The 72,089-nt window shown below is 35.9% G+C and overlaps 1 protein-coding gene across 2 annotated transcripts; it reads left to right on the top strand.

Moving 5' to 3' along the window:
• The first annotated feature begins 21,494 nt into the window (after nt 1–21,494).
• LOC131157927 (protein REDUCED CHLOROPLAST COVERAGE 2) lies at nt 21,495–52,183 on the top strand. 2 transcript variants are annotated; one of them, XR_009137351.1, is made up of 24 exons: nt 21,495–22,304; nt 22,613–22,674; nt 22,792–22,884; nt 23,903–23,975; nt 24,096–24,518; nt 28,471–28,535; nt 28,634–28,765; nt 28,952–28,993; nt 29,080–29,607; nt 29,723–29,880; nt 30,008–30,527; nt 30,745–30,807; nt 30,913–31,014; nt 31,236–31,556; nt 31,645–31,737; nt 31,837–31,938; nt 32,055–32,159; nt 35,125–35,258; nt 38,551–38,734; nt 39,396–39,527; nt 39,615–39,727; nt 48,882–48,963; nt 49,046–51,845; nt 51,978–52,183. XR_009137351.1 is itself a non-coding variant. In XM_058112395.1 (24 exons), the coding sequence occupies exons 2-24, from the start codon at nt 22,235–22,237 to the stop codon at nt 51,428–51,430; spliced, it is 5,982 nt and encodes a 1,993-aa protein (XP_057968378.1). In that variant the 5' UTR covers nt 21,495–21,967; nt 22,044–22,234; the 3' UTR covers nt 51,431–51,910. The 2 variants fall into 2 exon arrangements, 1 of the variants encoding a protein (XP_057968378.1); XM_058112395.1 differs by lacking the exon at nt 51,978–52,183 and having other exon boundaries at nt 21,495–21,967; nt 22,044–22,304; nt 49,046–51,910.
• The last annotated feature ends 19,906 nt before the right edge of the window (nt 52,184–72,089 follow it).

Here is a 72,089-nt window from a genome sequence, read left to right as displayed (position 1 = left end):
ATCAAACCAAACAATCATAAGAATTCTCAACTTTTGTGTAGCCCTGTTGTTAATTTGAATTTGAACCAAGCCCTGTATATATGAATTTATTCCTTCAATATAATATTCAATGCATCATCCAATCACTCTTTCCAAATATTTAGAATCCAAATAAACTCTCAGTTAATTTATCTTTGGGTGTTTAACCAAGTAACGTACTCCCGTATGGTTTCCGCAAAGAATGGTTCAACCAACATACTCCCCTTTGGTTTTTGCAACCCAAATCAAAATTAAACCTTAAATTTGTTTGATTTCCAAATATACGTAGTTTATATGATTTTCAAATTTAAATCATCCATGCGATTTAAATATGCACTGAAAATAAAGAATAGGGAAAGAGAGAGTGAGATGAAGATTTTTATGAGGTTCGGCTTATACCCAACCTACGTCCTCGCCTTTGGAAAACCACCAAAGGATTCACTAAACCTATTCCGTTGAAAGGTAGAACAAAACCTTTACAAGCGATACCCCACGCTTGAACACTCCTTCACTAGGCTAGAGCTCGCCTCTTCAAATGATGTCCCCTCGTTCAGTCAGTCCTTTAGGCTAGAGTCCGCCTCTCTAAGCAATGTCCCCTTACTTAGCCAATGATCCAAACAATCATTGGAATGTCAAAGAACTACAAGAAACACAAGATAAGATCTGCGTACAAGTATACTCTCTTAAAGAGCAAGTTAGTACAAGTTCAACACTATATACTTCAATGTAAAATATCAATATGAAATAGAATGAAGCTTAAGAGTAGAATTCACCAATATCCTTCTTAGATGAGGATTAGCAGTAGGAATTCAGAGAAGGAAGGATTAGCACTTCAGAATATCTCAGCAAAAGAGATTTGCAATGAGTGAACAAGAGAGCTTTGGAAGAACAAGAGTGCTTTCAGCTTCTAAAACAGATTTTTCAATTCATGGTATGTTTTGATTTGCAAAACCATGTATTTATAGGCTTTCAAACTTATTTTTGTAATACTAAAGTTTCCTTAGATAATTTCCAAAGTTTTTAGGAAGTTTGAAGCCCAAGCAATATAAGTTTTAATTTAAAAACTTTTGAAAAATATGCCCGTTAACAGTGTTCAGATGACTAAACTTTCAGGTTCAGTCGTTCAAGGAGGTTCTGCCTCTTTAGAAAATTCAGCAAAAAATATTCAGATGACTGAACTTAATCTTTAGTCATCTGAAGTTATTCTTTAGATGTCTAAAGTTACACTTTGGTCATCTGAAGTGGTTTTGTGTGCTGTTCAGCCAGCTGAAGTTCCTCCCATGAACAGTGTTCGGTTGGCTGACAGCTGTGACCAGTATTTTGGCTATAACTTTTTTTTTTATAACTCCAAATTAGGTGTTCTTGGTGTCAAAATAAATCTAAGAGCAAATCCTACAACTTTCGTGTTTAACATTTTTTAAAATAAAGAGTTTTAGATAGAGAAAAATGCACCTCAATTCAGATGTATAAAAACTGACAGCATTTGGAAAATCCTCCTTTTGGTGCTTTTCATTCCAAAAATAATTTTAACCTTTTTGAAATATATTTTAGCCTTATGAAAATATTTTTCAAGTATTTTAAAAGGTATCTATGTCCAAGAAGTTAACTTAAAAGCTTCATAATATTTCAAACGATATTTAAACATTAAAATACTTACAAAAAGACTTCTAAGACTTGACATTCTAAACACTCAAGTTTTCATGCTTGCTTTGACTCTTTCTTGGTCTTCAAGTTTTAATATTCTTTGGGCTTTCTCATTTTGCTTTTCTTTGACTCTTTTGACTTTAACATTCTTGGCTTTCAACAAATCATTCATGTTCTCATATTCTTCAAGTTTTAATATATCATCTTTAAATCCATGTTTTGACTCTTTTAAGCTTCATTTGATCCTTGTGAGCACTTTGACCTTACTTTCTCATATATGAGCCCTGAGACAACATTACTCACACAAATATGTTAAATTCCACTTGTTTGTTAGCTTCAAAACAAGATAACAAGATTTTAAACCTTGTAAGGCCAACGGGTAGACATCCCAATCCTCGGAAACCTTTGCCTTTAAAATAATAAAGATGTGCGTACTGGCAGCGAGGTAATACTTCACCTAAGGGCTTAGTGAGTAAGGTGAGTGCTCTAAAAGGTAGTTTTTAGTACCAGGGTAGAGGGAAGCTACTTGTATGGGCGAGTAATTCCCTATCCTTGGGGACTTTCGCCTGCATAAAAATTATGTACTTGTGCATATTGGATATGTGTATGATATTAGATGTCAGTGATGTTATTAATGATACGTTCTCTCAGTTGTTATTGATGTTATATTAGAAGCAGTTTATTTTGAAATATAAATATAAAAACTCAGTTTTCACACATTGTTATAATTTATTCCACCCTGACTGAAAAGTGTCTCACCCTAGTGAATTAACTATTTTTCAAGTTCTTCTGGAGACCGGGGTTGAAGGCCTAGGCTGAGATTGTTTTTTGTGGTTTCTTTTTGGAGTATTGTGAGATACTAATATATATACAGATATATATTTGTACTAGGTTATGTTTTAAATGCTGGTTGTGGATACGGATATTTGGATGTTGTAGTATTCGTTTTAAGGTTGTTATATAGAACTCTGGTTTTATTTGAGGTTATTTATTTATGTTCCATTGCGTGCATATTAATTATGGTATCAGATACAGGTGATTGGAACACGTGGCACCCGAGCCCCACTTGGCGGGTTTCGGGGCGTCACAAGTTTTGTAGACACCCGGGATATGTATGGTATTTTGGAGCTTAGACTTTAGTCATGTATAGACTCTGGTATGGTACAATTTATATATTAGAAAGAATATTTTCGCTGCGTATTTGATGTGTATGGATATGTATATGAATGTGTATAGGGTTTGCGTGTACCCCATGAGGTCGGACCCTCATTCAGTATAGTATCATGTATGTTTTATATGATACAGAGACAGGTTAGGTTACTAAAATCACACATGGGGCCCATCTGCAGGTTCGTGGCGTGACAAAATAGATCTCATTATTATCTATACCAAGCCTTTCGGAGAAACCTTGTGCTGCAAGACGTGCCTTGTATCTCACAATTTCATTCATTTCATTTCTTTTACGTACAAAAACCCATTTATACCCAACATGTTTGACATTCTCAGGTGTTTGGACTACTAGTCCAAATTCCTTACGTTTGGCTAATGAGTCTAGCTCAGCCTCTATTGCTTCTTTCCATTTTGGCCAATCATTTCGATATCGACATTCTTCTACAATTTGAGGCTCAGGCTCATTGTCATTAATAATTTCTGAAGCAATCGCATATGCAAACACATTGTCAATAACAACTTCATTTCTTCTCCTCATATTTTCAAATTTTAATGAGATCTCATAATTTTTCGGTATCAGAACCACTTCTGGTGTTGCTTCTATGGAAATATGGGATTATTGATGTATATTTCTTTTAACCTCTTCTTGAGTATTAATGAACTCTTTTGGAGTGTCACTTTTATTCATTTCCTTTTTCTTTCGAGAGAGTATCCTTTGCACCAACTGGTCTACCACGCTTTTGGTGCACTTTAGATTCATTAGCTGCTATTCCCATTGGGTGTTCTTCAGGATCAATCAATTTAGAAGGAATATTTGCTACTGAAACATGTGATTGAGTGACCCTTTTAGTGTCTATAAAAACATCTGACAATTGATTTGCAGCATTCTGCAAATTAATTATTCTTTGAACTTCAAGTTTACATTGATTTGTGTGTGTATCAAGATTAGATAAAGTTGGTGTGTTCCAACAAATTTCTTGTGTTTTTAATCCTTTTTTTCCCTTCTCCTAATGACAGGAAAACTAATTCATCAAATTGACAATTTAGAAATCTTGCTCTAAAAAGATCACCTGTTAGTGGTTCAAGATATATAATGATAGAAGGAGAATCAAAACCAACATAAATACTAAGCTGACGTTGTGGTCCCATCTTACTTTGTGGTGCAGGAGCAATAGGAACATATACAGTGCAACCAAAAATTCTAAGATGAGATATATTAGGTTGGAGGTTAAACACAAGCCGTGAAGGTGAAAACTTGTGATATGTAGTTGGTCTAATTCTAATCAAAAACGCAGCATGCACTATAGCATGACCCTAAGTAGATGCAGGAAGCTTTGGTCGTATAAGCATAGGTCTAGCAATAAATTCTAAACTCTTAATGAAGAATTCCGCTAAACAATTTTGTGTATGAACATGTGCAATAGAATGTTCAACACTTATTCCGATTAACATACAATAGTCATAAAATGCTTTTGAAGAAAATTCACTTGCATTATCTAAACGGACAGTATGAATGGGATGATCAGGAAAACTTGATCTTAACTTTATTATTTAAGTAAGAAATTTAGCAAAAGTAACATTACGAGTTGAAAGTAGACAAACATATGACCATAAAGTGGAAGCATCAATTAAAACCATGAAATATCGAAATGGTCCGCAAGATGGATGGATTGGACCACAAATATCTCCTTGTATTCTTTGCAGAAAAGATGGAGACTCTAAAGACAATTTAGATGGAGAAGGTCTAACAAGTAATTTTCCTTGAGCACAAGAAGTACTATTGGAATTGGTGTATTCCCAAGAGGGAGGGTGAATTGGGTATTTAAATTTTCTCCGAGGTTTGGTCCAAATTCCACAAACAATATTACACAAACCTAGAGTCTTTCTATATAATTATAAACCCAATCATTCATAATAATAATACCCAAGCATTCCAGTGCTGAAATGTAAAATGCAGAAATTAAAGCAGGCACCAGAAATGTTATCGGGGTTCTGCCAATACTGCCTACGTCCCCGCCTCAACTCGCAAGCTCGAAGATTACCACAACTGCTTACTTAACGGGTGGAGCGACATCGGTTACAATCAAGTCAAATTACCTGGGCTAACCTCAATCCTTACAAACTCCCCTTGCGGGACGGAGAATGCCCTAACAACTGATCCTTACGGGCTAAATTAATACCCCTTCAGGCCACGCCTAGAATACAATAATCAAAATGATTTTTGTGTACAATTCAAATGCTTCTTAACTAAGCAGACTATGTACCAATTCAGCACAATATAATCAATGCACACCAACAATGTAAGAACTATAAGCTCAGTGCTATATGTGTGCAATCAACACTCAGAGTAATGTATATATTCTATCAAGTGCAACGAGTGTATCAATAAGCTAATATTTGAAACTACGTATAGATGTATATCTCAATCAAAATTTAGGGTTTCAAAAATTTTCACCAAGTGTGATCAAAATATCTCAAAAATATTTTCTCAATATTCAAGCACAAAGAGATATTCAAAAGTAAGCTTGTGAAAACATATTTTGCTTAAACAAAAACACAAGCTAAGGTGTCTTGCAATTTGAATGCCAAGACCCACAAGCTTTAAGTTTTCCCAGACAAAAGATTTATTAAACTAAATTTGGGGGAAAAACTATGCTCAACTCTCAATCTCAAAATCAAGCAAATAATAAATTCAATGAGAGTATAAGATTATGTAAACACTATGGGATATCTCACAATACTTTTACCAAATTGATTTCAGCAAAGAAAATGAAAAAGGGTAGAGTATATGGGTTTATATGCGGAAGTAAAGCTCTAAAAATTTCAGAGAAAAATTTTTAATCAAAAACCCTAATCTCTTATTAATCTTTGCAAATGAACCCATATATATAGATACACTAAAAAAATAACCATTGGGGGACATAGATGGAATTTTAGAAAATATTAAGTATGGTTAATAAAAAATAACCACGTTTTAATCTCGGTAAAATTCGAGCAACCTGAGAGGCTCATTCGACCATTTTTAAGGTTCGGTTGACCGGATTGCTCAGTTCGGTTGACCAGAGTGTTTTTGAACTGAAGTGTTGGTCGACCAAACATGAGGCGATTTTTGAACCTCCAAGGTTCGGTCGACCAGGCTAAGTTCTCTTGATTGAATTTGGATGTTCGGTCGACCAGGCCATTTTTCAACTTCAAGTTCGGTCGACTAGGGCGTTGGGATTTCCCCACATGCCAGTTCAGTCGACCATGGTGTTGTTGTTCATTTTAAGGACGGTGGACTAAATGGTCTAACTTTTGACCATAGGGAGGTTCGGTCGACCGAAGTTGTTCTGTATCTTAGGGTTCAGTCGACCGGACACACTAAAAGCATGTATTTTGGTCCAAATTTAAATCAAAAATTTCCCTTGATAGCATATGTGATAATGGGAACTTTTCTAAGTGCTAGTGCAAGGACTTAGGGTCTTTTTTAAAATCTTTTTACTTAATCCCAAAAATCTGGCATCGACCAACTGATCCCTAAGGTCAATCTATGGTCTTGAGCTTATATGTTCCTACATGCATGCTATGCATCAATTATTACAAACCGTTGGAATTTAAATAATATTACAAACCCAAATTAAAATTACAAAGAAATTAAACACTTTGGGTCTTCTTTTTCTTCAAGTCAATATGTGCCGCAATATGATTTCGCCAATTAGATCCTGCACACAAACTCGATAAATATTAAATACCTTGTATTTGTCATTATCAAAAACGAGATAGGATTCAAAAAGTCAACAATCTTCCCCTTTTTGATGATGACAAATATAAACGTAAAAATGGTGTTAGTTTTGGTGCAATCCCAAGAGGGGGGTGAATTGGGTATTTAAAAATTATTACCTAGGTCAATTGGTTTAACAGCAGTATTACACAATGTAGGGCCAGTCTATGCAATTTACAAATAAACATACACGTGTAATAAAAGTAAAGTGCCGAAAAGTAAACAGTACACGCAATATGTTATCGAGGTTCGGTCAAATTGCCTACGTCCCCGCCTTGGCTAACAAGCACAAGAATTACCACTATAAGCTCACTTAATGGGTGGAGTGGCACCTAAATAACCAGGTCAATTAGCACAAGGCTGACCTCAAACTTTACAATCAGGTCAATTAATACAGGGCTGATCTCAACCTACACAATCCGTCCCGGGTTGGATTACCGCCCCGTCAGGCCACGCCTAAAAATACAACAGTAAGATCATAATAAAATGGTACAATGATTATGCTTTCATGTAAAGCATATATGTATCCAATATAAGCGCAATCACATACACATCAACAATATAGGTAAATGTAAGCTCAGTGATGTGTATATATGTGCAAATAACACTCAACAAGATATGATCACAATAATGTTCAAGAGTTTTCTAAACAAGCAATACCTTGGAATTTAAGCAAAGCACAAATCAATAGCAAATCAGTATTTCAAAGATATCAATCAGATATTCAAACTAGTTCAAAAAGATTTTCTTCAATAAAATAGGCATACTACTAGTTTGAAAATATTTTACTTGTATGAAAATATCTTTGCACAACAACAAAAAAATAAATTATTGGACACTTGCAATAACAATGCAAATATCCTAAGCTTACTAGGTTATCCCAACACAAGATTTATAGTATGAAAATCTATGGGATAAACCTAAGCTAAACTCCACAAAAATAATATCTCAATTACACAAGCAAGCGGGAGTTTTTAGTAAGACCTAGCAATCACAATTACACAAAATATGCTCTCACAATCTTAGAATATATCAAAGGAATGGAAATTTGAAAGTATTTGGCCAAAGAGTATATTTTCAAAAGAGAGGATTTTTTGGCTAATCAATTTGCTAATCCTTACTAATCCATACAAATGAGTCTATATTTATAGGCAGAGGTAAAATTATAACTGTTTGGGACTTGTTGGGAATTATTAGAAAAAATTCAAAATGTTTAAACACATTTAACCCAATTTACCGCAGTTAAAACAATTTTAACCCGCCGAGGTTCAGGTGGTTGAACCGTGGTTTAGTCGCCTGAACAGACACAACTTTAAAAGATATTTAAATAAGTTTGGTTGCCCATGTCATGCTTTGGCAACCCGAATCAAAGTCGATAGACTTTTTTCATAACTTCGGGTACCTGGTTATAGGGTTGGTCACCTGAACTCATGTGTTTGGTCGCCCAAAGCTCTTTTTGAGCTATATCTCTTGGTAGCTCGAGTTGGTGGAATGTCCCTTTTGAAGGGTTCAAGCGCCTGTGGACAGTACACACAAAATGGTTCGGTCGCCTGAGAGCCCAAGTCAATCGTTGACTCTTCAACAGTTCGGGTGCCTGAGGAGTTTTGAACTCCTGGGGTTTGGTCGCTCAAGCTCTCTCAAATTCCTTAGCAATATTCAATTTAAGCAAATTTTTAACACTCTTGTATTTTGTATGATATATGTGAGAGTGTTGGGACCTAGAGTCATACTAAGATCTTACTAAGGCCATTTTGAGATAGTCCTAAAAATTCAGCGTCGGTCGACCAAAGGGTGCCCTAAGGTCATTCGGTCCCTATGGTCATTTTACGGTCATTTTGAGTTTACAATTATCTACATGCATGACATGCAAAGATTATTACAAACCGATTTAAATTATTACAAACCAATACAAAAATGAATGCAAATACAATTGAAAATAGGTCTTCATTCCTTTTGCTTCTCCAAGTGCCATCAATGAAGCTTGATTTTCATAGTCCGTATGACTTGCTTGAGTTCCTACCAACAGTGCATGCTAAGGATAGACCTGTTCAAGAAGCTCAGTGCACAGGTGAGAAACATTGGTTTTGTCATAATCGAAACAGGATCAGACTCATAAAGTCAACAAATGGGCAAAGTCAAATAAAACTCCCCCTAAGAATATGCATACCAATTTTTGCAAGTGTATTTCACCCCCTTTTGGCATAAAAAAAAAGGATATATAAAAAAATAAATATAATTATTATTTTTTTAAAAAAATATGGTAATTAAGCACACAAACAGTATAACTGGCCATTTAAAGATCTAAATGACATAAAAACATAGTCAAACTAGAAATATCCTCAAACCATTGTAATTTAAGCATTCATAAGACCCGCTGAAAATTGGAATTTTAAAACATGTGGCATATATAAAAAAAAAAAGTTTGAGCATAAACATGATCTAACTAGTTCGCATGCATTTTCATGTGAAGTTACCGAACAAGTTATGCAATTTTTTAAAAAATATATATGTATATAATAATAAATATATATATCCCCCTTTGATGTTTGCAAAAAGGCACTGGGGATTGCTTACTGAAGAAAAAACTTTAAAGATCAAGCAAGCACAAATTTTCTGATTTGTCAATTAAGCACATATTAAAGTATAACTAGAAAACCACAACCATAATGATCCTAAATATTTAACAACCACATGCAAGATCATATGGCGAATGCAAACAAAATGTGGCAAAGTAATATATATCGACTTGAGATTTTCACAAATATCATTTTATTTAAGCACATGCCACATTGAATTCAAAATAGATCTAAGCTGAAAATATTTGTGAGTAAAACAAAATAGGAATTTATGTTTAGATGTTCCCCCTTTTGTTTTGAGTGATAGCTTAGATGCTTCTAAGTGCTTATACATATCAAAAGTTACTTTCATTTAATAGGCCAAGAGGTATAAACATTCATTTTCAAGTCTTTTAAAATGTGTATATTGGATTAAGATTTATTCATTTTATCATGCTACCAGTATATACATTCCTATAGGTCATAGATGCATAAGAGAATATATATTAAGGCAACGCAATAACACTCATAACCCAGAGAACAAACCATATCAAATCATAAACCTTTAAGCGCAGGATAAAATGTTCAGGGATTTCAGAAGAGCCTCAATATTCAGTAAGCGTAGTGATGCATGTGAGACTTTTATGCCATTTCTATAGGGATGGAGCTCGATTCCCCTAAATGTTCTCGATGATTATATAAGGATGAAATTTAATATTCAATTAGTTTTCACTCATCCTTTCAAAAAGATTTTAACATTAATTTTATCATAATCATCTATATACAAGGTTTTATTTTAGAAAAATTCTTGTCGAAATTTCGGCAGCATGCCATCTGTAAAATCATAAATTTTTCCATAAAACTTGTACCTGATAATTGGTTGTTTTCATCAAATACTTCCTATAAGGCATGCAACAACCTAAAATCCACTACCAACATGTAATTCTCATCATTGCATCCACCATATAGGAGGCATTCTAGACTAAGCATGCAATCAGGTAACAATTATCAATTCATAAATAATAATCTATCCATCAAAGAATATAAACACTAAAGAACAGTGGATGGATTTGAGTTCAGTGCAATTCTTATGAAGACATATAGACAAAAATGTGAGAAGATAATGAGAGCATTTAAATTTATATGACCATGAAATGGAAATGCTCCCCCTGAGTTATGCACCTATTCATTTTATGCTTTTTCTCTATTTTCGAATTCCATCAGCCAAGATTTTTAAGATTTTCAATGGTTTAATCTTGGCCCTAAAGGCATAGGCTTTAACAAACCAAAAAGTCATAATCAATTTTCTTTTAATGTACAAAGCTTATATAGCCTCTTTTCTTGTGAATCTCAATTCGTGAGAGGCACAAGGTTGGATGACTTTAACTTTAATTGCATGTGCATAGGTCTCTTTGAATTTTCATTCCATCATCTAGATTTGAAACCTAGTGCCACTAATTTTAACCATTCAACACATCTTTAAGGATATGGAGTTCTAAAGGATATGACTTTACGATTTGAGAGCTTGTGAGAGAAGTAAAGAATAAATACTCTTAATAGTTAAATTTCTGTTAAGTTTAGAAGAGTATTTAGGAGAGGTAGGACATTGTTCAAAATGTATTCGTGCTAACTAATATGTCCTAACAATTAGACTAAGAGCAACTAGGAGTATATTATTATTTATAAACCAATGCTCTTTGGAGGATGGAAAGTATCCTTTAGATATGATCATAATTTAGAGCAAGGATACAAGTAGTTCAATAGGTGAAACCTTACCAAATATGATCATGATTTGGTAAGGATTTCCTATGAAGGGGATAGGTGAATCAAAACTAGAGGATTTATATTTTAAACTCAAACAAAATAATTTGATTTGATCAATAAGGCATGAATCCCTTAGTCGATGCATCTAATTTTGATTACAAGGAGGATGTCTTTCAATTTGCACTTGTATAGTAGGCATTTATGATCATTAGTGCTTAAACCTGAAGTGATGACTGAATTTTGATCAAGGCTTTTATGACAAGCAAGTGAGTTTAGGATTAAATGATATATAGTGTAAGATGGATCCCCTAAACTGCAAACTTGTGTGATGGACAGAATGTGCTTAACTTAAGATATCCCTATTTAGATATTGGTTAAGCATTAAGAATTACTCACCTAGCAAAGATACCATGCCCATTTGGAAGTGGATATGTATACTAAGTTTTTTCTTTTTCTTTTTTCTTTTTTACATTTTAAACCTGAACCACTTCCTAAGCCTTTTAGTCACCACTAAACCTAACCCCAAGAACTAAGGAAGAATTTTAAAACATTTATTTAATTCCTATAGAGATTCTATCTTCCTTTGGTCTTATGGGATTCTCCAACATGACAACCCACATCATTTCTTTATTTAAGCCTTTAGCACTTCTAGATAGATACGTGAATTGAATGTGCCACATCACTTTACAAAATAAGAAAATTTTGTATATGCATGAAGGATTTTGCTTATTTGTTATATTTTTACAAAAAGAGGCAGATGAAGGACTATGAGATTTATGAGTCAAGCTTGAACCCTTTTTGAAAAGAATTTTATTTTTGATTCCAAAGGGTTTATTATGATTATTATTATTATTATTTTTAGTTCTGAATATAGTTTTAGAATAATCATCTATTTCCTCCTCTAAGTAGATAATTTGCAATGTCTTTTTAATCTTTCTCTTTTCTAATGTGGTGTGATAATCTTTTAGATTGCCTAATTGTGTTGCCACCCTTTTATTTTCTTTCTTCATGACTAATTTTTGCTTAGACATCTGAACTAGAAGCTTATGCATTTTAAGTAAATCCTTTTCTAGTTCTTCGTAAAATGGCACACTTTCATTTATCAAATTAGCAGATGATTCAACACATGAATAATTACAATAATTATCATACGAATCATTGCATGCCTTGTTAACAATATCATCACATGATTCAATAAATGATGTATTACAACATTCAGCACAAGAAACATTGCATACATTCTCCATAGAACTATCATGATTTTCAATAGATGATTCATCATGTAATATGTCACAGAATTCAGCATAAAAATCATCTATAGAAGTTGAGTAAGGATCATATACCTCTTTGTCTGTTAGTGCAACTACCCTGTCATTTACCACTTCCTAAGTGGTGGTCTCATTCCCGTGGGATTCTCCTTATTTCCTTTCGAGTTCATCCCAAATATCCTTTGCACTTGTACATGCCATAATATCAAGAAAAATATTAGTATCTAAAGCGTAAAATAGTAGATCCATGACATGTGAATTAGCATGCATCAAATTAATATCATTTTCTACTAGCATACAAATTCCCTTGTTAATCACTTGTCAGGCCCTCTTGTCCATTGATTTTATAAATACGCTCATTCAAATTTTCCAGTGGGTGTAGTTAACACCGCAAAACAATGGAGGACTGGAAGGTGATCATCCCTCTTCGAATGGGGATACATCAATGTGAGTCATTGCACTCTTTTGCAAAAGATGTTAAGCCAAGTGCAACGAGGCTCTGATACCAATTGTTGGAATCAGTGTATTCCCAAGAGGGGGGTGAATTGGGTAATTAAAAATTTCTCTTAGGTTTGGTCCAAATTCCACAAATAGTATTACACAAACCTAGGGTCTTTCTATATAATCATAAACCTAATCATTCACAATAATACACAAACATTCAAGTTTTGAAATGTAAAATGTAGAAATTAAAAGTAGACACCAAAAATGTTATTGGGGTTCGACTAATATTGCCTATGTCCCTGCCTCAGCTCGCAAGCCCTAGGATTACCATTATTGCTCACTTAACGGGTCGAGCGGCATCGGTTACAACCAAGTCAAATGACCAGGGTTGACCTCAACCTTTACAAACTCTCCTTGCGGGGTGGAGAATACCCTAACAACTGATCCTTACGGGTTAGATCAATACCCCCTCAAGCTAAGCCTGGAATACAATAATCAATATGATTTTTGCGTATAATTAAAATATTCTTAACTAGGCAGACTATGTACCGATTCAACATAGTATAATCAATGCACACCAACAATGTAAGAACTATAAGTTCAGTGCTATATGTGTGCAATCAACACTCAGAGTAATGTCTATATTCTTTCAAATGCAATAAGTGTATCAATAAGCCAATCTTTGAAACTACGTATAGATGTATATCTCAATCATAGTTTAGGGTTTCAAAGATTTTCACCAAGTGTGATTAAAATATCTCAAAAATATTTTCTCAATATTCAAGCACAAAGAGATATTCAAAAGTAAGCTTGTGAAAACAATTTTTGCTTAAACAAAAACACAAGCTAAGGTGTCTTGCAATTTGAATGCCAAGACCCACAAGCTTTAAGTTTTCCCACACAAAATATTTATTAAATTAAATTTTTGGGGAAAACTATGCTCGACTCTCAATCTCAAATCAAGTAAACAATAAGTGCAATAAGAGTATAAGCTTCTGTAAACACTATGGGATATCTCACAGTACTCTCACCAAATTGGATTTAGCAAAGAAAATGAAAAAGGGTAAAGTTTATGAGTTTATATATGGAAGTAAAGCTCTAAAAATTTCAAATGAAAATTTTTAATCAAAAACCCTAATCTCTTGTTAATCTTTGCAAATGAACCCATATATTTAGATACACTAAAAAAGTAACCGTTGGGGGACATAGATGGAATTTTTAAAAAGATTAAGTATGGTTAATAAAAAATAACCATGTTTTGACCTCGACAAAATTCGAGCAACCCAAGAGGTTCGATTGACCATTTTTAAGGTTTGGTCGACCGGATTGCTCAATTTGGTCGACCAGGGTGTTCTTGAGCTGAGGTGTTGGTCGACCAAACATGAGGCGATTCTTGAACCTCTGAGGTTTGGTCGACCAGGCTAAGTTCGGTTGACTGAATTTGGATGTTGGGTTGACCATGCCATTTTTCGGTCAACCAGGGGATTGATGTTCATTTTAAGGATGGTCGACCAAATGAGACCCTATGGGTCATATCCCGGTTTTGATAATGACAAATACTCATGTATTTAATGACTATTTAGTTCATGTGCAAGTTTATATTAGCAAATACACTGATTGCACATGAAGTAAAGCATGAAGACCTTGAAAATTATTTTTATTGTATTTCATTATTATTTAATTCAGGTCTGTAATAGTAATTAGGAGAAAAAAGTTTGTAATAATCTGCATTGCATGCATGTAGGAACTTATAAGCTCAGACATGCTGTAGATTGACTATAGGGACCGCATGACCTTAGGGCCCCCTTCAGTCGACCGACGCCAAGTTTTTGGGCGTACTTGAAAAGACCTTAGGTCCCTACACAAATGTGCAAAATAGTTCTCATATCACATATATTATTAGGGGAAATAATTGAATTAAAAATTGGACTTAATTGCAAAAAAAAGTGAAAGGTCGGGTGACCGAACCCCAGGTGTTCAAAACACCTTGAACAACCTAACCGCTGGGAAGTCAGCGGGTTGACTTGGTTTCGGGCTACCGAACCTTTTTGAACGTATCTTCCTCGGGCACCCGAATCCATGTCAAAGTGCTTTTAACCAACTCGGGCTGCCGAACCTTTGCATTCAAAAAGACCTCGAGCGATCGAACTTGCTGGTTTCGCTAACCTTTGCTTCAGTCACTCGAACCTTGGACAGAATGCTACTGACTTTGGTTCAACCAACTGACCCTGATTTCGGGCACCCAAACCTCAGACCGAGCACTTGAATCTCGCAAGTTAAATTATTTTTTACTAGGGTTAAATTTAATTAAATAGGGTTAATTTTACTAAACCATTTTAAAACAATTTTAAGAATACCCTACATGTCCCCAACGATTATAATTTTGTCATTCTCTATATATAGGGGTTCATTTGCAAAATTAAGGAGAGATTAGCAATATAATTAGTGAAGAATCCTCTCAATCTCAAAAACCTATTTTTTCCTATTCCACTCCAAATACTCTCATATATTCATTCCCTTGATACATCTTAGGATTGTGAGAGTTTACAAATTGTGCTAGTGCTTATTAGGTATTGTTAATACTCCTATTGTCTTGCTTGAATATTTGATATTGATTTTGGGGAGTTTACCATAGTTTATCCCATATATTTTTATTGATAAAATCTTGTGTTGGGATATATTCATAAGCTTAAGGATCTTTGCATTGTCATTGCAAGATTCCTATAGCTTTATTTTTGTGTGCAAAATATTTTACAAAACTAGATTTCAAACAACTCTTGTGCTAGGTACATTTGAAAAAATATTTTTTGAGTTCATTTGAATATCATTACTAGTATCTTTGAAACACTAATCTAATATTGAGATTTAATGTACTTTGCTTTCAAAGATTAGTTTGTTAGAACACTCTGCGCATATTTGAGATGATACATCCTTGAGTGTTGATTGCACACGTAGAGTACCGAGCTTATAGTTCTTACATTATTGAGGTGCATTGATTATACTGTGTGTATTGTAGTACATACCTGCGTAGATGAGAAGTACATTTTCGTGTACGTAAATTTACATATGTTGTGTTCCAAGCGTGGGCCTAAAGAGGGAGACTAGCCTTGTTGAATAGTATCGGACTGGCTTAGACCCGATTAGGAAAGTTAGGTGCGCCATCCTAGTAAGGCGTGTTGGTTGAGGTCAGCCCCGTTAATTGACCTGGTTGTAATTGGTGCCGCTCCACCCGTTGAGTGAGCTTTAGTGGAATCCTCGAGCTTGCGAACTAGAGGCGGGGATGTAGGCATAGTTAGCCGAACCTTGATAATATATCGTGTGTGCACTGTTTATATTTTCACAATTTATATTTTCGCACGTGTATGTTATATTGTGAATGCTGCACATGATTTAATTTACGCACGTTATATCATTATCTGCGCAATTGGTGTATAATTAGAAAGACCCTAGGTTGTGTTATACGACTATCTAGTTTTACCTAGGAAGTCATTTTTAAAATTCCAATTCACCCCCCCCTTTTGGGAAAACACCAAAGCTAAACATGGTCAAACTTTCGACCTTAGGGAGGTTCAGTCGACCGAAGTTGTTCTGTATTTTAAGGTTGGTCAACCAAACACACTAAAAATGTGTATTTAGGTCCAGATTTAAATAAAAAATTTCCCCTGATAGCATATGTGATAATAAGGACTTTCCTAAGTGCTAGTGCAAGTACTTAGAGTCTTTTCTAAGATCTTTTTACTTAATCCCAAAAATCTGATATCGATATACCAAAGGGTGATCCCTAAGGTCAGTTTATGGTCTTGAGCTTATAGGTTGTTACATGCATGATATGCATAAATTATTACAGACCGTTGGAATTTAAATAATATTATAGACCCGAATTAAAAATACAAAGAAATTAAACACTTTAGGTCTTCTTTTTCTTTAAGTCAATATGTGCCACCATATGATTTCACCAATTAGATCCTTATTAGCTTTACCGTGATCCCAAGAGGGAGAGTGAATTGGTATTTTTAAAATTTAATCCCTAGGTATTCCTCCTAATAGCAGTATGTTCACAACCCAATGGTCAATCTAGTGCAAGTAATATAAATATATCAGAATCTAAATAAAGCAGTTTAATCCATCACACAAGCACCAGAAAGCTGTAAAGAGAGGTTGACATGCAGATATGTTATCGAGGTTCGGCCAACTGTCTACGTCCCCGCCTTGGCTAATTAGCACAAGGATTACCACAATAACTTGCTCACTTAAACGGGTGGAGCGGCACCTATACAAGTCAAGTCAATTAGTACAGGACTGACCTCAACCTTTACACCAATCCTTACCGAACTGGATTACTGCCCCCTCAGGCCACGCCTGGAATCACTCAAATATACAATCAAATGGTATAATATAAAAGTGCTTTCACATAAAACAGATTTGTACCCAAATGCGCACAATCACAAACACCACAAATGATTTAATATGTAAGCTCAATGTGGTCTAAATATTTCAACTCTCAAATATGTTTTCTATCAGTATAATGCGTACGTGAGAGTGTTAATAAGCAATCTTTGTATTTCAATATGTTCTCAATCAAGATGCTCGAACAAAGATATCATGCAAGTCTCAAATATTTCAAATAGTAGTATATGTCAATCACTTCAACTAGTGTATATGCTCGGTTTGCAAAAGCTAAGCAATCTTTGTATTCAGCAAGTGATATGAACTTGAATAATTATTGCCACAAAGGTTAGTATATCAAACACAAATATCTTTCCACAAAAATGTCAATATGAATACCACAAGATATTTGAGTAAGTTTGAAAATATTTTTGCAAGCCAAAAACAAATACAAACTTCCTAAGATATTGTAATGAGAATGCAACACTCGGAAGTTCAACACAAGTCTTCTTAGGGTAGGCTTATTAGAAAAGCCTGCTAAGAATACTTAGGTTATGCTCTCGTAAAGATCGATTCAAACACTCATAAAATGAGAGAGCAAACCTCTAAATAAAAGCACTCAATACACTTACAAATGATTCAAAGAAGTGAAAAAGGTAAGTTTGAGTGGATTTGGAATGAGTATGAGCAATGGAAAATATTTTGCTTGAGAGAGAAATTTGGATTTTTGTTTTTGCCAATTAATGCTTAATTTTCCCAAATGAAGGGGTATATATAGACATCCCATGATTTTTGACCTTTGGGGACCTATTAGGAATTGTTAGAAAGTTTAATGACATTTTAAATATTTTAACCCTATTTAAAAATATTAACTGTGGTAAACAAAATGAGGGGCAACCTGAGAGGTCCGGTCGACCAGAAAGGTTTCGATCGACTAGATGTCATATGGTTCGGTTGACCAGGGTATTTTTGAACTAAATAGTCAGTCGACCGAAAGTGCCTTTCCAAAGGTGATTTTCCATTTTACTGAGGTTCGGTAGACTGAAAGTGCCTTTCCAAAGGCGATTTTCCATTTTACTGAGGTTTGGTCAACCAGGCCATTTTGAACTGGCTGGTTTGGTCAACCAGACTGTTGGGATTTTTCCCGAGTACCCTTGGTTGACCAGGTAGTTGGAGTACAAAATTGGCTCGGTCGATCAGATGGTCAAATTGTTGACCTCTGGGGGTTTCGATCAACTAGGGGGTTTTGAACTGCATTGGTTCGGTCGACCAGGGCCTTAGTCAACTGTTGACTTAGGCCTGTTTCAGTCGACTAGGGCAAAATGAACTGCCTTGGCTGGTCGATTGAAAGTGCACAATGTGTGCATTTTGGTCCTATTTCAATACACATTCACCCCCATTCAAGTGCCTAATGCATGCAAGTGCAAAGGTGAGTGTCCTAGGGTTATTTATGTCCAAAATCAAGGCACCGAAAGGATCCGGTGTCGCTCAACCGAAGGGTAAACCCTAAGGTCATTCTACGGTCACTTTTAGTTTGTATTTGGTTTGAGCTTACATAATAAACCATGCATATGTTGTGTGTGCCTATTACAAACCAAATATCATAATTACTATTGTAGACCTTTGAATAAATATAAAGTACAATACAATTAGAAAAAGGTCTTCAACTTCACTCTCTTTTTGTGTATTGTGATTTCCTAATATAAGTTCCTGTACAAAACCTCAAACACCCATTAGTTGCAATGAGTATTTATCATAATCAAAACCGTGCGTGACCTATAAGGTCAACAATCCTGCACACAAACTTGATAAACATTAAATGCCTTGTATTTGTCATTATAAAAGATGAGATACGACTCAAAAAGTTAACAAGTACAAAAATAATCACCAGGTAAAAGAACTTTCTAATCCTTTAATGGATGTACATGTATATTTTCAATGATTCGTCGCATCATGGTTGAACTAGGATGGCCAAGACGATTTTGTCAAAGTATAAAACTTCTAGACTCAGAGCACTTCTGGTGCATAAAATTTGATTCAACTATCCTTATTTTTGTGAAATATAGGACAGATGAAAGACATGAAAATTTTTCTAATATAATCTTTTAGTTTGAAACTGTAGATGTAATAAAAAGATATTCCATATCTCCTTCATTTTTGGTTTCAACATGGTATCCATTGTGACTTATATCTTTAAAACTCAGTAGATTTCTTCGGGATCTACTAGAATACGACACATCATCAATATACAATTTTGTCCCATTTGGAAACATAATTTAAACTCTTCCAAAGTCCTCTATTACATTTGCAGAGTCAGATATTGTATTAACATTAATTTCAGCTAATGTTAATTGTAAGAAATATTTTTTAACACGAAGAATTATGTGAGTCGTGCCACTGTCCACCAAACACATGTCATCCTCAATTTTATCAAGTTTATTTTGTATAATCTAGTAAATGAAAAGTAAAATTTAAGAATTAGGAAAGATAACAAAATATTACCAAGCATATTATGTGTAAAACTTTTAATAAAAAATTACATAAGTTAATTTTTCAAAATAACATAAACATGAAAAAAATTTAATAGTAGACATTTCCATCCCCAATGAAATGATCAATTTTGCCACTAGGATCCTCAAAAAAATCAGAAACATCAAAATCAACATCCAAAGGAGACTCATACTTAGCATCAATGGGTTTAGATAAATTCACTTCAGCATTTTTCCCATTTCCTTTTTAACGATGTCTTGTAAAGATCAACTAAGTGTTTAAGAGTGCGACATATTCGAGACCAATGACCTTTTGTTCCATACCTATAACAAATATTATCATTATTTTGCACTTTGTTATTTTGTTCAGAGCTTTTTTTATTCTTTGCCCATTTCCTTTGAGTCTTTTCAACACCTTTGCTTTCACACTTTGAAGGATGATCATCACGGGTCCAATAATTTTTCCTACCATGACCTCTTTTACCACCATGACCTTGAGAAAAAGTCATATTCACTTTAGGAAATGGTATTGAGCCAATTGGACGAGATTGATGATTTTTTAATAAAAAACTCATTATTTTGTTCAGACACAAGTAAATAAGAAATTAGTTCAGAATTTTTTGTAAATTATGCTCTCGATATTACTGCAGGAGTACATTCGAGGCATGAAAAGTCGAATATGTTTTTTTCTAAAATATCATCATCGGTAATTTTTTCTCTACATAACTTCAATTGAGAGCTAGTTTTGAACAAGACTGAATTATATTCACTCACAGTTTTAAAATCTTGCAGTCATAAGTGTATCTAATTGTATTAAGCTTTTGGAAGAATTACCATTTTTTGGTGTTCATATCTCTTCTTTAAGTTGTTCCAAAGGACTAATGAATCCTTAATAGTAAGGTACTCAATTTTCAATTTTTCGTGTAAATGGTGTCAAAGGAAAATCATTGCCTTTGCGATCCTGTAGGGATGCTTGATTTTCTTCTTTAATTGTACTTCCAAGATTTATAACATTAAGGTGAATCTTAGCATCAAGTACCTATGACAGATAATTTCTTCCAAAAATATTAAGGGCAACGAATTCAAACTTTGTGAGGTTTGACATCTTAAAGTCACTTTGAAAAAAAATAAAAATTCAAAGTTAGGTAAATATTAAATGGAAATGTTATTCTCACATATATCCCAACATAAAAATATTTAAGGACACGTACTCAGGATAAGAGATATAGTTAACATATAAATATAGTTTGTCGAAAAACTAAAGTTATGTAGATAACAAATGTTAAAGAAAACAAGATTCTTACCTTACAATAATACCAACGAAACTTGCTATACCATTAGAGATTTGATCGTACTGATAACGTGTTGTAAATGAAATAAAGAGGAATATAAAAATGTTTGAAATTATAGAAATTCAACAGTCTAGTTCTTCAGGAACTAGATATTATTAATCATCTTATTATATCATTTTATTGTAAAACATGTATTTATATAGGCAAATACATTGGTATCCCAAAGGTTAACCACATAATGAACCATTATGTGGGCATACCAAATGTTGTAATCTTATTATTTAGATAGTCATCTATATAAATATACATGTTTTACAACAGTGACATTATTTAAATGAAGGAAGATATACTCTATTTTCGTATTAATCAATTTATTTAATTACTTAATAGATGACATCTTTTTCCATAGTTAGCTTCAAAATAGCCTATTAAAAAAATAATCATTTCATTTTCAAATAGAATAAAAAATATCTACGTCAAATATCGAACGTTCGAGTACATCCTCTAAATATTTAGTAATGGGTGAAAATATGAAATAATTAATAATAATAATAATAATATCAATATTCAACTTGAGTTCGATACAAATTAAGTCACTCCTAGAAAGTATCTAATAAGCTTCCTTGGCTGTCTTGCACTCATATTAGTCCAACATAAATCCAAGCAACCCATTTGAGAGAGAGAGAGAGAGAGAGAGAGAGGAAATGGGGTGTTTTCGAGTTTTGGGGGAGGAAAGAAATGAGAGGCCTGAAATCGTTAGCCTTACACCCTGTGAACTGGTACAAGAAGGTGCGTGCTTCGGGTTTACCTTATCCTATCTCCCTATCTATCTATCTATCGATAAAACTCTATCTACCTTCCTTCCCTCTTTCCTCCTTCCTCTATATCCTATCCTTCGTCTGCCCTTCCTACCTTTCCCTGTCCACCCCCCTTAACTTCCCTTAATTGTCTGAGTAAAGTAGCTCAAGAACACACTACTTCAATTCTCCCCCTTGTTATATTCATGTTGAACTCTGCCCTCGAATTTCCCACGGTGTTTATTGTCCCTTTCCCCGTTTCTGCCATGTGACTGCAATATTCCCACAGTTCCCTTCCCATTTCCAGTCAATAATCCTCCATTCGATCTCTCGCTTTAATTATTCACTTCGCCTATATTTAATCCCGCTTTCATCGTATAGTGCGTGTTCATATTATTCACATTGTTAATACCTGCTGTTTGCTTGCTGTCTTCTTAATATATCTGTATTCTGCAGAGCTTGGGATTTCAGCGGATTCCGGCCATTCCTCTTGTGATATTTTCTTTCAGAATCGTTTTGGATAGGACAGTAATTGAGCTTGGGTGCATCTGTTTCATTCAAAAGCATTGGAAGAACCAGCCGGTGATCGAGCTAGCTACCACTGTATCAAGCTTCAATCAAATCCAATCGTTTTTGTTTGATGCGCAATGGCTCCAAAAACAGGGAAGACAAAACCCCACAAAGGCAAGGGAGAAAAGAAGAAAAAGGAAGAGAAAGGTGCGGTTCGTCGTTTCTTCTTCATTCAATTTTCGCTCAATTACTTTACACCCGTTTGGTTGCTCAGAAAATGAATTGAAATAAATAAAGAAAAGCAAAAAACCTGATTCTTATTTTCTCAGTAGTTTCTGTTTCAAAAACATGAAAAGCAAGGTAGAATTAAGCCGGGTCATATCCCACTGAAAATTTCTTGCATGAAAACTTGAGTTTCTTCTCATTTCTTTCCTTTTCTTACACTTTCACGGCAACCAAGCAGTGACCCTATTATCAATGTTGGTCCTGCCAATTTCCATTTTTGTTGTCTACAGTGCTGCCGAACGTAGTCGAGATTACCGTGGAAACGCCGGACGAGTGTCAAGTGACTCTCAAGGTATGTCTGCCAGTGAGTGTGGTGTGCGTACGATATCGATACACGGTGGGGTAGAGCGCAGGATAACGGGGGCCAGGATCTGGTGGCTGAGGGTTTTCTCTCTTTTGTTGCGCGCAGGGCATATCTACGGACAAGATCTTAGATGTTAGGAAACTTTTAGCCGTCCACGTCGAGACTTGTCATTTGACCAATTACTCCTTCTCCCACGAGGTACACCTTATTTAATTTTCTTGTACTTTCACATCGCTAACATGTGCCGTCGGGCCCCACTAGACTTCATGATACGCTCGTCTGTGCCGTTGGATTGATAGACTTTTCCGCACCTAGTAAGGAAGACTTGCCTTTCGTGCGGTTCATTTGTTGGAGTTTTTTTTTGTTAGAAGGGTCCCCATTGACAATATAGTTTTCTGTCATTTATTAAATTGTGAATGGCCAGGAATTCTTTTTCCTAAAATCAAAGATACTTAATTTAAATGCATCACATTAAAATAATTATGTTGCACAAAAAATAAATCAATTTTAAACAAAAAGGAAATTGGTATCGAATGTTGTAGAAACGTATCGAGTATGTTACGTGTCGAAAAACAATTATCGTAAGTTCCTTTCACATTGTATTGGTTAATAATTATTTTGTTATGGAATTGAATCGTATCTAAGTATAATATTTTGTTTCTTATAAGCTTAAAAAACATAGAAAAAACAAAAAAGTCAAGTCGAGCATGGGATGGGGACAAGCACATGCCCATGCTCCTCCTACACGTTGAGATATTAGTTATTACAGGTAAACCGCCACCACGACTTTTGACAAACCCCCCGGTCCCATCAGAGCAAAGCTTGCATTTTATCTGCAAGTTATCATCGATTCTGAATAGATCTGTTATGTTATTGACTATTCACTCATTGATTTTCATAATTTTACTTTTCGTAGTATTTGATAGCGTGAATTTTAAATTTTAAATTAAATTTATATTTATTTAAAATTTTAAAATTAATTAATTTTTTTTAATGTATAATTTGGGTGATGGCCATTATTTATATTAGTGTAAGCCAGCTCAAGGCAGGGACGGTCCTGCAATTTGGTAACTTTGGGGCGAAGTCCCCACTCTATTTCCCCTACACTTAAATGTCCTTTCATTTGGCCATTGAGAATTAAAGAATGCTAGTGAATAGTAGGGTGGAGGCCCTAACCTAAAAACTACCTCCAACCTTTTCCCCCTTATGGACGTAGGTAAAAGGAGCTAGGCTGAAGGATTCTGTCGACATCGTCTCTCTCAAACCTTGCCACCTCTCCATCGAACAAGGTAAAAAAACACACTCGAATATTAACGGCCAGGATCTCTCGAAATGCACAGTGAGTTAACGTAGCAGCATCAGATCGCTGTCCTTCGAAGCTAATACTATCCGCCGTTCTTCCTTCGCAGAGGACTACACTGAAGAGCTCGCCGTCGCCCACGTGCGGCGCCTTCTCGACATCGTCGCCTGCACCACCTCCTTCGGACCGTCCAAACCCGGCGGCCGAACCGGCCCGAAAGAGTCGGGTCTTAAAGAACCCGGTTCTGTTTCCAACGACGGCGATGCATCGTTGCAGTCTGCGTCGGATAATGGGGGTGAACCAGGTTCAAAGTCTAAAGCTGGGGAGAAGAAAGCGGGTTCAGCCATCGGTGGAGTCCAGAAGGGGGGTCATGGAGTCAAGAATGGCAAGGACGCCGCCGTCTCCGGGGATTCTCTGGCCAAGGAGGCGACGCTGGAGAAAGGGGACACGGCGCCGCCCATGTGCCCTCCGCCGAAGCTCGGCCAATTCTACGACTTCTTCTCCTTTTCGCATCTTACGCCGCCGCTCCACTGTGAGTTCTCTCTCTCTCTCTCTCTCTCTCTCTCTCTCTCTCTCTCTCTCTCTCGTCAGTAAGTCGTGAATTTTATGTTAGAAAATTTTATGTCCGTGAATTTTATGTTGAGCTTAATTTATGAACCATGGATCAAGTAAAGATAAGAAATAAATTCAAAACATAGTTTACAATATTTTCACCGGCACAATCAAACTTCGGTGCAATTAGTCTTCTTTCCTTTTATTCTTGTTAATCATACTGTTTATTGAGTTAGTAATGGAGATTCGACCAAACCTAATTCTTGAGTGGTGAGAGGGACCAAGAGCCCTTTATATTAAAATCGATAAGAGACTCAATCAATCAAAGAGTCATAAACATATATATGAGCTTGCCCTTACTTCAAGGTGAATGTACTTAACGAGATTCATGAGTCTGGGCAATACATTTCTATTATTTTAATATATCTTGATTGGGTGACTTTTCTTTAATTATCATAGATACATGACCCGTACATACTAATAAATAAGACACTTGACTTTGGTCAATGTACCTTCATATGTATATATATATATATATATATATATATATATATACATATGAAGGTACATTGACCAAAGTCAAGTGTCTTATTATATATATATATATATATATATATATCCATTAATAAGTTAAGATAAAGTTTAATATTTAATTAATTATTTATATATAGACACACACACTATGTGATCATGAAGATCACCCACACATATATATAAAAATTTCCAACATTTTATCACTTGATCTAATATTAACTTCAAGAAATACATTTCTTTTATTTAGATTAACATTCACTATACACTTAACTAAACAAATAACCGAGGTGGATTATGGCGGTTTTATGTAAACTATGTAACTTAATTCCTTGCATATATCACATGCTTAGCATTTATTTAGATATGTCATCACGAGGAAGAATATGAACTATTTAGTTATATTCATATCATAAACTGGTCTCGCAATAATGTCGAAGCACCATAAACATTTTCCATCATATTTCATTCTCAATAATGTGCACATATATAAATTATAAAACATAAGTCAAACCCATTGAATTTACATGCTCATTATGCATTTAGGCACAAACACTCTAATTAATGGGTCTACTCATCATCTTGGCACTTAATGTGTTCAATGAACACCTTTCATCTCGCATCCTCGCTCTAACAACAAGCATCTTACCTTTATATGTTTTGACACTCTTAAGCACTTGTTGCTTTTAGAAAAGAATCATCATACAATACTTTAATGGATCTTGAAATAAAATTCATTATTCAAAGTCCCGAAATGAAATTCCTTAACCAAATTTCTTGAGAGGTCATGACACAATATCAATTTTTAGTACTTATCAAATATTGGTGCGAGTATATGCATGAGTATAATTCATGCTTCCAACTGAAAATGCAAATGAAATATTTTCTATTTGCTTTCATTTACTTTCGTTGGCAAAACTTTGATTTTCAATTAATCTGTAAATTTACATGATAGGGGCTATAAATATTAAACCTTTCAAAATTTAAAAAAAAAAAAAATATTAAATATAGGTCTTTAGAGAAAAATTAGATATTCTTTTAAACCTACTACGACAAATTTCAATGTCCAACATAACGATGCATCTCTTATGTATTCCGTTACAAGGTTCTTAGAAATTAAAGAAATACCATCCATACATAAAATCAAAAATATAAACTCGCTCCCATTGATCTCTAGACATGCATTCATTATTATTATTTCCTTTGAAAGAAATAATGGTGTCATGAACCTTAAGATACTATTGGAAGGAAGCTTCTATTAGCTGATTATGGATTTCTTTTTTCTACACACTAGTTTCCATTATGTGCTCTCGCACATCATTAACCCTATTGTATCTCTTTACAATCAAAGTTGCCATTAGTGTATCTAATAATGCCTTATCAGAAATTGAAATTGTTCCTAATCAACACAATTAGAACACTTGCAACTTTCATAAGACCCATCTCTATGTCAAACTTGTCAATCGACTTTTGAATTTCACCAACATGGATACATAGATCTAAGTCTAAATATTCTAACAAAATGAGAATACATTCCTTCCTTATTGAGAATTGGAACCCTTCAACTCTAGAATATTAGACAAGCCTAAAAATGAATTTGAAACAATAACCAAGAGTAACTTAAAAACATGTCAAGAGTCACTAAAAAACTTAATATGACATTTGATTGTACTTACATTGAATAATTTATTGCATCATTATTTCCTTCCTTTGGGTTAGATAATAACGTGCCATTGATTTACTCCATAATACCTTATGGCTTTAAATGCCCTAATTTTTTTAATTTTATTTTTCCAAATTAAAGCAAGATACAACCAAACTTAAGAAACGTATTAAATATGGGGCAAAAACAAATGCTCCAATTCTTTTCTCTCAAATGGAGGAAAAAGAAAAAACTGTTGGCTTTGCTAGTAACGACCATAGCTTCGTTAAACCAGAGGTTAGGTATAATACGCCCGGTTATGGGTATCCACTATGAAATTGAAATCTTTAGTTCCCTTTTATCCTATTGGAATCATATTATTTGGATGCCACTTTGGTGACTACCAATTTGATAAAAAACGTAATGATTGATAGTGTTTTAAGGTATCCTTATATGTAAAGTAACTCTTATAGGTTCATAAAATAAGCTTCAACCTTATTGCTTTGATACCACATGTTAGAAAATTTCTATAAGAAGGATCTTCAGCTTATTTTATGAACCATGATCAAGTAAAGATAAGGAAAGAAATTCAAAATATACCTTACGATATTTTCAGCGAGACAATCGAATTTCGGTGCAATTAGCTCTTATTTCCTTCTATTCTTGTTGATCAAGTCTCTATTATGCAGAATACTACTTGATCTTCTCTCCCCTTACTCTCATATTTGGCTTAGCAATGGAGATTCGATTAAACTTAATTTTTGAGTGGTGAGAGGGACCAAGAGCCCTTTATATAGATATCCATAAGAGACTCAATCCATCAAAGAGTCATAACATACATATGACCTTTTCCTTCCTCCAAGGTGAATGTACTTCGATTAAATGTAATACATTCTTTAATGATACACAAATTAAGGAGATTCATGACTCTGGTCAATGCATCTCCATTATTTCAATGTATCTTGATTGGGAGAGTTTTCATTAACCATCATAGATACATGACTTGGTCATTGTATCTTACATAACAATAAATAAGGCACTTGACTTTGGTCAATGTACCTTCATATATATATATATATATATATATATATTAATTAGTTAATATATAGCTTAATACTTAATTAATTATTTATATATAGGCATACACACATGTGATTATGAAGATCACCCACACATATATGTAAAATTTCCAACATTTTATTGTTTGTTGCCAAAAATTGATATTTGGTAGGTAGCAGGTTAGCATGAAACTTTCCATGGAAAGATGTACATTAATGAAACTATGAGAGTCAGGGGCATTTTCGTTATCTTACCTTTAAGTAATAGCTCTTTGACTTTTCTGCTGATTATGTTAAACTGCAAATTGGTTTAGTCAGAAAATTGCACTATGGCTTCTCAATGAAACTAATGCTGCATTTGGGAGTAAGGATTTTAAGCTTTCAAACTGTGTAAATTTGGAGAAAACATAATACAAATTTGTGTCACACGGCTCCAAAATCAAGGTTCTAACCCCATGCTTCTATGCCTATTCACATGTTCTTCACCATGGTTTCCACCCTTTTTTTTTTCTTACTATATCCAGTTTGGTACTGTTGGGAATGGGAAAAGTACCTTTAAAAATTGAAACTTTTTGTGGTTAGTTTTCTTGCCGTTGTGTGTTAATTTTTTAGGGGTTGCCATTTATAAAGCTGAATTGGGTTTTGTTTTGTTCTGTTTTTCTCTTTGTTTTGTTTGAATTATGATTTTTATTCTGTTGCAGATATTCGGAGATCCACTCGCCCGTTTCTTGAGGATAAAACAGTCGATGATTTTTTTAAAATTGATGTGAGGAATCATATTTGATTGCTTAGTTTCTTGCAATCACACTGTCATATTTCACGTGCTAAAATATATTGGTTTGCCATGGGTGTATGCAAATGCAGACTCGAGTTTGTAGTGGGAAGCCAATGACAATTGTTGCTTCCCTAAAAGGGTTCTATCCTGCAGGAAAGCATCTTCTTCTGAGTCACTCTTTGGTTTGTCTGCTGCAGCAAATAAGCAGACCCTTTGACGCTGTAAGTTCAAACTAAGCTCCAAGTTTCGTCCTGGGAGTTTATCTTGTCTATATCCATCTCTTGCAGAACTTACACCCCTCTCCCTTATGTTACATCTTTTTCTTGATTTCATCTCTGTCTTTGCTGTGTACTGTTCGTGTAGAGTTGAATTCGACCATAATGGCTTAAGTTATTGTTTGCTGGCAGGCATACAAAGCTCTCACGAAAGCTTTCACAGAGCACAATAAGGTAAGTTGATATTACTATATGCATGTTCATAGTTTGACAACATTCACAAAATGGTGACTTTTGCAATTAAATCTGCGCTGTTTCAGTTTGGAAATCTTCCTTATGGTTTTCGCGCAAATACATGGGTTGTTCCTCCAGTTATTGCTGATAATCCATCTCTGTTTCCACCACTTCCTGTGGAAGATGAAAATTGGGGAGGAAATGGTGGGGGACAGGGAAGAGATGGGAAACACGATCACAGGCAGTGGGCGAAGGAGTTTGCAGTTCTGGCTGCAATGCCTTGTAAAACAGCAGAAGAGAGGCAAATTCGAGACCGGAAGGCCTTCCTGCTTCACAGTTTATTTGTCGACGTTTCAGTCTTTAAAGCTGTTGCAGCTATCAAGGATCTCATCGATAATAACCATTGCTCTCCCAATGGTTGCTGCACTTCATCAATTTTACATGAAGAAAGAGTTGGAGATTTACTAATCAGAGTGATGAGAGATGTGCCTGATGCAAGCAAGAAATTGGATAGTAAAAATGATGGGTGTCAGGTTCTTGGAATGTCGGAGGAGGAGCTTGCTCGGAGAAATTTACTTAAAGGCATTACTGCAGACGAGAGTGCAACTGTTCATGTAAGTAAAATATTTATTTTCCATTTGTATATCAAAGTGACTTTGCTTTGAATGCTTACTACAGTTTAATATAGAAAACTGGATTATATGACAAGTTCACGTCATGATCCTGCAGGACACATCCACTTTAGGTGTTGTGGTTGTTAGACACTGTGGTTACGCAGCTGTTGTGAAAGTTGCAACCGTGGTAGATTGGGAGGGGAATTCCATTCCCAAAGACATTGATATTGAGGATCAGCACGAGGGAGGGGCCAATGCCTTGAATGTTAATAGGTCAGTGCATACACATTGGGCTTAATAACTAATGTATAATTATGAGGACTGAGATTGTGTTGGATCATAGATGCATAATGTGTGGACCTACTATTAGTTATTAACCATTGATTACATTATTTTTCAGCTTGAGAATGCTACTGCACAAGTCATCCTCTCAATCATCTGGCTCTCTTCCGCGATTACAGAGTTCAGATTTTGAAGATTTACGTTCTGCTAGGTCTTTGGTTCGAGAAGTGCTTGGGGAAAGTTTGCTGAAGTTGCAGGGAGAAGATGCTAAACAGGCAAGATCTATCAGATGGGAACTAGGAGCATGCTGGGTGCAACATTTGCAAAATCAGGCTTCAGGAAAAGCTGAGACTAAGAAAACTGAGGAAACTAAGGTTGAGCCTGCTGTTAAGGGTCTTGGAAAGCAAGGTGGACTGCTAAAGGAAATTAAGAAGAAAATAGCTGACAGAAGCTGCAAGACTGAGCAGGGAAAGGAGGTTGCTGTGGGTAAAAGCCTTGAAATGAATAAGAAGTCAGATTCAAGTAATCAGAAGGAACTAGAGATACAAGATGAGGAAAAGGGAATGATGTGGAGGAAGCTGCTTCCTGAAGCAGCATATTTGCGACTTAAAGAATCAGAAACTGGTCTTCACCTTAAGGTATGCTTGCTGCTTTCTAAGAAAACTAATATTTTATCAGATTTGTCCACCTTTGGTTTTTTAAGGTCATGTAATTAACTTATTTCTCCAAGAAGTAGAGTATGAGACTAGTGAAAATTGAGGAGCCTAATTTTTGGAAGATTATGGAAAATGAATTTCTTTTTGCATGATCAATTAAGCCTTTTTAATTTTGGTCTCACTTATTTCATTTTGGCAGTCACCCGATGAGTTGATTGACATGGCACATAAATATTATGCCGATATTGCACTTCCTAAACTGGTAAGCTTTGTTAGCAGTTAGCTTTTGCCACCAGTATTACCTTTTTTTTCCCGTACAAAAATAGGAATTAGTATGTTTAATTTGTGCATTTTAAATGTTTATTAGGTTGCAGATTTTGGCTCCCTTGAGCTTTCCCCTGTTGATGGAAGGACGTTGACAGATTTTATGCATACCAGGGGCTTGAAAATGTGTTCCTTGGGACATGTGGTAAAGATACAATTTTTGTTACTTGTGATTACTAGTTTATTGCTGTTGCCACCACTGTTTGTTACTGGACAATTTCATTAATACATCTCACTCATCCTGTTCAGCAAGATAACGAGTTAAATGTACTCATCCTGTCATGATGTAGTCAGAACACCTACAGCTTAGTTTGCCAGATTTTTTTTGCTTCCTATTCAGTCTTTTTTTCTCCTCAATCATGTCAGGTTGAACTTGCTGACAAGCTCCCTCATGTGCAATCACTCTGTGTACTTGAGATGGTTGTTCGAGCCTATAAACACGTACTGCAAGCAGTTGTATCAGCAGTTGATAACTTGTCAGATTTGGCTGTGTCAATAGCATCATGTTTAAATGTATTGTTAGGAACACCATCAACCAAAAATGGTGATGAAGACATTGCTAATGATGATAATTTGAAATGCAAATGGGTGGAAACCTTTCTTTTGAAGAGGTTTGGGTGGCAATGGAAGCATGAAAGCTGCCAGGATATGAGAAAATTTGCAATCCTTCGTGGGCTTTGCCATAAGGTACAATGATTTGAACATGTCATTGGCATCTAAAGTCTTTCCTAAACTAATTTTTCTCCAATAACTTAGTGTGGTCATTTTCAATCAGGTTGGACTCGAGCTTGTTCCAAGGGACTATGATATGGGCACTGCATATCCATTTAGGAAATCAGATGTTATAAGCATGTTTCCTGTGTTTAAGGTAATGTGAACAAATTATTTACACCATAAACGAGCATTGAATTTTCAATACAATCTTTTGGTACTTGGTAGCCTTGACAATGTTGATGTTTACCTACAGCATGTAGCATGTTCATCTGCGGATGGGCGTACGCTACTAGAATCATCAAAAACTTCATTGGATAAAGGAAAATTGGAGGATGCTGTAAACTATGGCACAAAGGTATTGAATGGTTTCCCTCTCTCTCTCTCTCTCTCTCTTCTTTTTTTTTTGTTTGGAGTTTTGTGATGGTATGCTCATGATATTAATGAGGACCAATATCCTATTGAATTTTGAAGGCACTCTCAAAACTCGTGGCAGTATGTGGCCCTTATCATCGAATGACTGCTGGAGCCTATAGTCTTTTGGCTGTTGTTCTTTATCACACCGGGGATTTTAATCAGGTATGTGTTTGAAAAACAAAAAATATTTGTCATGTGAGGATTGAAGTGCTGGCATACATTGTGATATTGTTTGAATGGACTTAAGTTGTATGTTTTGTGTTGCATTGGAAATTGTACTCCACGATATGTTATGTGAAATGATTAAGTTGAACAAATGGACATGGATTCTTATATTTTACTTTGACGCAAGTTCAAGCTGTCATATTTTTTCCTTTTATTCTTGTAACATTTTTAGCACATATAAAATTCTCAATGGCTACAAATAAAGCATTATTCGGTGTGAAACTGAATACTAACACAGACATATGCATTAATATTTGATACTGGCATAAGGTATCTGACAAGGCAACCATGACAAAATAAAATGATTTTGATATCTAGATGTAAAATATTTGACAAAGTGAGATAAGATTTTTGTGCCAAAATATGTAATTTAACACACATGCAAGACTCATATTGCAAGGCAATCCTGGCCATGGGCCAAAAATAGGCATCTCTACATTTGTTTTGTTTTGAAGACATGAGTGTGCCAGCAAAGCAATTAATATCTTCAATACTAAAGAATGGTCATAATTTTTTGGAAATGAAATGTATGTTATCTGGACTTGCAAATTGTAGTTGCCTCGTACCCAGGAATGAAAATCTAAAACGAAAAAGACTAATCAGTGCTCATGCCTGTAAAAACCTTTGGGATGCACATTTTTGATGAGTGAAAATGGCTGTATCATGCTTGGCTTGATCCAATCTGTACAGTTTGTAATTTAAGAATGATGCCTAGCTGCATTTGGGACCTCTTGGATATGAGACAAGCTACATAATTTGAAAACTTAAGTCCGATGAGTTGACACCATATTTTGTTTGGATATCAATTTACCAAAACACGAGACATGGCTGAATGCACCTTTTTTTTAAAAATTAAAAAAAAATTGTAAATTGTAAATTCAAAATTGCATGCTGTGAAAATCCAAAAAAAAATTGTAAATTAAAAATTTAAAGATTTGGAAAAATATAAAAATTCAAAATTGTCTCCTAATTGTTGGTTTAAGATCTTGGCAGTCATTCTTTTTGGACCCACAAATTGGGGTTCAATCAAACTATCAATTTTCTAATTGGGGGTGCAGTTCGACCTTAATTTGTAGGACTCAACCCTAGCCTGGTCTGTGGGTCCCATCACTACTTCAATCCTAAACCAATTTGGACTTGAAACCAACTTTGACCCAAAGCCAATCTTGACCAAAATCAAATTGTGCTTGGATGAATTTAATATTCTAAAGGGTAAAATTACAGCATAAAAATTAATTTAAAGTCTTTTGATTTGATTTGAGATAATCCTTGTTAATTAGGTACCGTTCATAGAATGAGTGTGTAGGGGATTGTAGTACTTTTCCCCTCACTTAATCGAACTCCCCGAACTCAACTCTGGTAAAAACAGACTGAGGCTGCCAATTTCTCGGCCTTAGGTTAGCCTAGAGACCAATTAATGAGTAGTAATTAGGTAAACTAACCACACCTAGGAAAATAACATATTAGTGGTGACTTGAATGAACCTATACAAGATAAATAATATTTAAACTCTCTCCCTCGCGCGTTGCATCCCATGATCTGCAGGTTGCGACACAATGGAATAGGATAAAATTGCTCCATAGATAATACTGCTCTACTAGGAGCTGTTGGGTATCATATCTGTGTTTTGTTTTCTATTTTTTGTTGTTCTGCAATGAAGAGATGGGTTACGATAACGCATTTGTTTACATTGTTAGTTTTCTGCTTTTGTTGTTGGGTTTGCTGAAATTGAAAACTAGATTTCATCATTTTCCATTGTTGTGGCAAGCTGTTGCTACAACACTTTAATATTCATAATTGACTCTTATGGATTAAACTATTATTGCATACACAATTTTTAGCGCTTTTGTTGTTGGGTTTGCTAAAATTGAAAACTAGATTTCATCATCTTCCATTGTTGTGGCAAGCTGTTGCTACAACACTTTAATATTCATAATTGTCTTTTTTGGATTAAATTGTTATTGTATACAAAAGTTATAGCTAAAATTAAAATAAGATGATTATGTGTATTTAAAATATGATTAAAATTAAGATATCCATCGCATTTCTAAAAAATAACAGAAGTCATTGAAAAAATCATTTTGATCAATTTTCATTTGTGATGTACAATAGGATTGTTCTTGCAGCACTAAATTTTGAGTTTAAGAATATACTTATAAAATAAAATAAATATAATTTTTTAATAAAATTTGTATCCTCGTGCATTTTTGTTATTTTAATCATATTCTTAATTGTTATTTGATCCAAGGACAAAAATGAACACGAGTTCAATTAAGTTTCTAATTTGATTAAGTTTAGGAAATATTGACCAGGTTGTTAGTTTTCAGTTTCTAAATTTATGTTTATAGTTTTTGATTTTTTCCGTGTACATAATTTTTGATAGTGATACCTAACAGCTCTCTACTTTTCCTTTGGATGCCTGCAAAATTCTTTTGCATTGTGCTTATGTTACATTCATAGTTAGTGACCCCTTTTCTGTATGCTCATGTATGTTGTAATTTTATTTTATTTTATTTTATTGTGTTTGGATGTGGCATGGGAAAGTAGAGCACAGGAGAAGCTTAAATGATGTAATATATATGTTGCGCTGTTTCTCTTAATTTGCTTTTGGTAACTTGTAAAACAATACTAATATGGCAGAAGTTGAAGCACAAATTGAGCATGGTGAGCTGAAGACAAAAAATGGGAGTGGCAAAATCTTTATATGTTGAAGTGTAACCTACAAGTAAAACTTATTCTATGTAAACTAACACTAACAGTATTGTTTTTCGCAGACATTATTACTTTATTTGAAGTATTACCATAAATAAGCGTTCAAGACATTTTTTGGCATGGAATTCCTAATGAAAAGTCAAGATTCACTTTTTCTTCCTGGTTTTTCGATCTTTTTTCCATGAATTAGGCGACCATCTATCAGCAAAAGGCTCTGGATATCAATGAAAGGGAGCTTGGCCTTGATCATCCTGATACAATGAAAAGCTATGGGGATCTAGCTGTTTTCTACTATCGACTTCAACATACTGAGTTAGCCTTGAAGTACGTTTTCGTCTATTTTATGTTTCTCTATCATGATTTCTGACAGAATCGTGGATAATCTTGTGGGGTTCTTGAATTCGTTTTACCATGTTCTAGATTTGATGTAGGGAAGTTCTACTCACATCTCATTTGTTTATCTTATTTATTTATTTTTTTTCTGGGATTGCATTTGCATCCTGTGTGGCTAAAAGGACACATTTTGAGATATGAACACAAAATCATTGAACTAATAGTTGATGCCTAATGGTCCAATACGTCAAATTCCTCACTGAGAGACTGAAGGTCAAAAGTTGTAGCGCAAAAGTTAATCGTTTTGGGCTCCCATATTTCAAAGGCTGTAGAAATTTTGAAATAGAGTGAAGCACTATTTGTTATGACAGCAGCAGAGAGCTGAAAACTTGCTTCACATTGAGATAATACTCTAGAATAAATCTCTCTTTAATTTGTCATTTCTCACTATGGTTGCGCTTAATGTTTATATCCCTAATATTTGGTTATTGATGCTGATGGTGTGGTTATTTTCCTCCACCTTTTGGGTTTTATTTATTTATTTGTTGTGAAGGGGGGGGGGGGGACATGTGCTTTTGTGTAGTTAGTAGTTACCCTGAAACGTTAGGCATTAATTTTTTTATTTTCCTGATATTTAATATTTTAGACTCTATTATTATAATCTTGTAGGCACTTGGGGTTATGGTGTAGCTTTTACTTTTGTGCTCTGTTAGAGGTGGAATAGAGTTCCAACTTCCAAATCCTATTATTAGAGTGTAAATCTAAGTCCATGTTCCTTTGTGGATGGAAGGCTATCACCAAATTTTATACATAAATATATTTTTGTTTTTGTGCATTTTTTGATCTATTTGTGTGCCTTTGTTTTTAGGTCAAGTTGTTGACTTCTCAGGAATATCTGTATTTTCAGAAAAAGCATTTTTATTCACCCTGTTGGATGCCATATTATCTTAAAACCGTAAGGATATGAAACAAATTCGAGGAGAGGAAGTAAAGAGAAATATGCTTTGAATATGGTCCTTGCTTTTCTTTCCTAAGATGATTGCACAAACTGTAAATTTTGATTGATTAGAATAACTGTACATATTGGTTATATAGTCAATCACTTATTTGTTGTTTCACGAGAAATTTTAGGGGGGAGATATTTTGATGTTGTTAGATTGTTGTAGGATGACAAAATCCTATTTTTGTATTGCAATTCATTTTAGTTAGATCTATGCCCCATAAGTGCCATTTGTCATGTATTAACATTTGGTATATGCCCCATAAGTGCCATTTGTCATGCATTAACCTCTGGTCTTAAGGTTTTGTAAATTGTTACTTTTGATCTTGTATTCTTGTTAGAAGAAATATTGATCGTATAACCACTAGAAAATTACATCAATTTAAGAAAGAATTTATCATAGCCTTTTCAAGTCATTTAAGGAGAAATTTATCCAAGTTTATTTCATTTTATTGCTGTTTGTGATCAGGTGATTCAGTGAATTGTTCTACAAAAAATGTTGCTCAGATGATTGCCATCCATGTTAGCATGATAAAGATATTTTTTTTTTTTGAATCATTATCTTATTCTTTGGTATCACATATGGTAGCCTACATGGATTTTAAGATACATTTTCGCATGTTGAGATTTGGGCAGAAAAAATTGCATATGCTTATGTACTGCATTTATTGAAAGAATAAGTTTGCAATGGTTTAATCTTGGTTGGGTGATGCCAAACAGTATTTCAACTCTCTTTTGCTGGCATATTAAGGTTTGCAATGAATGCTCAAAGAGGATATGGGTCATTATACCTTTCTGTGCAATCTGGTGCATTTGGAGGGAAAGGCATAAGTGAGCTTTTGACAGAAGGGATATGCCTGTACAAAAACTGGAGGACACTCTTCCACTTTTTATTTATTTATTTATTCCTCAATCTTCTGGAAATTTACACGATACTCAACTTCTTGGATTGAATTTCTTGGTTTGTGATCCATTTTGTATCTTCCTTTGCTTTTTCGAGCATCTTTTACTTGGACTGGAATCTCCTTGGTGATCTTTTATAGAATTTGTACTCTTATTTTTAAGGACTATCTTCCGATTAGTCCCCTAAAAGTATAGGGCTTCCCTTCCTCTGTTAACACAGGTACAAAAAGTAGGATTAATCCAGGTTTTCCCCCTTTCTAGCAATTTTAATTGAAAATAGAGGAAGGAAAACCGAACAAGCCCCTTAAATAGAAATAAGGGTGAAACCATGATATGTTTAATTGCTAGATGACAAAAGACTTCATGCACTATAAAAAAATTATGAAATAGCTCCTTGGATGTTGAAGCTGGTAGGAAGAAAGAAGAACAAACTTGCATTTTCATAGTGAAAGTATTATAAAAAGTAACATAAAATATTTGAGGCTGAGCCTTGACTCGACGGTAAGGGTGTTACATCCAAACTAGAAGGTCAGAGCTTTAAATCATGGAAATAGTCTCTCCAGGCATGGTGGTAAGACTGCAAAAACCATGCCCTCCCTAGATCCCTGATGGCATGGGAGGCTGGGAGCCTTGTTCAGCAGGCATTATGTATTTATTTTGGGTGCTACACAAGGCACATAGATAGCACCAAAGTCAATAATATTTGTCTTATAAAGGTCATCGAATATCTAATCGAATGTCTTTTTTTTAATTAAAAACACCCAAAAAATTGATTTCTGAATGAGTTGTTCCATTAAACTTGTTCCACTGCAGTGTCAATGCAGACCAGGGGTGTTTGTGTATCATATGAGATTTTGTGCATCTTGCAGTACAGTAGGTTATTTATTTCTAATAATGTAATAAGTTGAGAAACTTAATAAAAAATGCATTAAATCTATTTACTGGATGAAGAAAACAACATGAAGAACTTTGGTTTATATCCATTGAAAGTTCTCAATCATATAATATTGTTGTATGGGACTGCTTCAGTTGTAGAAAATGAATGCTGGTTGTGGTTACTGGAATTTTGTCCCAACTATAAGACCGAGGGAATGTCAGGAACTAAGTACTACACATCATGAACAGAACTTATTGGAGAATTTGAGTGCTAATTCATCACTTTCTAAAATGTAACATACTGAAGCAAATGTTTTGCTAAAGCAAGCGGGCCATTAATATGCTAATGCAGTTTTTTCTGAAGCAAGAAAAACTGCATTTATATGCTGAATTTTAGAAAAATGCAAGGACGGAAACAAATGAATTAATTCAATGGAACAACAGCTTTAACCTACATCAAAGTGGTGTCCATGTGATCTTATGTCTGTCTTTTCCTAATTCCAGGTACGTGAATCGCGCATTGTATCTCCTGCATCTGACATGTGGGCCTTCGCATCCAAATACTGCTGCCACCTATATAAATGTAGCAATGATGGAAGAAGGTTTGGGGAATGTTCATGTTGCACTTAGATATCTTCATGAAGCTCTCAAGTGTAACCAGAGACTGCTCGGGGCAGATCATATACAGGTACTCTTTCTTGCAAATGAAGCATGTTTCTAGTAGGCTACATTAACAAGTATTTTAATATATAAGTAATGTAAAACTAATGTTTGGCTGTAAATCTGATTTATAATATAGAAACCAGTATATAATCATGTTGAGCTAAAACTAATGTTTGGCTGTAAATCTGATTTATAAGATAGAAACCAGTATATAGTCATGTTGAGCTAGGACTGCAAATGAAATATTCAACTTCTTTCCCTTTGACTGCTTTACTCATTTTCCTTACATAACTCCCAACAAAAAAAAAATGCTTTCTTGATTCTATTTGGACAGCAGTGATGTAATCTGCTTTGCTAATGTAAAATAGAATTGAATAGGTTGTTTCATCATTTTCTTAATCATGTATCATTTTTTATTTGTAAATCTGGCGAAAGGTTTGGTAGGGTCCAATTCAAAACAGCTTGCAATGCTTAAAAAAACAGAAATAGTAAAAAGGGTTGCCAGCTGCTTAATTTGCTTCATTTGCAAAACCCATACCTAACTGGAGCAGGTGGGTTTGCTGGTTAAGATCTGATGATGTAGGTTCTATCTTTTAGATCTTACACACACATTCATTCCTTTCCAGTTGGTTTGTGGACTGTAACTATACATGGCAATATTTAACCCATGCTTCTGGCCTCTTTAGACTGCTGCAAGCTATCATGCTATAGCAATTGCTCTCTCTTTGATGGAAGCATACACCCTAAGTGTTCAGCATGAACAAACCACGCTACAGATACTGCAGGCTAAACTTGGATCAGATGATCTACGCACACAGGTAATATAGAGTTCAATACATTTCAATTGAGCCTTGTTCTTTACCTGGCGATCCTTTTTCATCAGGTTTATTCATAATTTTATGCAGGATGCAGCTGCATGGCTTGAGTACTTTGAGTCCAAGGCTTTAGAGCAGCAAGAAGCTGCACGCAATGGTACTCCAAAGCCTGATGCCTCTATCTCCAGTAAAGGTCATTTGAGGTAATAATTACAATTAATCATGGGGCTAAAATCCTGTGACGCGTATGATGCCAATCCAAACTGGATGGTTATTTTTTAAATGATAAATTGCTCAAATTTTTGTCCTAGGTAATTGTGTATTCATGCTGTTAGTTAAGGTTGTCATTGGGAGTAAGTGAGAAGGAGGGTAAGGAAGGGGGTACAGGAGAAGGAAGTAATGGGAGTTTGATGTAGGAAAGAAAAGAAACATAATTAAAGAAGGAAAAGTAAGAACAGAATTAAAGAAGGAAAATTAAGGAGGAGCAGGAGGAAGAAGAAGAAAGAAGGAAAGCATTTCTGCCTACAAATAATTAAAACAAATATTTACATAAAACCCCAACAAGACAGGAAATTACACACTACAAAGAAAAATTTAATACAAACATAATTTCCCAAATCTATGCTTAAAGTAAGAATACTGAATGGGCTACCTAAAAGATTCTGTTAAGAGTTCCTTTCACTCATGTTGTTTGGTTGAACAAAGGTAAAAAATAGAAGCACAGTAATTTGATCAACAAGTCTTTTTTTTACTATTTTCCTCCCACTTTGGAAGGCTTGATTTTGAGGTGGGACAGGAAAAGGACTTTGCCTTCTACTTTCCTTCCTCGGCTTTCTGTTAGGACCCTGTGAGCAACCAGAAAAATTGGGACACCAGAAATTTACGTGGTTCGGTCAAGATCGACCTACGTCTACGGAGCACACCACAATTCACTTAAAACTGCTGAAAAGAAATACAATTCTCTCAGCTTCTCTCTTCCTCACACTCTCTTCTTCCTCTCTTTTCTTCTCTGTGTTTTCATCTCTCCACAGCTCATTTATTTATAGGTAGTTTGAAATCAATCACAATAAATTACAATGAATTAGATTTGAGAAATTTCATTCATCAAAATTAAATGGTCCGGATAACATTTCCAGCTTGCATCTCACACGTCTCCAGCTCAGCTTACGCGTCTCCAGCTCCAGTACAACAATCTCACTTGGAGACGGATACGCCTCCTCAACCAGAATCAATATATGAATAAATGATGTACTCAAAATATGTCTTCAGGCATGAAGACCAACTGAAGTTGAACACAATTTCAGCTTCTCTGTAGTCACCACCTTAGTTAACATATCTGCCGGATTTTTGCTACCTTGGATTTTTTCAAGTGTCAACACGTCGTCCTCTATCAGAGATCCTGACGAAGTGATAACGTAATCCAATATGTTTATTTTTGGAATGAAATGTGGAGTTCTTTGCCAGATGTACTATCACTGTACAAAACATTTCTCTCCTGCTTTAATCCAAGCTCCGTTAATAAACCCTGAAACCAAATCATCTCTTTATTGGCTTCTGTCACTGCTACATACTCAGCTTTTGTAGTGGATAAAATAACAATCTTCTGTATCTGTGACATCCAACTAACAGCTGTTGTGACAACAGTGAATATATACCCGGTGGTGCTTCTGCGATGATAAATTTCACCTGCAAAACCAGCATCTACAAACCCTTGGATTTTCAAATCGCTTTTGCCAAAACATAGGCACTTATCAATAGTACCACGTAGATATCTCAAAATCCACTTCACTGCTTCCCAGTGTATCTTTCCTGGATTTGACATATATTTGCTGACAAGTCCCACTGCTTGGCTAATATCTGGTCTCATACCAACCATAGCATACATGAGACTTCCAACGGCCGAGGCATATGGTACCTTAGCCATAAAGTCTTTTTTTTCATCTGTCTGGGGAGACTGATCCTTAGAGAGACGGAAGTGACCTGCCAATGGTGTATTTACAGTTTTAGCGCTGCTCATGTTGAACCTCTGTAAAACACGATTGATGTACTTTGACTGAGATAACTGCAACGATCCTTGTTGCTTATCTCTAGAGATCCGCATCCCAAAAATCTGCTTTGCAGGACCCAAGTCTTTCATATCAAATTCCTTTGACAATTGCTGCTTCAATTTTCTGATCTCTTTTAATCCTGCAACTAGCATATCATCAACATATAACAGTAAGATAATATAGCTAGTACGATACCTTTTGAAGTAGCAACAGTGGTCGGTATTGTACTTCTAAAAATTGTTCCTCTGCATATAGCTTTCAAATTTCTTGTACTACTATCTTGGAGCTTGTTTGAGACCATATAAGCTCTTCTTCAATTTGCATACAAGATTCTTTTTACCTTTTACTAAGAAACCTTCTGGCTGTTGCATATAAATTTCCTCATCAAGATCACCGTGAAGAAATGCCATCTTCACGTCCAACTGCTCAAGATGTAAACCCTCTGAGGCAACAATACTCAAGACAGATTTGATGGTTGTCAGCTTGACAACTGGTGCAAAAGTATCAGTGTAGTCAATTCTTTCCTTCTGTTCGAAACCTTTGACTACTAACTGAGCTTTATACCTCTTGGATCCATCATGCTCTTCTTTGATCTTGTACACCCATTTGTTGTGAAGAGCCTTCTTATCATTGGGCAACTTAGCTAATTCCCATGTTTTGTTGAAGTTAAGAGACTTCATATCGTCTTTCATTGCAAGCTCCCACTTGCTCGAATCTCTTGCTTGACATGCTTCAACATAGCATTCAGGTTCTCCTCCATATGTAAGAAGTAAATGATTCACATACCTCCTGCTTGGTACATGCTGTCGAGAAGATCTCCTAAGCTCTGGTGCTGGAGTAGGTGGTAGTGCAACAATTTGCTCCACAGGTTCTTCTGCCTGAGGATTCTCAGTATTCTGCTGAGGATTCTCGGTGTTCCGCTGACGTGTCCTTACACCTTCTAAAACATCATCCACATCTACAAAGGTTGTTTCAGATTCTGTAGATTCTGTTGTGTGTCTATCTTTGTACATCACCTTTTCATCAAAAATTACATCTCTGCTTTTAATCACCTTTTTGTTTTCATCCTCACAAATGCGATACCCATATTCATCTCCACCATAACCGATGAAAGTGCATTTTCGGGATTTCGGATCCAGCTTATTCTTGACATGATCATTGATATGTGCATATGCAACACAACCAAAAACTTTCAAATGTGAAAGTATTACCTCTTTATTGCTCCATACTTCTTCTGGTAGATTATAGACCAATGGTACTGATGGACTCCTGTTAATCAAATAAGCTGCTGTGTTGACTGCTTCTGCCCAAAACATCTTTGGCAAACCTGACTGCATACGCATGCTTTTGGCTTTTTCTATCAACGTTCTGTTCATCCGCTCGGCTACGCCGTTGTATTGAGGCATACCTAATATAGTTATTTCCATTCTGATACCATGCTCTAGCAGAATTTCTTGAAGTCGGTGTCATCATACTCACCACTGTTATCTGCTCTCAGCTTCTTAATTTTTAAACCAGTTTCGTTTTCTACCATTGCTTTCCAAAATTTAAAAGTATCAAAAACATCATATTTATATTTTAGGAAGTAAACCCATACCTTCCGTGAATGATCATTTATAAATGTTACGAAGTAATGCTTCCCACTTGTGGATGAAATAGTTGTTGGGCCCCATACATCTGAATGAACTAGCTCAAGTCTCTCCTTCTTTGGGGTACTGATGTTTGTTTGGAAATTGACTCTCTTCCGTTTTCCAAATATGCAATCTTCACATGTGTCAATCTTCACCGACTGTAAATCATTCAACTTACCCTCTGAGTGTATCACTTTGAGTCCCTTCTCACTTAGGTGTCCGAGCCGTTAATGCCATATGTTACTATCATCATTTCCTATAGCAACTGTAATAGACATGCATGCATTAGGAGTTACATAAAAAGTACCACTTTTCTTACCTCGTGCAATTGTTAATGCACCCTTCGAAATCTTCGATTCATCATCAATGAAAGTTGCGTTATATCCTTCATCTGCCAGTTGACCGATTGAGATCAAATTCTTCCTAAGGTCTAGAATATATCTGACATCTCTCAGTTTCCATACTAACCTATTCATTTTGATCTTCACTGTCCCCTTGCCGGCAATGTCGCAAGGTTGATCATTGCTAAGATATACTTTACCGAAATTACCTAATGTATACTCCTCTAGGCAATCTCTGCTGCAAGTGACATGGAATGAAGCTCCAGAATCTTAACACTCAAGACTCCCTTTTGCTCTCCAAAGAGTAGATCGACATATCATCATTTTTTAAAGCAACATTTGCTTCTGTCTTCTCTCTCGTCTCATATTCTTTCTTCAGACTTTTGCACTGGTTCTTGTAATGACCAGTTTTTCCACAGTTCCAGTACTCAATAATTTTTATGCCCTGGGAACCTGTGTCCTGAGAACCTCTGGGATTTTTGGATTTAGACCGCCTGGGCCTAGATCTGCCGCGGTTGTTTGACTGTCCATGTTTGTTTCCTTTGCCTCGACTTTCCATGTTCAAGGCTGAACTCGAAGTGGAACCATGGTTTGACTGCATTCTGATTTCTTCCGTTAAAATCATGCTAACAACCTCATCGTATACAAGCTTTGATTTTTCTGCGGAGCTACTGATTGCAGTTACAACACCATTCCAACTTTCAGGAAACTAACCGAGAATTAGTAGGGCACGAATCTCACTATCAAATGTTATCCCGACTAAGACGAGTTGATTCGACAACTCGTTGAAATTATTCAAATGCCTGCTAAAATTTTTACCTGCAGACATGGTCATAGCAAATAATCTTTTCATAAGATGTACTTTGTTAGTGGCTGACGGCTACTCGTACATATTAGAATGCGCATTCATCAGAGACTTGGTGGATGATATATGCTTGATATTGAATGCCACAGACTTTAACAATGTTATTCTAATGGCTCTGAGAGTGCTTTTCGATCAAGCAACTCCCACTCGTCCTTGTTCATAAATGCTGACTTACCCTTCAATGGTAAGTGTAACTCCTTCTCGAACAAATAATTTTCAATCTGCATCTTCCAGAAATAGAAATTGTTGCCGTTGAACATTTCGATCTTTGAGTTTTTTTTGTTCGACATCTTGATTTGCTGATCTAGAGATGGAATTAGTTCAAATGGATAGTACGGTTGGATCTGGAGCGGTTGAAAACCTTAGAAATGGTTCAAGTCGTTTGAAAAACGGACCCAAAATGACTTCGAAAAGCTCGGTCAAAGATCAGGTCAAACTTGGTCAACAGTGCTGACGTGGTAGGTGCTGCTGACGTGGTAGGTGGGGCCACTGCTGACGTGGCGCTGACTCATTGCGTCACTCGCTCGCTGATGTGGACGGGCCGGGTATAGATCCGAGTCGGGTGCTGAAGCGGGTTGCCGGGTCGGATCGTGGGTTTCCGGGTCGGATTGAGGATTACCGGTAGCTCACTGGCGCGTGACGAGGTGTACTACTCCGTCTGAACTCCTTTCGAGCTCCGGCTTGCACTGTTGGCTTCGTTTCGGCGAGGTGAATGTGATGGTGGCCTCAAAATTCAATTTCGACCACTGGACAGAGGTCTGATTTTGGTGAAAAGCTCTAGTCTGGCCTTTCTGCTCCAACTAGGTTCTGATACCACTTGTTAGGACCTTGTGAGCAACTAGAAAAATTGGGACACCAGAAGTTTACGTGGTTCGGTCAAGATCGACCTACGTCCACGGAACACTCCACAATTCACTTAAAACTGTTGGAAAGAAATACAATTCTCTCAGCTTCTCTCTTCCTCACACTCTATTCTTCCTCTCTTTTCTTCTCTGTGTTTTCATCTCTCCACAGCTCCTCTATTTATAGGTAGCTTGGAATCAATTACAATGAATTAGATTTGAGAAATTTCATTCATCAAAATAAATGGCCCAATAACATTTCCAGGTTGCATCTCACGCGTCTCCAGCTTAGCTCACGCATCTCCAGCTCCAGCACAACACTTTCCACTGTACTAATTGAAGGAAAAACGACTTTCTATTAAGTACCAACTTCTCCCTCCTTACTTGTTCCTTCCTCTTTTTATCCTACCAAGTTTCAAGTAATTTTTATAGTATGGATAAATTAGACTATGCTAGTTAAACTCAGCATTAATGCACAGATTATAGTATAAGCAATGATTGTGTTTGCAAGGTTTTGTCATTAACAATTTTTGATGTTTCATTGACATTGTTTTGAGTGGGTATGTGGGCTCTCTTTAACTTATTAATCTTACCAGTGGATACCTTTCACAAAGCACAAGAATTCCTAGTTGAGCGCAATTCCACAATTTGATAATATAGGGTTGACTTTATAATCAATGCATATTATGACGTAATTGTCAATATCTCGTACTATGGATGGGATCTGTTATATTATCAGGAATATATTTCTATTTAAAAGATTTAAAAATGTCAAGCAGAGTGAAATGTTAACACTAATATGTAAATAGAAGGATGTTCTATTTAGCATATGTATTTATCAAATATAGAGATATTGAAGAGGTACAGACATTGCATAGGTTTGTGACTCCTTAAACATACATTAAGGAAATTACTCACCCTATGTTTGGGAGAGGCCTTCGATTTGGATTTGTATGGATTTGTATAAAATGTAATACAAAATTGTATTGAATTTTGTCCAAATCCACATAAATCCAAATCCAAGGCCCAAAAGCCATGCTCCCAAATGAACTGTCAGTGTATTTGTTTTTGAAACAGTAATTGTGATTCAATAATATTTACTAAAATAGTTGTTTGATACAAAAAGAAGACAACTAAAAGAAAAGGAAATGTTTGTTTTCTTCGATTTTTGTTTTTTTCTTTTCTTTCGATTTGGGAGGATATATTATTCTTACAGTTTTCTTTCCTTTTTCTTTTAGTATTCTCTCTCTTCCTCTCTCTATAATTTCTTTGTTGTAAAAAAGAAGAAGAAAACACACAAACATGATTGTCTCTAATTCAGGGAAAAAATAACAAATATTAGTGATCCCAAAGGGAGATAGGCATTACACATTGTGGTTCGGTTCACGCCACCTTCAAACATTCATAAAAAGTTGTATACGGTATCTACTAAAATGTTTATTTTGTTTAAACCAAAAAGAAAAATAACTAAATGTCTAAAAGCAGGAATGTCACTAAAGTTGGAAAGCAATAACAAATAAAGAGTAATATGTGTATAAGCTATGCATAATTTTACATATGAAGCATCATACAAATTTATTTCTTCGCGCAGGCACGCATGCACTCACGTTGTACTTTGTACAATTTGTGACTATGAAAAAGTATAATAATTAAGTAACATTCTTACTTAGTTTGTGGCAATATTAACAATAAATGTATATACTCTCTCTCTCTCTCTAATAATTTCATTGTTGTCAAAAATTTTAAAATAAAAATCCAGGACTGTCTCTAATTCAGGGAAAAAATAACAAATAATTCCCAAAGGGAGATAGACATTACACATTGCGGTTCGGTTCACGATACCCTCAAACATACATAAAAATTTGTGTGCAGTATCTACTAAAATATGTATTTTGTTTAAACCAACAAGAAAAATAACTAAATGTCTAAAAGTAGGAATGTCGCTAAAGTCAGAAAGCAATAACAAATAAAGAGTAGTATGTGTGTATAAGTAATGCATAATTTTACATATGAAGCATCATGTACAGTTGTTTCTACACACGTGCACATGCACACACATACTTTGTACAATTTGTCACTACTAAAAATGTATAATAATAAGTGTTAACATTCTTACTTAGTTCGCGGCAATATCAACAGTGGATGCATATACTCTTTATCTCTCTCTCTCTCTCTCTCTCTCTAACAGTTTCTTTGTTGTCAAAAATTAAAAAAATTAGAAAACAGGATTGTCTCTAATTCAGGGAAAAAATAACAAATAATAGTGATCCCAAAAGATAGACCTAACACTTTGCGGATTGGTTCATGACAACTTCAAACATGCATAAAAAGTTGCATACAGTATCCACTAAAATGTTTATTTTGTTTAAACCAAAAAGAAAATGACTAAATGTCTAAAAGCAGGAATGTCCCTAAAGTCAGAGAGCATTAACAAATAAAGAGTATTATGTGTGTGTACGTAGTGCATAATTTTACATATGAAGCTTCATGTACAGTTGTTTCCATGCGTGTGCACTCATGTGCACAAGTTGTGCTTTGTACAGTTTGTGACTACTAAAAAAGTATAATAATGAAGTGTTAACATTCTCAGTCCACGACAATAAAAAAAAAAAAGGGCAGTCTGGTGCACAAAGCTTCTACGTATGCGGGGGCCGGGGAAGGGGCGGATCACAATAAATGCATATACACATATTAAGACAGACTACATATTTGATAAATATGTTATTTGGAAAAAGTTATCACAAGTATAGAGGGTATTGTCACTTCTTATACTTGGGGTTTGGATTAGAGTTGTTTTTCTTGCATTGCTTTGGTGTTCTGGAAATTTTAATTTTTTTTCTTTGAGAAGGGTGTTTGCCTAGATGACATGTGCAGTGAGATTGAATTGCATTGCTTCATTAGCACTGCCTTTTTGGATATTTTCCTTTTGCACCTTTTCTTTTTTGTTTCTTTGGACACTTTCTTTCTCAGTGTTTTATTTCATTCAATTACATTTTCCTAAAAAAATTGTTCTTTTTATCAGTGGACATGCGTGAATTAAAAAAAATGAATATCGTTGGACAAGTGTACACTTGAGATATGAGAGTAGATTAAACATAACATTAATTTTAATCAATATTTAAAGTTACCTAATGTTTATATTTAACTATACCATTAAATACAAACACAATTAACCTTGATTAACAAATAGTTAACTAGGCTTGGTAGTTGTTTATGATATTACTTAAATGAAAAGGTTAAGGGTGCCAATATTTAAAAGGGCATTGCTATTTTAATATTTGAAGTGTATTATGGTAGATTGACCTTTGCCAAACTTGCAGCTCCAGAATTTGGTTTTGTGTCATTCCTCTGAGCAATATTGGGCACTTTGCTGCTTTTATATTTTATTAAATTATTATTATTATTTTGATATTAGTTGAATTAAATTCCCTCCCATATCAAAACTTTTACCCCAGCCAAATGAGAAGGGGACATAGATTGAATTTTAAGTATTCACCCCTTATGTTGGTACGTAATTGCTGCTCCACTAAAAAATGGCTATTGAATAGAATAATAGTGCATATTTTGAAGTTGTTTTAATTCAAACTATAGCTATTAATAGTAATGATTTTGTTTTCCTGCTTATATTAGTGTATCAGATCTCTTGGATTATATAACCCCCCACTCAGACATCAAAGTGAGAGATGCCCAAAAGAAGCAAGCACGTGCAAAGGTCAAATTAAACAGATATCATTGGTTTTATCACCTTGCTCATCCCTCTTTTGTGCATTGATGAATGTCTTGACTTAATACAGGTTAAAGGGAAACCAAGCCAAAGCTGGGAAACTGATGACTATGAACATCAGAAGGATGAAAATTTATCACCAAGTCATCCTGCTACAGAGAGTTCGAGTGATAAAGAAAACAAATCAGATGATCAGTTTGCAGTATCCATGGATGGGAAAACTGATTCAAGTATCGTGGATCAACCACTATTGAACAAAAACAATGATATTCCACAGTATGATACCTCCGATGAAGGTTGGCAAGAAGCTGTTCCTAAAAGTCGCTCACCTGCAGCTCGCAAATCTTCTGGTTCTAGTAGGCCTAGCCTAGCAAAATTGAACACTAACTTTATGAACGTATCCCAGTCATCAAGATATCGAGGAAAACCCTCCAATTTTGCATCCCCAAGAACAACAAATGAGACTGCTGCTTCTACTGGATCTCCTCTTCCTGTTCAAAAGAAATTTGTCAAGAGTGCAAGCTTCAGTCCAAAGGTTAAAAATCCTGCCACTTTTGCTGCTGGGGCAGAAAAAGTTGCCAACCCAAAGTCTGCCCCACCTAGCCCAGCTTCAACTGATCAAGCTGCCAAGGCTACTCCTGCGGCTAGTTCCATCAGTGTTCAGGTAGCTGGAAAACTTTTTTCCTATAAAGAAGTTGCACTAGCCCCGCCTGGGACAATTGTCAAGGCAGTGGCTGAACAATTACCAAAGGGAAATATTCCAATTGAACAAAATCTGCAAGTGAGCAAGGAGATGGTTGTGACGGAGGCAACCCAGGGTGAGGCAACAGCAGTAAAGGATGTGGAAGTGGAAAAGGTTCAGAAAGTTGTGGAAGAGAAGCAGATTCCAGTTTCTGAGAATGAAATGAGAAGCAATGTCAATGGAGAATATGAAACAAAAGTGGAGGATTCTGCGGTTACTCAGACTTCAGAGGAAGTAAAGCAAGATAGTATGAATGTTGCCAATAAAGACCAATATGTAGATGCTGGAAAGATTTCAATTGTTGAAAGCACAGAAATTGAAACTGGAAGTGTTGTTGTATCGGGATTTGAGAGTTCTGAAGTGTTGGAAACAGAATTGTTAGTTGAATGCTCTGCAGATTCCCCTGACTTGGATCATCTATCTGTTTTAAATGAAGATGCAAATATTTTGCTGGAAAAACATTCCTCTGTTTCCACAGAAAAAGTGGCAAATGGAGAAGAAGATTCACGTGATCTATGTGCTGATAATGGAAGTATGAAGCCTTTGTCAACTGAAGTTGAAAGGCAAGATGAAACTGGAACTGGGAAAGAGGCTAAGAAACTTTCTGCCGCTGCACCCCCATTCAATCCATCTACAATACCAGTTTTTGGCTCAGTTCCTATTCCTGGATTTAAAGATCATGGAGGAATTTTACCCCCACCAGCGAATATTCCACCGATGCTTACACTGAGTTCTGTCCGTAGATCACCTCATCAGTCAGCAACTGCAAGGGTTCCATATGGTCCGAGGCTGTCCGGCAGTTATAACAGATCTGGAAGTCGTGTTCCACATAACAAGCCCAGCTTTCACTCTGGTGAACATGCTAGTGACGGGGGTCACTTCAGCCCTCCTAGAATAATGAACCCGCATGCAGCTGAGTTTGTACCTGGTCAACCATGGGCTTCGAATGGCTATCCAGTATCTCCAAATGGCTATTTGGCTTCCCCGAATGGCATTCCTATGCCACCAAATGTTTTCTCCACATCCCCAAATGGCACTCAAGTGTCACCCAATGATCATCCATCATCCCTGGATACTATTTCATTGACGCAAAATGGGTTTCCAGCATGTCCAGTCAGTTCAGTGGATTGTCCTACACTTTTATTAAATGAGGTTGGTGATGAAAACAAAACAGCAAAGGCTGAAGAGAATCCTGAGGAGTTTTCAACTGAACCGGCAGGTGAAAACCAGCCAATTGGGCAAAACACAGACAAATGCCAATCCATAGACAATGAAAAAATTATTTGTGAAGAGAATCCTGAGGAGTTTTCAACCAAACCGGCAGGTGAAAACCAGCCAATTGGGAAAAACACAGACAAATGCCAATCCATAGACAATGAAAAAAGTATTTGTGAAGAGAATCCTGAGGAGTTTTCAACCAAACTGGCAGGTGAAAACCAGCCAATTGGGCAAAGCACAGATGAATGTCAATCCATAGACAATGAAAATATTATTTGTGGAGTTGAAGAAAGGGCTGAGGATGCAAAAACAATTCCTGAAACTGAAGAAAAGCCTGAGGATGGTGTTGCAGCATCTGAGGCTGGAGATGTTGTGGGAGAAGAAAATCATGAGAAAATAATAGTTGGGGACAAACCAACAAAGTGTGAGCAGCCAACCAAGTGTTGGGGAGATTACAGTGATAGTGAAGCTGAGATTGTTGAGGTTGCAAGCTGAATGGGGATAATGAATTAAGAAGTCATCTGTTCAACTTGACAGTTGTAAAGTCACAAGTGAGATGACTGTGGCAATAACTGATGCTTACAAATAGAAGGAAAATGATTGGATGAAAGCATTGGAAAATTTCGCGGTGGAATCAACAGTGGATCACAGATTTCTGATACAGTTTTGATTTTTGTTGCAGCAAGAGAACTGTTAATGTAGATTCTTTGTTAATAGGCTGGCATGTGGAAGAGATTTGCCATGACAGTGGAAGGATCTGCTGAGTAGGTTCATCGGCCATTTGAATCTTTCTACTTTAATTTTGGTTACCTGGCAAATGATGAGTGCGTGGAAGTCTTTTGTTTTATATTATTTTATTATATTTTTTGGCAGACAATGCATGAAGGTTGTGTCTAAAGCTCTGCTACAGGCAAGTTCCAATTTCTTTCTTGTAGCCAAAAATAATAATGCAATAGCCTGATTATATCTGTTTCATTTTTTGATCCTCTGATAGCTATCAGTAGATATAGTCTTACATTTAATAAACATGATTATTCTGCAGCAAATGCCCAGCCACAATGAAAAACATGTTCAAGCCCCTCTTTGTCTCTCATATGCACCTACCAAGTTCTGCAGATTTTGTACCAGGTGGCTGGTTTGCTTTCTCTTAAGTTGGTTTTCCAAATTAAATCCTGCAGTATAGCCTTGTTGTTCAATTTGAGCTACCAAATGGGGCTTAGCCATATCATTGAATGGAGTTTTGCCAAATTAACCAGTCTCTTTGGTTCCTGCCTTTCCATTATGTTTATTGCCGGGCTTCCAGCTTTAGATCTTATGAATATAATCCTGGGTGGAATAATTTGGTCAAATATGCATCTTTTTAGAGACTGTTACCAATCCGAGATAATCGGATCGAAGAAAGTGGGTTAAGAATTGTGGGTAGAGTTTGCAATTCTTGAAGCAGCTGAAAATAAACCCGAGGAACATTTTACCTTTTGAAAAATATTATAACAACAATAACAAAATCAAGCCTTAGTCTCACTAGGTGGGATCGGTTATATGAATCATTTTCCGTCAATTTAAGCGATCATAGATTATTTCTTTTGATAGATTTAAGGATATTAAATCCTTACTCACTATCTCCTCCCAAGTTATTTTAGGTCTATCCCTATCCCTTTTATTGCCTCCCCATAATAACTAAGCCACTCTTCTTCACATGTGCACTTTGTGGCTTACGTTGTAAGTGTTCATACCATTTAAGTCATCCTTCGTTATCTTATCTTTTATTGGAGTTACACATAACTTACTACGAATATGTTCATTTTTTAATTTATCTTTCAATGTTATGGTCAAAATTTGTGGTCGATGACCCTACAAATGTAAGCACATCTTGAGTGTTCGCTTAAGTCATGTCAATATGAATCCATGTGCCATGATCGAAACCAATAGAAGTAGTTGGATCCGCATTTTTTAAAAGGGGTTCTTAAGATGGGAAGAGATTTTAAAAGTGGCTCTTAAGATGGGAAGAGACCTTGCATTGTACGCAGGTAATATATGTTGTAAAGAGGGGCTAAAAAGGAGAACTAAACAATTTTCAAGGTCAAGTATGCATGGTGGTAGGCTAAGGGTTTCTGTTTGTCTAATTTTGAGTGTCAAGCAGTGTGGAGTAATTGAAGAAATAGATATAATAATGGATAGAAATGAGATTGTTATGTTTGCTCCGATTAGAGGTGTAGGGAAAAATGTGCTATTGTACAAGGATATCCTATGAAATAAGAGGTTGGACTTATAGCAATCATAAAATTAAAGAAAAAGGGACAAATAAAGAAGGTGAATAAGGTCGTATTCAAGTAGGTAAGAGGACAATAAAGAGAAATAGATCAAAGGTAGATGATAATAAGAAAGAAAGAGAGAGGGCTTGATTGGCAATGGGTTGATTTTATTAGTAGTAGGCTAGTAGAAATGTTGAAGGTCGACGCAAAATCCTCATATAGGCTACTTATACTAATTACATGTCAAACCTAAATCAGTTCTACGATTACAAATAACCCAAACCATAAGCTTATAATGTTCCTAAACAGTAATTCCAATAACAAATACAGTAAATAGTAGTCATAATCATAAATATAAATTTGGGATGTCTCCAAACATTAAAGGTCGTAATTATTACCGTTGACAAACCCTTATGTAATGTATTTTGGATGTGGACAATCATTAGCTATACCCTATGCTTGTTTAAGTGATCTCGGTCACCAATTGATTGGGCAATTTTCATGTCACTAGGTATGATCAATGCATGTCAACTTCCCATGTATCATGTGACTAATTATTTGGCCTCCACATTACATCTTTAAGGACTGCACAAAGATTACACAAACAATGCCTCACCTTAGTTAACTATTTTTAGGACAATTATCTCTTGTAAAAGGGGGCAACCGTCACTCCTCGAGTGTGTTTGAATCTAAGTGTTAGACCTTGGTCACTTGGTCTCAAGATCTCATCATACTTTGGCCATTGATGGTTGGCCACCATCATAGTAACTTAGTCGGCTGAAGATGCAATTCAACCATTTCAATTGAGCGGCAATGCGTGCCATTATTCAGCCTAGAAGAAAATTTTATTTTATTTTTCTTAGGTAGAATGATTTATACAAATTTAACATGATCGAGCACTATGATAATAGTAATTTGGTCGATGGATGGGTTTTAAATAGTCTGGTTAAATGGAGGTGAATGCCATTAATTCCTCTTTGGGCCTTGAAGAATATTCAAATTTTTTTTCTCAAGATGAATGATTTATAAAAATATTTATAATGATTGATGACCATGATAATAATAGCTTGGTTGGTCGATTGATTCGGCTAGTCTACCTGAATGACAGGCGACAACACATGCCAGTAATGAAAAAAAAAAATAGTCAATTTTTTATTTTTATTTTTTATAGGCCAAATGATGTCTTGATTGATTAGATTCCTTGGAGCACATTTGATAGACCACAAATTAAATATATAATTTGATCATTCTATACCAATCTTGAGCTAAGCCCAAGAGTGATTTTCACATAACCCAATGCTTTCATCGTTGAATGTGCCCTCATTCACATGAGGTTTTTCTATGACTATCTAAGCCTTGATATAAGAATTTAAACCTATATCATTGGTCAATTTAAAATCCTTATGATCTTATAGATAATTTTTCATCTCAAAATCATTGAAACCTTCTTCACTAGTCGGATTTGAATCCTCAACTGATGAAGAGTTTTTGGATTCTTCATACTTGGCTGAGTTAAAATCCTTCTCCACCTTAGTTTATCCAACCACTAAAGAGTCCTTATAATTTTCATCAATGGTGGGCTCAAGTTCTTCATCCTATTCTATATAATCGGCTAGTAGAAAATTCTTGTACTCCTCTTGACCAATTTTTTCTAAAAGATTTTGATGCCTTTTTTTTTTTTTGTTACCGAGTCTAGATGAAATCATTATAAGTGATAATTTGGCCAAAAGGAGAATGTCGAATGATTTAGACTTTCCTCCCAATATTTACTTGACAAAGAGTAGGTTTGCTAAACCCATATAGGTCACAATAGTTATAAGAAAAGGTTCGACCACATCTGTAAAAGGACTATGATGAGCTATGGTAGGAGTTTCTATTTTGTTCTTGAGTCATTGGATATGACTTTTCATTGTCAAAGTATTGTGTGAATGGCCGAATCGTTTGACTTTGAGTTCTGTATATTATATATAGAGTTTACAAGAATGCTATACATGGAAAGTAAATAAGTTCTAGCATGATTTTAGCTATATATATATAAACTATAATCTGTCAAGCCCTATACATGTAAACTAAATATATGCTAACTATACAAAATAATGAATGGAGAAATAAGGAAATAAGTGTGGGCTGAAATAAGGAAAGAAATCCTTTTCTGTTTGCTGTTCTATTGACAATCCCCCTCAAATTGATGTGGGTTGATCAACAAGCATCAATTTGATACTTAGGAAGCAATGTCGATGAAGAGTGAGAGCCTTGGTGAAGATATAAGCAATTTGTAATTGAGTGGAAATATGTGGAAGAGTGATAACATGAGCTTCAAATGCTTCATGGATAGAGTGACAATTGACTTCAATATGCTTCCTGCGCTCATGATAGACAATATTGGTCATGATTGGAATAACACTCATATTATCAGCATGTAGAGGTGTAGGATTGGTCTCAAAAAAATCTAACTCAACATGCAAACCTTGAAGCCAAATAATTTCAAAACAAGCAAGAGACATCGTCCGGTATTCAGATTCCGTCAATGACTTAGAAACTCTGTCTCGCTTCTTACTCTTCCAAGAGATCAATGCCTCACCTAAAAACACACACCAACTAGTAATAGAGCGACGTGTATACCACAACCAGCCCAATCAGCATAAGCAGTAAGGTGAGTAGAATTGTATGCAAGGAAGAATAAACTAGGGGCAGAAGTGCCCTGAACATAGCATATGATCCTACGACTAGTAGCCAAATGAAGATGAGGAGAAGTATGGAGAAACTGACTTGCTGTACAACAAAAGAAATTTCCGATTTAGTAATGGTGAGATAGACAAGACTACCTACCAACTTCCAATATAAACTGAGATTTGCAAGTAAGTCACCCTCCTCTTTGCGAAGCTTGACATTTAATTCCATTGGAGTATCAATAGAAGTACCCTTCTCAAGGCCAGTTGTAGCCACCAAGTCACTAGCATTCTTGAGCTTAGCAAGTAAAGCAGAATCAGAACCAATAATCACAGTATCATCAACATAAACCAAAAGAACAACAATGCCCATGCCTGATTTCCAAAGAAACAATGAAGTGTCATACTCACTCTACTTTAATGAAAATTGTAATAAAGTGGTTGCGGAATTTATCAAATCAGGCCCTCGGAGCTTGTTTGAGACCATAAAGAGAGCGATGAAGCTTACAAACATGTGAAGTCGGAGAGGGAAACAAGCCCGAGGGTGGCTTTATATAAATACACTCTTTAAGATCCCCATAAAGAAAAGCATTCCTGACATCTATTTGATGTAGTGGCCAATTACTTGAAGCAGCAATAGTCAGAATCGTACGAACAGTAGTTGTGATTTTTGGTGTAATCCGAAGAGAGAGAGAGAGGGGGGTGGGGTAGTGAATTGGAAACTTTAAAAATTTAGCTAACTATCCAATCGATTCACATTCTTTATAAAAAAATAAATTTAAAGCATATGCAACAATCACAACAATATAACTAAAATTTAAAACATATACAATATTCTTAACACAGTATAAACATAAACATACACAAGTAAAAATTTAAAGAGTGCAGGGAAAGAGAAGAAAACACGATGATTTTTATGAGGTTCGGCTATCCCCGCCTACGTTCTCGCCTTAAGACAACCCACTTGGGGATTTCGCTATTCCACTCCTTAAACAAGGCGTAGCCACCTTATACACACTCCTTCACTTAGGCGAAGCCTCTGTTACACCACTCCTTTTAGGCGGAGCAACCTCTCTAAGAGATACCCCACGCTTGGCATGGTTCTATACCTGAACCACAAATACAATGAGAATAAGAATTTTTGCGTACAAAGAAATGCTTCTCAAAAGTTAAGTTGTACAATGAAAATCTAATACACTCACAAGATAAGATTGAAGCTCAATAGACTTTGTGTGTTCCTCTTGAGAAGGTTTTTGCAATAAAAGAGAGTAAATGATCTTTGAGTGAAATATGTATAATGAATGCTTCAAAAATTCAAACCTAATAAAAGATTTCTCAAAAAATATTTTTCAAGATAAGAGTAGGAGAAGCTAGGGTTTCGCTTTCAAAAAGATTTTTGAAAAATAAATATAAATGATCTTGGATGTGAAAATAAATGCACAATAAATGCTTCTTTAAAGACTTAAGAACAATAAATGATTTTGCAAAATGAAGAGAGTAGATGAGAGTGAGTGCTCTTTGATTTGAGAAAATGAGAGTAAGAAATGACCAAATATGTAAGAGTATGAAAATATGTGCAAAGATGATTTCAAATGCTTTGGGCTTGGTATTTATAGGAAAATACCCCAAAAGACCGTTTTATAACCGTTTGGATATTATAAAAATAATTTATTTTGAAAACTAGCCGTTTTCCGGCCATCTCTATGCCTTTCCCGAGAGGTTGCAAACACCCTTCAGTATTTCGAGCACAACTTTTTCTAAAAACCTTCAAATTGGACGTTTTTGGTATCAACAGAAAGCTAAGAGAAAATCCCACAACTTTCATGTTGAACACCTTTTAAAATAAGAAGTGATTGATTAAGAAAATCGCCCATAATTGAGGCAACATAAATATGAAGGGATTTTTCTGCTGCGGACACATTTCAGTATTTTGGACATTGCTTTTTCTAGAAATGTCCAAATAAAATGTTATTGGTATCAAAAGAAAGCTAAGAGGAAATCTCACAACTTTTATGTTGAAAAAATTTTTAAAATGAGAACGGATTGATCAAGAAAAGTGCTCATCAATGTGACGGAAGAAGCATGAAGGAGCTTTTGAAAAACTTGTTTTGGAGTTTTTCATTTCAAAAATGATTTTTACACTTGAAATAATTTTTACACATTTGTAAAATGATTTTTCCTGAAATATAGAGAGCCTAAGGTCAGTCTAAGGTCATATGAGAGCTTCAAGTCAAATCAGATGATATGCATGCACAATTGAAACCTAAAAACATTACAATTGAAAAATATAAGGTCCTCAAGCTTTGCTCTTCGGATATCCATGAAATGTGCTAAGATATGTGCTCGTTTAGGTATGTCATTGCTTCCATTTTGCATCGGTCATTTGTACCTTCTAAAACTTAAGCCTGTTCAAATACTTAATACACAAATGAGATGCTGTGATTTGTCATTATCAAAATAGGATAGGACTTAAAAAGTCAATAGTAGTCATTTTAGCCACATGAGCAAAGGTCTCATATTCCTGATTATTCTCAAGTGTAACAAGGCAAGCTTTGTAATGATCCCAACTTCCATTAGATTGGACCTTGGCTGAGTAAACCCATTTACAACCCAGAGGAACAATGGTGGGAGGACAAGGCTTAATTTCTCAAGTGTGGTTGGCCTTTAAAGCGGCAATTTCTTCCTACATAGCTTGTCGCTGAAAATCATGCTTGGCAGTGTGTGAGTAGGATGTGGGAATATCTAAATTGGACAATGCAACAGTAAAAGATAAAACAGAATTGCCAGAACTAGAAGAGGGAAACGCATACCTATTTGGGGGTACAGACACTCGAGAAGAGCAACGTACTAAAGGCTCTGGAGGTGCTGCAACTGACTGAATCTGGAGCATGGTAAGATTAGATATCGGATGAGCCATTGAAAGAGACTGTGGGCAGGAGCGTCACGTATACACAATACTTGGTTTAAAACAAGAATTGACTTGATGAGGATCCGAGAACTGCTCCTCAAAGGAGGCGAGAATCACAGTAGAAGAGGAGGGTACATAGGACACAGGAAAGAAATGTTGATTTTCAAAGAAAATAATATTCCTAGAAATGCATGTATGATGTAATGTAGGATCATAGCCAAAAAATCCCTTTTGACACACATTATATCCCAAGAATGCACATCGAACAGATTAAGCAGATAATTTATGTCGCTCATGAGGAGGTAAATGAAAAAAACATACACAACCAAAGGTACAGAGGTTATTGTAACTAGGTTGCTTAGCAAATAAGCGGAAATAGGGAGACTCCATGACTAGGACTTGAGAAGCTAAACGATTAATAAAGTAAGCAGCAGTTTTCAGAGCCTCAACCTAGAACAAGGATGGAACAGGGGATTTCAGCAAGAGATTACGTACCACATCTAGGATATGACAATTTTTGTGTTCAGCTATTCCATTCTATTGGGGTGTAGCAGGGCATTAAAATTGATGAATAATACCTTTAGAAGCCAAAAATGCGTGAAACTTAGTAAACAAATATTCACCACCCGGAATCTGTGTGTAATTTCTTAATAGAAGTAGAAAATTAATTGTAAACATATGTTAAAAATTCAAGGAAAGTATGAAAAAATCTCAAATTTAGAGCAAAGAAAGTAGACCCAAGTATATCTGCTTTGATCATTAATGAAAGTCACATAGTGTTTAAATTTTTCATGTGAATTAACCGGGGAAGGTCCCCAAACATCACTATGGATAATATCAAAGCACTGAGAAGCTCCATAAGCGTGCAAAGGAAAGGGAAGATTTTTGCTTTTACCAAGTTTGCAAGAAGCACACTCAAGAGATAAAATAGAATGTTCTTTATTACCAAGTAAACCAGAGTTCAATACATGAGATAAGATATGAGTATTGGGATGACCTAAACAATGATGCCACACCGTACTTGTAATGACCCAAAAATTCATACCATTTTTTATATATTTATATATATAAAAGCTGTAAACTATATTATTTTGATACCCCTGTAATATCTAATATAGCATCTCGGTCCCAAAGTGGGCACCGAGGAATCCCTATTCATAAAATAATACACCTATGCAGTGGAAAACATAAAAACATATAACCATAATTACAATACCAGAATTCAGTATTTTTCCAAAACATATATATACATCTTTCCAGTATTCACCACTAGATCCTCTAGTATCTATACAAAATACACCTCCCAGCATATACTTACCCTACAAACAGGGCAATACAAGATCCCCTCTATCTCCGAGCCTGATCTTCTCGTCTAACTTGATCACCTGAAATGTTTAAATTACTGGGATGAGACAACTCTCAGTAAGACGAAATATGCTATTATTAGTGTGTGGCTACTGAGTTTACATGAACAATATACTTTTAATCGGCTGAAACTGAGATAACATGTAAAATAAAATACAATATAACTCACACTTATGTGGCTTAAAATACATCTGTTTCTGAACTTTCTATTTAATCATACTTTTAGTATTTATAAGTATATTTGCTATTTTTTTTTTAAATTTGTATAAATATACATAACTATGAAAACTTCCCTAGATAGATAACTGTATGTCATGATTTGACCCCTCATGATAGGGTTGTGTAGCCCGTAGGCGGGACTTAACACTAGTTGGCTTACCAAGATAAGTCAACTGAAACCTCTATTGTTAGATCGGTCGCCTCAACCTGGACTACTGGGGAGCCTGCAATCTCTCCCAAGGCACGATTGACTACTCATAAAATCCACACACTATTTGAGATATGTGGTTGCACTCTATGCTGTAATAGCTATGGTATCGTGCTCTATAATCTGATCTGGTCCATCAAAGTCTGATACTATATAATATTGTTATATATCTTACTAGTTTAACATGATTATGTTAAACTGTAATAACCATGATTCTGTAAAGCTGCATTAACCATAACGCTGTAATAAACTGATCTATATAAACTGTAATAACTGTATGTTATGGTTCTGTAATATCTGTATATCATGGTTCTGTAATCTGTATGTCATGGTGTAATCTGTATATCTGAATAAAACTGTATATCTGAATAAACTGTAATATCTGAATAAACTGTGTAAATCATAATTCTATAAAACTTATATAATCGTATTTCAATAAAAGTTGAGTAGAATTCTGTACTATGCTAATATTTCTCATGTCACACAAATAAATAATACTCGTTTACTATAATTTGTAAAACTGTAGATTTTCTTACTTTGAAAATCCATAAACATATACTAAAAATTTCTGATTTAACTAGCATAGCATATTTCCCTTACCCCACTGATTGGGAGGCCTGACTCCAACTTTATTCTTATGCCCGTAGCGTACCAACTCCAAAACCATGAAATAATGTACATTTCCTAATTCAATCAACCCAAATAGAATAATAACTGTACTCGCCTTTTCCCTAGACTCACATATCTCTTTTATCCATAAAATTCTAAACTACTAATTATATATCAATGTTACCCGAGTTCCTGAGAAAACACCCGCTGGGATCCTCAACCCATGCCTCTGGTGTTTGGAAACCCAAGCCCTGAAATCACAACACCGTAGTTTAATCAACTCAAACTTCAGTATATTTTCATCTGACACAAGATCTGGGTTCAGAAAAGCCCACTCATTATATAAATCCTAAAATAACCTACTTACCTTGATTTTGGGATGGTGCCTGAACTTTTCAAACCAAAATTTTGCTCCAGCTAAGTTGTAAAGAATCTCCTCGGGATCATCGTGTTAACTTTTGATCATCAAAACGGGGTGAATCAGAGCGAGAAATGAAGAGAGAAGTCAGAGGCTCCGAATTCTAGAGAGAGAAAAAAGAGGGAGAGAGCTTTACTAGCCAAAATCTGTCTTTTTGCGAATTTATAGATGGCTAGCCATGTGGCTTCATCAACAAGACACGTGGACTCATCGACGAACCATTGAAGGGAGTTCGTCGACGAACCCATGGACTTCATCGCCGAACTTGAATGTTTCAAAATCCTGCTCTCCGTATCTCTTTATCGACGAGACACGTGTCCTCCTGGATGGGTCAAAGAAGGCAGTTCGTTGACGAGCTCAGGTTACTCATCGACGAAGCCCTGTAGATTCCCATTTATAATTTATTTTTCCTTATTTTCTCCTTTCTTTTTTTCCCTTTACTCTTTTCCTTCATTAATTTACATAATTTAAATCTTCTAGGTCTCTACATTCTCCACTTCTTATAAAATTTCGTCCTCAAAATTTACTATCTGTGCTGTACACTATCCTTTGAGGAAAATTTGCTACTTATTTTATTAATTACCCTCACTTATGACGGAGGAATACCGTGGTTACAATTACGGTTCTGGAAGATTACAAGTATACACATAAAAGAAAATTCTCCTAAAACCAAAAATACTACCTATCTTATCATCTATAATACAACTTATACATTAATTACCCTGCATTGTATAATCGATACTGATTTTATCTTAACTATTTCCTTCCTTTTCCTGACTAATACTAATCCCCATTGAACAGATGTGGGTATTTCTATCATATTTCCTCTTCAAGCCCCCACGACACTTCCTCTACTGTATGATTCCTCCATAGGAATTTTACTAGTAGAATTTTCTTGGTGTGCAATCTCCCATTCTTTTATATCTAGAATCTGCACTGGTGTTTCCTCATATGCTAAAGTATCTCTAATCTCTATTTCTTCATAGCTAATTATGTGAGAAGGATATGAGATGTATTTTCTCAGCATGGAAACATGAAATATGTCATGAATCCTAGATAGAGCTGGTGGTAAAGCTAGCTTGTAGGCGACTGAACCCATTCTCTCAAGTATCTTGAATGGGCCAATAAACCTAGGGCTCAGCTTTCCCTTCTTTCCAAACCTCATAGTTCCTCTCAGTGGCGCTACTCTTAGAAATACCTGATCTCCCACATCAAACTTCAACTTTCGGCGGCGATTATCTGCGTAGCTTTTTTGTACACTCTGACCTGCACTGATTCTATCTTTAATAAGCCAGACTTTATCATACGCTTGCTGCACCAATTCTAGTCCCTGAACTCGCCTCTCACCCGTTTCATCCCAGTATAATGGAGAACGACACCTCCTATCATATAATGCCTCATAAGGTGCCATTTCGATGCTAGTCTGGTAGCTATTATTATATGCAAATTCAATTAACGACATATACTGGGTCTAACTACCCTCGAAATCCAGCACACATGCTTGTAGCATATCCTTAAGTATTTGGGTTGTCCTTTATGTCTGTCCATCAGTTTGAGGATGAAAGGTTGTACTGTAGGATAATTGAGATCCCAAAGCTTGCCGCAAACTCCTCCAAAACCACGATGTGAAACGTGGGTCTCAATCTGAAACTATAGATACCAGTACACCATGGGGTCGAACTATCTTCTGAATGTATAACTTTGCCAGTTTGTTCATAGGGTAGTTGACTTTAATAGGGAGAAAATGAGCAGTTTTTGTCAGTTGGTCTATGATCACCCAATTAGCGTTCTGCCCATGCAACGCCGATAGTAATCCTGTAACGTAATCCATGGATATATGATCCCACTTTCACTCAGGGATGTGAAGTGGCTGCAACTATCCTACAAGTCTTTGGTGCTCAGCCTTTACTTGCTGGAACATCAAACACTCCTCTACAAACTGAGCTATCTCCCTCTTCATGCCATTTCACTAGAAGGATTCCTGAAGGTCTTGATACGTTTTAGTGCCTCCAGGATGCATTTTTTAAAGGGATATGTGTGCCTTCTCTAGGATAGCCCTCATAATCTTAGCATCTGTAGGTATGCACAGCCTGGTACAGAACCTCAGAGCTCCATCATCTGAAATATTAAATTCCTCCTCCTGTTCGTCCTGCACTTTATCTATCAGCTTTACCAATTCTGCATCATTCTTCTGAGCAGCTTTAATCCTCTCCTGTATGGTAGGCTGTAACACTAGGTTGACAATAAATGCCTGGTGATCATCCTCTACTAGCTTCACATCGAGCCTCTCCAAATCCATCTGAATCGGATGCTGAATCTTCACTATTGACAATGCTGCTCTCACTAATTTCCGGCTCAGAGCATCAGCCACCACGTTTGCTTTCCCTGGGTGGTAGCTGATAGAACAATCATAATCTTTAATGAGTTCTAACCATTTGCTCTACCTCATATTCAATTCTTTCTGGGTGAATAAAAACTTCAAACTTTTATAATCAGTGAAGATCTCACATCTCCCACCATAAAGATAATGTCTCGAGATCTTTAGAGCATACACCACTGCAGCTAACTCTAAATAATGTATTGGATAGTTCTTTTCATACTCCTTAAGCTGCCGAGAAGCGTAAGCAATAACCCTCCCATGCTGCATCAACACACACCCGAGTTTCTTCTTCGACACGTCACAGTATATAACAAATCCATCCTATCCTGATAGAATAGATAATACCGGTGCAGTGATTAGCTACTGCTTCAACTCCTAGAAGCTCTGCTCACACTCATTGGTCCATTCAAATCTCATATTTTTCCTCGTGAGTTGAGTCAGTGGACCCGATAATTTGGAAAAGCTATCCACAAAATGCCAGTAGTACCCTGCCAGACCTAGGAAGGTTTTGATCTCTTGAACATTCACTAATGTCACCCAATTCACCACTACTTCTATCTTACTCGAATCTACTGATATGTCATCCCCAAAGATTACATGCCCAAGAAAAGTGACCTACCTTAGTCAGAATTCACATTTCTTGAATTTAGCATATAACTTCTTTTCCATTAATACTTGCAATACCAGCCTCAGATGATCCTCGTGTTCCTAAAAAATCTTCGAGTAGACTAGTATATCATCAATAAATGCCATAACAAATTGGTCTAAGTACTGATGGAACATGTGATTCATTAGGTCCATAAACACTATCGGTGCATTAGTCAATCCGAACGACATTACTAAGAACTCATAGTGACTATACCTGGTTAGGAAAGCTGTTTTCGCAACGTCCTCTACTTTAACTTTCACCTGGTGATATCCCGACCCAAGGTTAATCTTGGAATAGACCTGGGTCCCTTGGAACTGATCAAATAAATCATCAATTTTGGGAAGAGGATATTTATTTTTGATTGTCACTTTATTTATCTCTCTATAATCAATGAACATCCTCGTAGTCCCATCTTTCTTCTTCACGAATAGGTCTGGTGCTCCCGAAGGCGACACGCTAGGTCTAATAAACCCTTTATCCAACAACTTCTGCAACTGATCTTTCAATTCTTTTAGTTCAACTGGAGCCATTCTGTAGGGCACTTTAGATATCGGTGCTGACCCTGGTAGTAAATCCACGGTAAATTTAATCTTTCGATTTGGTGGTAAACTAGGTAATTTTTCTAGAAAAACATCTAGAAATTCCTTGACCACTAGAATATCAACTTGTTTCAATTCTTCATTTGACATCTCTTTTATATAAGCAACATACCCCTGGTAACCATCCTGAAGTAGCCTCCTCACCTAAATAGCTGACACTAACTGTGGCGAGGTGCGCACACGTGATCCCAAAAATATGAATTCCTGCTCTCCTGGGGGTTTGAAAATTACTTGTTTTTTATGACAATCAATGCTGGCATAATTAGTTGCTAGCCAATCCATACCCAATATCACATCAAACCCCTGCATGTTTAATACCATGAGATCAACTAGTAATACTTTCTACTGAATGCCCACTAGATAGTTTTTAAGTACCCTTCTACACCTCACTACTGATCTAGTTGGTGTGGATGCTGACAACTCAATATCTAATAGCTACACCTCAATCCCAGATAATTTAACTTATCCTAATGACACAAAATAATGGGTGGCACCTGAGTCAAACAAAACAACACCTTTATATGGTAAAGTAGTAAAAATACCTATCACAATGTCTCTGGCAGCCTCAGCGTCTCCCGGTGTCAGTGCATAAACCCTCGCCAGAGCTGTGTTCCTCTACTGGCCTCCTTGGGGCGCCTAATAACTTCCTCGAAATGGTCTAAGAGATGGTGCGTGGGTCGGCTATCCTTGACATGATCGTGCCATATGGCCGAGTCTCTTACACCGATAGCAGACGTTCTCTCCCAAACGACATTCTCCAGTATGTCTCCGGCCACACCTAGGGCAGGTGGGTTAAATCTGCTCGCCCTGAAAACCACAGTGTCCCGTAATCTGCCTGTGACCTCTAGTGTACCGGTCTCCTCTCCATGAGCCCTGGCTAGAACCCGCCTGAAAACCAAGAGGCATGGGCCTCTTTCTCTGGCTCAGTGATCCAACATCCCTCTGATTGCTTTCCTTTGCTAATGCATCCCTATCTACTAGTTTAGAGAAATTTTGTACCTTTAGAACTCCTTCCTGTTTATAGATGTCCTGCCTCAAGCCCCTTTCAAACATCATTGCCTTTTTAGCCTCGTCTGGTACTATGTAAGGAGCAAATCATGACAGCTCAATGAACTTTGCAGCATATTACTGAATTGTCATCTGCCCCTGATTCAAACTCAGAAACTCTTGCACTCTAGCCTCTCTAATAGTGGTAGGAAAATATCTGTCGAAAAATAACTCCCTAAATCAGCTCTAGGTCATAGCCACTGCTATGGGTCTCTGCTCCTCCAATAATTTCGTAGTCGTCCACCATCTCTTGGCCTCTCCTGTCAATTTGTACGTGGCATAGAGAACCCTCTACTCATCAGTACAGTGAAGCACCGTTAATACTTTCTTGATCTTCTGTATCTAGTTCTCAGCAACTGTAGGATCAGATCTTGCTGAAAAAGTTGGAGGATTCATCTTGGTAAACTTCTCTATCGTACACCACTGAGCTGTAGACGGGCCTCCCTACTCCCTGAAGCTCTGTGCAATCTCATCCATAACCTACTGAGCTACACTGCGCAAAAAAGCATCTGAATCCCCAGTGCCTATGCTAGAAGACCCTACACCATCATCGCCACTAGCGTGAGCACTACTACCTCCAGGGTCCATCCCATAATAATACCAAATTATTTTGAGAATCCGAACCTCATAATGCTATTCTTACATTAATCTAATTAAGACATCCTCGTACCACCCATCACTAATTTAAGGTCTAGTCCTACCATATGGAAATAGAAAGCAATGATAGTTTACTATGGTTTTCCTGAAATCATCACCCCAGGAAAATCACAAAAACCACCCCAAAGTTCCTGCTTCCATACTACAAAACAGAACCCTAAATTCTCATCTTAATTTCCCAACATTAACTCTCTAAAATTCTATTCTATCCCAATTTCTATCTTTCTCAAAATTCCATTCCTATATTTTGGTATTGTTTTCCGCTATACACTAAAGTCTACAGAACCTAGCAACCTAGGCTCTAACACGAAACTGTAACGACCCAAAAATTCATACCATTATATATAACAGTTGTAAACTATATTATTTTGATACCCTTGTAATATCTATTATAGCATCTCGGTCCCAAAGTGGGCACCGAGGAATCCCTGTTCATAAAATAACACACCTATACAGTGAAAAACATAAAAACATATAACCATAATTACAATACCAGAATTTAGTATTTTCTCAAAACATATATATACATCTCTCCAGTATTCACCACTAGATTCTCTAGTATCGATACAAAATACACCTCCCAGCATACACTTACCCTACAAACAAGGCAGTACAAGATCCTCACTATCTCCGAGCCTGATCTACTCGTCTAGCTGGATCACCTGAAATGTTTAAATTACTGGGATGAGTTAACTCTCAGTAAGATGAAATATATTATTACTAGTGTGCGACTACCGAGTTTACATGAACAATATACTTTTAATCAACTGAAATTGAGATAACATGTAAAATAAAATATAATATAACTCACACCTATGTGGCTTAAAATACAACTGTTTCTGAACTTTCTATTTAATCATACTTTTACTATTTATAAGTATATTTGTTATTTTTTGTAAATCTGTATAAATATATGTAACTGTGAAAACTTCCCTAGATGGATAATTGTATGTCATGATTTGACCCCTCATGGCAGGGTTGTGCGGCCCATAGATAGGACTTAACATTGACTGGCCTAACAAGATAAGTCAACTGAAACCTCTATCGTCAGATCAGCTGCCTCAACCTAGACTACCGGGGAGCCTGGAATCTCTCCCAAGGCATGATCGATTACCCATAAAATCCACACACTATCTGAGATATGTGGTTGTATTCTATGTTATAAACGGTATCGTGTTCTGTAATCTGATATGGTCCATCAGGGTCTGATACTATATAATACTGTTATATATCTTACTAGTTTTCCATGATTCTGTTCAACTGTAATAACCATAATTCTGTAAAGCTGTATTAACTATAACGCTGTAATAAACTCATCTGTATAAACTGTAATAGCTGTATGTTATGGTTCTGTCATATCTGTATATCATGGTTTTATAATTTGTATATCATGATACTGTAATCTGTATATCTGAATAAAGCTGTATATCTGAATAAACTGTGTAAATCATAACTCTATAAAACTTATATAATCATATTTTTGTAAAAGCTCTGTACTATACTAATATTTCTCATGCCACACAAATAAATAAAACTCATTAACTATAATTTGTAAAACTATATATTTTCTTACTCTGAAAGCGCATAAACATATACTACACTTTTTTGGTTAAAATTTCTGATTTAATTGGCATAACATATTTCCCTTACCCCACTGACTGGGAAGCCTGACACCAACTTTATTCTTACGCCCGTAGCGTACCAAATCCAAAACCTTGAAATAATGTACATTTCCTAATTCAATCAACCCAAACAGAATAATAACAATACTCATCTTTTCCCTAGGCTCACATATCTCTTTTATCCATAAAACTCTAAACTACTAATTATTTATCAATGTTACCTGACTTCTTGAGAAAACACCCGCTGGGATCCTCGACCCATGCCTGTGGTGTTTAGAAACCCAAACCCTGAAATCACTACACCCTAGTTTAATCAACTCAAACTTCAGTATATTTTCATCTAACACAAGATCTGGGTTCAAAAAATCCCACTAACTATATAAATCCTAAAATAACCTACTAAACCTGATTTTGGGATGGTGCCTGAACTTCTCAAACCAAAATTTTGCTTCGGCTAAGTTGTAGAGAATCTCCCCAAGATCATCGTGGTAACTTATGATCGTCAAAACGGGGTGAATCGGAGCGAGAAATGAAGAGAGAAGGCAGATGATCCAAATTCTAGAGGGAGAAAATAGAGGGAGAGAGTTTTACTTGTGAAAATTTGACATTTTGTGAATTTATAGATGGCTGGCCACGTGGCTTTGTTGACTAGACACGTGGCGTCGATGAACCATTGAAGGGAGTTTGTCAACAAAGCCATGGACTTTGTCATTGAACCTGAATGTTTCAAAATCTTGCTCTCTATATCTCTTCATCGACAAGACATGTGTCCTCGTTGACGGGTCAAAGAAGGCACTTTGTCGATGAGCTCAGGGTACTTGTCGATGAAACCCTGTAGATTCCCCTTTATAATTTTTTTTTTCCTTATTTTCTCCTTTCTTTTCTTTCCTTTACTCTTTTCTTTCATTAATTTCCATAATTTAAATCTTTCGGGTCTCTACAATACTAAAATTTGAAACATTATTACAAGCAAAAGGCTTAATAGAAGAAACTGGAGAAAGTGCTGGAATAAGAAAAAGTAGTGGAAACAAGCACCCCACTTTAGGTCACTTCGCGATTGGCTCCCCTGTTACTTGGTCCTGCACAACACAACCACCACTAGAAAAATTAGTAGCACAATTTTTATCAACTAATTGACTAAAAGAAATAAGATTCATGGAAAGCTGAGGAGCAAGAAACACATTAGTGAACTTGGAAGAGGCATCTCCGATAGCAGCTATTGGTAAAGAACTGCCATTGGCAGTTTGAGTAGTAGATGGATCAGCGTGGGGCCGAACATGACATAGAGTAGTGGGATTATTTATCATGTGATTAGAGGCACTCGAGTCCACATACTAGAGTTTATTAGAATTGTTACCTTGGAGCCCCATTGCTGATAATGCCGAAATTAACATTTGTTGCACCATTTCAGGTGTGCAGAAATTCACAATAGGAGGTACAAGAACAGAGGAGTCACCCTAAGAAGAGCCAGGGACTGCAAAAGTCATTATGGGGGGGGGGGGGTACAATAATAGAAGTTTGTAATGCTTGAGCTTGACGATTCCGTGGGCGGATATGACAGTCTTTGATAATGTGACCCTTCTTCTTGCAATAAGAGTAGTATTTCTTAGAACAATTAGCAACGATGTTGAGCGGTCCTCGTCGTTGAGCAGCATAAGCCACAGGGACGGACCCTAAACTACCATGAGATTGTGCTAGAGTAACTTGAGTACTAAGCCGTTGTTCTTCATGATGTAACTCTCCAAAAAAAACATCAAGAGAAGGAACAGGAGAGTGATTTAGCAAAGAAGAGCAAACATATTCATACTTAGGGCGAAGTTTCATAAGAAACTGATCACAATGACTAGTTTCATGAAGACATTGAATAATGGGAAGAGAGGCAATAGGAATATCCACGGTAACTAGATCAGAGTATTCATTCCAAAGGGTTAGAAACACCGAATAATAGTCTTGGATGGAACGATTGTCATGTTGAAACATGACAATCACATGCTCTAATTGAAAACGAGGAGCACCGTTATCTTGATGATATACTATTTTTATATAAGTCCACATGGATTGAGCGGTGCGATAAGGTTGTAAGTTGGGGACAACATATGGCTCAATCAAGTCAAGAAGCCAAGACAAGAAGCCAAGACATAATTCGAGCATCAAGCACAACCCATGAAGGACAAGCCACTGAATCCTTGGCACCATGCACAACCAATAAAGGACAAGCCGCTCATTCCTTGGATTTATTAGGATTGGGTGCACAATCTGTGCCCATCAATATGACCCCAAAGATCTTTTCCCTTTAGGAAAAGTTTAAATTGAAAAGTCCATGTAGAATAATTGTTGCTCGTAAACTTGGCACACATAAAGGAGAAAATCAAGAAGCAAAAAAAAAAAAAAAAGATTGTGCCAAAAGAAAAATACTAACAGAAAATTGAGAAGCCCAAAAATAAATCAACGCTAGTACAAAGAAAACCAAGATCAACTTGTTGCATAAAAAAAATAAATCTTGAACTAAGAAACTTACTGTGCCGAGAATCACAAGGACATAGAAGCACCAGAACCAGCAATAGAAAGAACCAAGATCAACCTTCCTGCACCAAAAATTAAATCTTGAACCAAGAAACCTACTGTGCCGAGAATCACAAAGACAGAGAAACACTAGACACAACAACAAAAAGCTGTTCCAATTGACCTCCCTAAACTAAAAATAAATTTGAAACAAAAAAAACCTACTGTGCCGAGATTCACAAGGACAGAGAAGCACCGGAACAGCAACAAAAAGCTATTCCGATAGCCACCCAGCCACGTAAATATAAAAAAAATAGAGAACCAAAAAATTCCAAAAGAGAATAGACCTACAACAACCACATAAACGAGAGACACCTCCAAAATCGAGAAGACAAAAAAAAAAAAAAACAAACTTCCAAGGGAAAAAAATTAGTAGTCGGCATGCTCTGATACCATGTCAAAGTATTGTGTGAATGGTCAAATCGTTTGGCCTTGAGTTCTGTATATTATATATAGACTTTACAAAAATGCTCTATGTGGAAAGTATATAAGTTCTACCATGATTCTAGCTCTATACTTGTACACTATAATCTATCAAGCCTTATACATTTAAACTAATATATGCTAACTATACAAAATAATGAATGGAGAAATAACGAAATAATTGTGGGTTGAAATGAGGAAAGAAATCTTTTGTTTTTTGCTATTCCATTGACATTCATATGTTCTCCATTCAGGATTTTATCTCATCCTATGAATCATCCATACTTTTTTTCTTCACAATTACTTGTATACCTTTTGTAAGGTCTCATGAATATTTTCTTTGGCAATTTGTTGTCGAATCACTATCGAATTGACATTTATGAGTCTTAATAGGATTGACAACACATTGTCTCCATTGATAATCTTTACTACATCTTTTTGTGTATGTTAAGGTGTAATCCCAAGGGGGGAGTGAATTGGATATTTTAAATTTTATCTGTGGCAAATTGATCAATTTTAAAATTTATTTAACACGTGCTCTAAATATTTTAACTACCACGGAAATAT

The sequence above is a fragment of the Malania oleifera genome, chromosome 6, assembly GCF_029873635.1.
Source record: "Malania oleifera isolate guangnan ecotype guangnan chromosome 6, ASM2987363v1, whole genome shotgun sequence".
Lineage (NCBI taxonomy): Eukaryota > Viridiplantae > Streptophyta > Magnoliopsida > Santalales > Ximeniaceae > Malania > Malania oleifera.
Note: the sequence above shows the minus strand (reverse complement) of the source record. Positions and strands in the feature narration are given on the sequence as shown.

Coding starts and splice junctions, on each gene's coding strand:
- LOC131157927 (XM_058112395.1), top strand. CDS start 22,235: ATGGCTCCAAAAACAGGGAAGACAAAACCCCACAAAGGCAAGGGAGAA. Junction 28,536..28,633: donor ATGATTTTTTTAAAATTGAT/GTGAGGAATCAT, acceptor ATGCAAATGCAG/ACTCGAGTTTGTAGTGGGAA. Junction 31,557..31,644: donor TTCGTGGGCTTTGCCATAAG/GTACAATGATTT, acceptor ATTTTCAATCAG/GTTGGACTCGAGCTTGTTCC.